This window comes from Budorcas taxicolor, chromosome 15 (genome assembly GCF_023091745.1).
Source record: "Budorcas taxicolor isolate Tak-1 chromosome 15, Takin1.1, whole genome shotgun sequence".
NCBI lineage: Eukaryota > Metazoa > Chordata > Mammalia > Artiodactyla > Bovidae > Budorcas > Budorcas taxicolor.
The window spans coordinates 52,028,320-52,100,408 of record NC_068924.1 but is presented as its reverse complement, the minus strand read 5'-3'; the positions used below and the strand labels follow the sequence as shown (position 1 = coordinate 52,100,408).

Here is a 72,089-nt window from a genome sequence, read left to right as displayed (position 1 = left end):
GGCTTGTCAATTTTTGCACATACACACAAAAGTAATCTTTTGCTAAAAGATTTTGATAGAGACGGCACTGAATCTGCAGATCAATGTAGACAGCATTCCCATCTTAACAATATTAAATTTTTTGATTTATGAGAGAGGGGTACCTTTCCACTTACTTGGGTCTTCTTTAATTTCTGTTGACAGTGTGGTGTGGTTTTCAGAATACAAATGTTATATTTCTTTGTTAAATGTATTTCTGTTCTTTTTGATACTGTTCTAAATGGAACTGTTCTCTAAATCAATTTTTAGATTGTTCATCTCTAGTTTGTAGAAATACAAGAATTGACTTTTGTGTATTGATTTTGTATTCTGAAATCTTGCTGAACTAGTTTATTAGGTTTAGTTTTTTAGTGGATTCCTTAGGATTTTCTACTAGAAGTTTATGTCTTCCGAACATAGAGATAGTTTTACTTCTTTCTTTCCAAAATGGGTCCTTTTTATTGCTTTTTCTTGCTTAATTGCTCTGGCTAGAACTTCCAGTACAATATTAAATAGAAGTGGTAAGAGATATCCTTGTCTTGTTCTTGATCATACGGGGAAAGCTTTCAGATTTTCACCATTAAATATGATGTTAGCCATGGGTTTCCATCAGTGCCTTTTATCAGGTTGAGGACGTTCTCTTCTCTTCTTTTTTTTTTTTTTTTAGTGTTTTTTATTTTTAAATCATGAAACCATGTTAGATTTTGTCAAATACTTTATCAGACTATTGAGATAATCATGTCGTTTTTAACCTTTATCCTATTGATAAGATGTTATAGTAACTGATTTTCAGATGTTTAATCAATCTTACATTCCTAGGATAAATATCACTTGGTCAGGGTGTGTAATTTTTTTTATATGTTGCTGATTCGGTTTGGTAGTATTTTGTTGAGGGTTTTTGCATCTTTACTCATAAGAAGTACTAGTCTGCAGTTTGCTTGTGATGTCTTTGGTTTCTGGTAGTAGGGTAACAGTGATCTCATAGAATGAATTGAGAAGGGTCTTCTCTTTGAATTTTTGGAAGAGTTTGGCAAAACTGGTGTGAAGTCTTCTTTAAATGTTTGGTAGAGTTCATTCCTTTCTATTGCTGAGTTGCATTCTGTTATATGAATATAGCATAATTTGTTTATGCATTCACCTGTTGATAGATATTTGGGTTGTTTCCAGTTTTGGAATAAAGCTGCTATGAGCATTAGTGTAAAAATCTTTATATGGACATATATTTTCATTTTCTTGGGTAAATACTTACAAGTGGAATTGCTGAGTCATTTGGTAGGTACATGTTAGCTTTATGAGAAAGTTCCAGACTAATTTTCAAAGTGATTGCATCACTACACTTTACACTCCCACCAGCAATGTATTTTGCTTACTCCACATCCTCACCACATTAGGTATTGCCAGCCTTTTAAATTTTAGACATTCTAGTGGGCATGTTGTGATATCTCAATGATGTTTTCATTTGTTTCATTCATAAATAATGATATTAAGCACTTGTTCATGTGTTTATCAGCCATTTGTTTATCTCCCTTTGTTTAGAGTGTGTTTTTCTTTTGCCCACTTTTTAAAAACTGGATTTTAACTTGGTGTTCTTAATGTTGAGTTGTAGGAGTTGTTTATATATTCTGAAGAAAATTCCTTTGTCAATATAGATATGGCTATAGATAAATGTATCATGACTATTTACTCTGTCTATTGCTTTCCTAATCATTTTCTTAATGGTGTCTTTTGATAAGTAGAAGCTTTAAATTAAACCTTTTAATTTTGATGAATACCATTTTATTGACTTCTCTTTTATGGCTATTTCTTTCTGGGACCTGTCTAGGAAATCTGTGCCTAGCCAAAGATAATTGAAATAATCTATGTTTTCTTCTAGAAAACATTTTCATTGCCAGTTGTTTCAGCACTGTTTGTTGAACAGACTTTTCTTTCCACATTGAATTGCTTTTGCTCTTTGGATGAAAATCAGTTGTGCGTGCTACATCTCTCCAGTCATGTCTGACTCTTTGTGATCCTACGGATTGTAGCCTGCCAGGGTCCTCTGTCCATGGGATTCTCCAGGCAAGAATACAAGAGCGGGCTGCCATGCCCTTCTCCAGGGGTCTTACCCACACAGGGATTGAATCTGCATATCCTGCATTGCAGGCAGATCCTTTCCTGCTGAGCCACTGGGGAGGCCTGAAAATCAATTAACTACTCATTATTTCTGGACTAAGTATTCTGCCCCATTGATCTATTTTTTTCATCTTTATACCAGTACCATGCTGTCTTGATTACTGTGGCATTACTGTAAGAGTAGAGATCAGGTAATGTAAATTCTTCAACTATGTCCTATTTCAAGATTGCCATTTGTGACAACATGGATGGACCACAGATTATTCTAGATCTTTTATATTTCCATATAAAAATTTTTCCCAATTTTATTGAGAAATAATTGGCATATATCACTGTATAAATTTAAAATATATAGCATGACAATTTGATTTACATATATTATAAAATGATTTTTGGAGAAGGAAATGGCAACCCACTCCAGTATTCTTGCCTGGAGAGTCCTGTGGACAGAGGAGCCTGGTGGGCTGCTGTCCATGGGGTCACATGGAGTCGGACACGACTGAAGCAACTTAGCATGCATGCATGCATTGGAGAAGGAAATGACAACCCACTCCGGTACTCATGCCTGGAGAATCCCAGAGATGGAGGGGCCTGGTAGACTGCCATCTATGGGGTCACACAGAGTCGGACACGACTGAAGCGACTTAGCAGCAGCAGCAGCAGCAGCAAAATGATTATACCACATTTCATTAACATCTATCATCTCATATATGTATAGCAAAAAGAAAAGAAAAAAGTAATTTTTTAATTTATAAATGTTATAAGAGATAAAGATAACTCCACCTCTTCTTCCTCATCCTCTTCTCCAAATTTTATCATAATTTTAATTATATTGATAATTAGCTTTTGCATCATTATAACAATGAAAATATTATTTGGGCTTCCCTTGTGGCTCAGCTGGTAAAGAATCTGCCTGCAATGCGGGAGACCTGGGTTCAATCCCTGGGTTGGGAAGATCCCCTGGAGAAGGGGAAGGCTACCCACTCCAGTATTCTGGCCTGGAGAATTCCATGGACTATACAGTCCATGGGGTTGCAGAACATCTTAAGAAACAGTGGTTACATGTCCTTTTTTGTTGTTGCTAATTGAAGTGTAATTGATCTACAACACTATGTGAATTCCAGGTACACATTATATGATTTGATATTTCTATAATTACAAAATAATCACAGTCTAGTTACCATCTGTCACCATATAAAGTTACTATAATATTATTGACTATATTTCCCATGCTCTACACCTGACTCCTTTATTTTGTGACTGGAAGTTTGTACGTTTTAATTTCTCTTGCTTATTTCATTCATCTCCCATTACCTCCCCTCTGGCAACCATCTTTTTGTTCTCTGTATCTGTGAGTCTGTTTCTATTTTGTTCTATAAAACATTATACATATGCACCACATCTTTATCCATATATCTAATAATGGACGCTTAGATTCTTTCCAAATCTTGGCTTTTATAAACAATGCTGCAATGAACAGTGCTGTGCCTATATCTTTTTGAATTACTGCTTTTATTTTCTTTGGGAAAATATCCAGAAGTGAAATTGCTGGATTGTATTGTAGTTCTATTTTTAATTTTTTGAGAAACTACCATATTGTTTACCATCGTGGCTACACCAATTTGCAATAGCACCAACAGTGCACAAACATTCCTATCTTCCCACATCCTGTTATTTATTATTTGTTGTCTTTTTAAGGATAGCCATTCTGACAGTGTGAGGTGGTATCTCATTGGTGTCTCATTTCCCTAATGACTGGTGATGCTGAGCATCTTTTCTTGTGACTGTTGGCCATCTGTCTGTCTTTGGGAAAATGTTTAGTCAGGTCCTCTGCTCGTTTTTTACATTGGTTGTTTGTTTCTTTGATGCTGAGTTGTATGAGTTATTCATGTATTCTGGATTTGAACCCCTTGTCAGATATATCATTTGCAAATATCTTATTCCATTCAGTAGGCTGCCTTTTCATTTTGTTGGTAGTTTCCTTTGCTGTGCAAAAACTATTTAGTTTGATTATTCTCGTCTGTAATGGTAAATTCTTTACCTCTGTTCTATTTCAGGATGGCTATATTCTAGATCTTCTATATTTCCCTATAAATTTTAGAACCAATTTGTCAATTTCTTAAGAGGATTGCTAGAAATTTGATATTGCTTTGAACCTCTTTATCAATTTGGGGGAACTGACGATTTAATATATTGGGTTCTTCCAATCCATGAACATTATATTTCTCCATTAATTTTGAATTTAATTTCTCTTTTCAGTGTTTATGGTTTTTGTTGTAGAGGTCTTGCACACATTTTGTTATATTTAATCCTAAATATTTTGTTTCAATGCTATTATGGATAGTATTTAAATTTTTAAAAAATTTCAGTTGCTTATTACTAATTTGTTAATACAATTGATTCTTGTATGTTGACTTGGTATCTCATCACTTTACTAAACGCACTTAGCTCCATAGTTTTCTTTTTTTTCTTGTTTGTTTAGATTTTCTTAGGTTTTTCTACGTTCATGATCATGTTCTTTGAGAATAAAGACAATTTTACTTCTTCGTTTGGAAGCCATACTTTCCTTTTTTATGTCTCTTATTTAGTTGTCTTATTCTATTGGCCAGAACCTCCAATGATATAATATTGAATGAATTAATAATGGCCAATATCACTGCCTTGTTCCCAGACTTAATCGGAAAGTGTTCAATATTTCACCATTAAGTATATAATTAGCCACAGGTTTTACATACATTCTGCTTTACAGATTTAGAATGCTTTGTTCTTTTCTAGTTTTTGGAAAATTGCGGGGGGTTTTCCCTTTTTATCAAGAATAGGTATTGAATTTTGTAAAAAGATGCATGGCTTATTTTCCATGCACTGTTGAAAAGAACAGATACTCTGCAGTTATTGAGTGCAGTGTTCCGTAAATGTCAATCAGGTAAAATTGGTTGATAAGGTTTTCAAATCTGCGTATTGTTGTATTGACTGCTTTCCCCCCGTGAATATGGATCACACTTTCCCATTTCTTTGCATATCTCATTTCTTGTGTTTGTTAGATAATATATTCTAGCAATTCTGAAATCTGGTCTTTCTTCTTTTAGGGGTTGTGTTGTTTTGGGTGGTTTAGTAGTTTGCCTGGAATAAATCTGTGGAACCTATAGTGTGCAGCCATTGGTATCTATCTTATTTTTGTTTTGTTTCTTGAATTCTTGACTTTATTTTTAAGCCTTGCTTCCTTGGGATTGCCTCTGTGTCAGCATTGCTAAGTAGTCAACCAGTCACTGGTTAGAGGTTGTATTCAAACACTCTAAGCCCATAAGATTTTTGTTTTCTTCACTGGCTCTATGATGAATCTAATGTGTGGGTTAGAAAGTACATTCAAAATCGTAGCAGTTTACAAATCTGCCCCAGCTCTTACTTTCTGTTGAGTGCACTCCTGTCCCCTCTGCCTGTTTATATGGCCTTAAGTTCTACCAGGACTATGTGGACAGCCAGGGCACTCTTTGGTCTCTCCGTGTACCGTGTGCACTTTTGTACACAGATCTCTCCTGTGTACACTCTTTGGTCTCTCCGTGTACAGTGTGCACTTTTGTACACAGATCTCTCCTGTGTACACTCTTTGGTCTTTCATGTGTTTTGGTGGAGCTGTTTGGGAGTTTATCAAGGCCCACTATATTGGCTTATTTGTGGTATATCCCTATTAAATTTCTGGTCCTTTGCTTGCCCCAACCAACACTGCAAACTCAGGCCACCTGAGTTGTTGGCTTTCCCTGTTTGTGTGTGTGTGATCAGCCACTAGTGTGTTTCTTAGTTTTTGTTTTGTTTCTTCCTCTGCATGACCTGACCTTTTAAACCTCTTCAACCTTGAATCTGAGCTTTCTTGACTTTGCTTCACCCATATTCGACTATTTTCTTAATCTATCCAGGCCTTTACACTGCCTTCTTCTCTGTATGAAACTTTTTTTTTAATTTATTAAAACTGACTCAAATTAATTTTTTTAATTTATCAGAACAGACTCAAATGTGTTCCTTCTTATGGCTGAGTAATATTCCATTGCGTATACGTACCACCACTTTTTATCCATTCATCTGTCGATGGGCGTCTAGGTTGCTTCCATGCTCTAGCTATTGTAAATAGTGCTGCAATGAACAATGGGATACATGTGTCTTTTTCAACTTTGGTTTCCTCAGGGTATATGCCTAGGAGTGGGATTGCTGGGTCATATGGTGGTTTGATTCCTAGTTTTTTAAGTAATCTCCATACTATAAAACTCTTAGAGGAAAACATAGGCAGAACACTCGCTGACATAAATCAAAGCAGGATCCTCTATGACTCACCTCCTCGAGTAATGGAAATAAAAACAAAAGTAAACAAATGGGACCTGATTAAACTTAAAAGCTGTTGCACAGCAAAGGAAACTATAAGCAAGGTGAAAAGACAACCCTTGGAATGGGAGAAAATAATAACAAATGAAACAACTGACAAAGGATTTTCAAAATATACAAGCAGCTCATACAACTCAATACCAGAAAAACAAACAACCCAATCAAAAAGTGGGAAAAAGACCCAAACAGATATTTCTCCAAAGACATTCAGATGGCTAAGAAACACATGAAAATATTCTCAACATCACTCATTATTAGAGAAAAGCAAATCAAAATCACAATGAGATATCACCTTATACCGGTCAGAATGGCCATCATCAAAAAGTCTACGAACAATAAATGCTGGAGAGGGTGTGGAGAAAAAGGGACACACTTGCACTGTTGGTGGGAATGTAAATTGATACAGCCACTATGGAACTTTATTCCTCAACTTGGCTTACCGATTTAGAAATCGGCATCACTTTATTCACTCCTCCTTGTGTATTCACTCATCAAGCATTTATGGAGGCCCATCGTGTAGCCCCTCTGGAGGAGGGCATGGCAACTCACTCCAGTATTCTTGCCTGGAGAATCCCATGGACAAGAGGAGCCTGGCAGGCCACAGTCCATAGGGTTGCAAAGAGTCGGACGTGACTGAGCGGCTAAGCCGAGTGCAGCATAATGTAACAGGTGCTATGATCTAGCAGTGAGAAGGGTATACATAGTCCTCGTCCTCATGAAATTTACCCTGCCTCCTTACCGTATCCACCAAGTCTCGACTTGAGGCCCCTTCTAATCGAGAAGTTTCATGGTGTCCTGTACTTCTCTCTCATAGCCCTTCTCTTAAATATTGTAATTATTATACTTCTTACCAACAGTCAACCCTCACTAGATTGTAAACTCTGTGGAGGCATGAACCACGTCATCCTGATCTTTAATATTTCCCCTCCCGAGCACCACATTAAACATTTGTTCAATCAACAGTAAATTGCTGAAAAGTCAGTTTGGCTCTGAAACATACCCAGAGCATAGTCTGTGCGGGGCCCTGTAGGAGACAAAAGCACAGGCCTCTCCCACCAGCCAAGTGCGGGTAGTGAGCACCAAGATCTCTGACTCTTGGGCCCATAACCCCACTAGGGGAGCTAACAAGCCCATGATGATACTCTCTCAAGTCTGCTGGCAGTGGTCACTCATGCTGATCTCCCCACAGACTCAGCTTCTACTAGTTTCCTTCCTTCCCAGTACTTTCTTTACGACTGTGCTGGGTCTTCATTGCTGCCTGTGGGCTTTCTCTAGTGGTGCAAGGTCTTTTCACTGCAGTGACTTCTCTTGTTGCAGAGCATGGGCTGTAGGTGTGGAGGCTTCAGAGTTGGACTATGTGGGCTCAGCAGTTGCAACTTACAGGCTCTAGAATGCGGATTCAGTAGTTATGGAGTACAGGCTTAGTTGCTCCACGGCATATGGGATCTTCCCTGACCAGGGATCAAACTCGTGTGCCCTGCATTGGCAGGAGGATTCTTAACCACAGGACCACCAGGGAAGTCCCTTCTTAGTACTTTTTTTGCCCCCAGTCCACAGGGTTCTATGAGCTTCACAGACCCCCCGCTTATATCTCCAGGAACCACACCGCATTCTAAGACGCAGCAGCCACATACCTGAGTACTCCCTGTCAGTGAATGACCAGACCCTATGTGAGGTACCTTTCAGCTTCCCCCTAGGCCTTGGAGAGTTGCGTGCTTCCTATAGCTGTTCCTGTTTCCTGTCCCTATAGCTATGGAGAGAGGAGTGGACTGAAAGGTCAAAGATGAAGCTCTGCCACTGTCATGCCCAGTGGTCTTGGTAAGTCACCTGGCCTCCCTAGGCCTGGTTCCTTATCTGCAAAATGGGGTACTATCTGCCCACCTATCCTCGGATGTAAGGAAGGGGTACAGATTTCCCTTTTGACTGTACTTGGGATCTCTCTGTAATGGCAGGTCTTGTCTTCCATGGTTTCCCTTTGCCTTTAGAGTGACACAGTCCTTTCCACAGTCACAGGCTTCTCAACAGTCTGGCTCAGCCTACCTCTCTGGCCTCAGCTTGGGTACAATCTTCCTGTCGATCACTGCACCCCAGCCACATTCCCCCACCAGGGCCTTCACGTGTGACTGAAATCTTTTACCCGCTTTGCCTGGCTAACTCTTACTTATCTGTAAAATCTGAGCTTAAATGTCATTCTTGCTGGGATAGCACCCTGGATGATCCCCAACATAGTTAGGCCCGTTATATCTTGTCACAGCGGCTTCTGCAGATCCTTTGCGGGGCTTATCACAGCAGTCCTTAAATACCTGTGCAGGCCATAATTTATTTGGTTGCCTCTCCCTTTCAAAACTCTATGAGGGCAGGTTCTGTTTCTGACTCATTCATGACTGTATATTTTCAGGGACTGGCAGAGTGCCCATCCCAGACACACAAGGTAACTTCAAATATACATATATATTTGGCTGCACCCAGTCTTAGTAGCAGTACATGGGATCTTCTGTCTTCATTGTGGCATGTTTGGGTTCTTTAGTTACAGCATATAGGATCTTTAGTTGCAGCATATGCAAACTCTTAGTTTTGGCATGTGGGATCCAGTTCCCTGACCAGGGATGGAACCCAGGCCCCATGCTTTGGGAGTGTGGAGTCTTAGCAACCGGACCACCAGGGAAGTGCCAAAGTAACTTTTTAAAATGAATGAACTCTTATCTTAGAGCATCAGGGATAGAGATCTAATGGCTTCATTTTACAGCTGACAGAATGAAGGCCCAAGGAAGATAAAATGATTTTTCCCAGATCGCATGGCCAGTGAGCAGAAGAGGTAGTTTTAAATTCATTCATTCAAGAAATCTTCTCTAAGACCCTACTATGTTCCAGGCACTGTCCTAGGTGCTGGAGATGGAACTATGGCCAAAGTAGGCCCTGACCTCCTAGGACTGACTATACTGTGGTGGAGGAGATAAGCAGAAAAACAAATAGCACTTATCATCATTTCAGGTGTTATGTATCTGTGAGGAAAGAGGTGCTCTGAAGACAAAAGCCCATAAGCAGCAAGGACTCAAACCCATGTTTTCTGCTTCCAAGTGCAGGCTCTTTCCACTACACCACGCTGCCTGCTCTAAGTAAACAAACAAAACCATAATTTATGAGGCTCCTTCAGCTGCCTGTGTGTGTGCTTGGTGGGGTGAAACCCTCATGAAGTCCATGAAAAAGGGCCAACATCATCAGAAGCAGCAGCTGACTGGCTTGCCTGCTAAAGCAGGTGTCCCGGCATTAGCCAGCCTGGCCTCTCCTGCCTTGAAACTTCACATCTGGCGCCCAAAGAGAGAGGGAGTGTGTTTAAATAAGACAGTTATTGACCAAGTGGATTGAGGAGGTTGGAGTTGGCTCATCTCTGGTTATGATGCAAACCACAAGGGGACAGTACTCAGGAGGCGGACAGAAAAAACAGATGGGCTCAAACTGCAGGCGTGACTATGAGCACCCCAGCCCCCATCACTGGGGGAGGCAGGAGGAGGCCTCTTTGCTGCCGAAGATCTGTTTACTTTTCACTTATAAAAGAGCCCTCTGATGCCTGTTTTTGGAGAAATAGAATGTGTACTCAGACCCCTGGCTTTCCTCTAAACTGTTTCAAGTAGAAGTGTGGTTGAAACAAGAGTTCAGAACCTATGCAGAAGGACATGTCAGCCCACTGAGAGGGACAGGTGCTGGTGGCTCAAGGATCGGACAGGTGATCAGAATCACAACAAGGCTGACCACTCAAACACTCCCTCCTCACTTCGGCAGAGCATCAGATGTGATAGGCCAATGTGTTGTCTATAACAAAGGTTAGTTGAAAAAGAAACAAATGAAGGATGACCACTCACTTTACTCACACAGGTAAGATTAAAGTCCAAAGCACTGCTTTGAAAATAATGATAATTATTTACTGACCAAACACTATGAACTGGACACTTCCTGGTCTCTCATCCTCATACTAATCTGCTCATAGATACTGATATTATCTTCATCTTACAGATGAGCAAATCAAGGCTCAGGGAAGTTCAGTGACTTCTGAAAATTCACACTGGTAGTGAATGGGCATTCAGCTCCAGTCTGTCTCAACTCTAAAACCCAAGTACTTTCTATTAATACAAAACCAAGAAGTGACATCCACTTGCTTGAAAGCAAAAAGTGACGCTTTCTAGCTGCTCGGCTGCTTCTAATGTGTCATTGGCTAAGAAGTTACACAACTCAAGCTGTGAGTTACACACAATTCTAAGTAAGGGTGGAGGCTTCATGCAAAGGCTTCAGGATAGCTGGTCCCTTATTTTAAGGTAAACCTAGGAGTTTTCAGCCAAAACTCCCCACTGCTAGAGTAGAAGCCTATCACTGTCCAGTCCCAAGCGTAATGGCTGTTCAGGGAGCACCTGATGAGAACCCTCATCACAATATGCAAGATGGCTTACTGTGTTCCACGCCACTGGGAAAGAACTCATGTCAGGAGAGGATGGTGATGGGACCCTCAGTCTGCCCCTCAAGCCCCAGCTCTGCCAAGGCTAGTCAGGTAGCCTCTCTTCATTTCTTAATTCACAAAATTGGGCTGATATCTCCACTTCACAAAATTATGAGTAAATGATAAAGTATATGAAAGCACCTGGTGTGTAATAGGTGTACAATAAATACAACCTTGTCATATTTATTCATTATTCATAGGAGATGAGTTTAGTTGACCAGTCTGGGACTGTGGGTCATTTTGGCCCAGAAAATTCCAGGGAGATACAGTCAGTTCCAGGTCTAAATCAGAGTGTGTGTTCGTGCGTCAGAGAATGGCCTACATGGTTCCTTAGTGGAACCGTGGAACCAATCCCATCTCCATGGTTTAACGAGGACCATGGCTCAGGCAAAAGCCAGAGGATTTCCAAGCATGAGATGACCCAGCAAAAGGCTACCCAGGCCACATTTGAAGTCACCCCAATCCTCTCCTGTCCTGAGTTTCCAAGGGGATCACAGAAATTTGCCTAAAACTGAACTAAATCCAATTTCATATTATGTTCAAGATACAGGTGCAGTTTGGCTTTGATTTGTGACCTATTTCAGATTGGTGATTCTCTTCAGGCTACAAAAGGTGATTTTTTTAAATGTACGAATCTCAGATGTTACAATTTATCAATGGCTTTCTACTGCCTGTAAAGTCTAGACTACTTAGCAAGCCTCTGTGATGTGGCCCCTGCCTACTTGTCTCCAAGCCCCCTATTCCGTCCCTTGCTGAACCACGTATGTGTGTGTTCTCAGCCACATCTGGCCCTTTGCGGCTCCATTAACGCTCTGTGCTCTCTCACGTCTATGCCTGTTATGTAATATGTCCTGTTCCTTTCACCTGCGGTGCCCTTCACTTTCCCAGTTGACAAACTTTTATTCTTAGTTTAAGAACTTCATCCCGTGAACCCTTAATCCCTAAGGCAGTCACAGACAACACTTCTCTGGGCCCACACCGACTGTGGGCACATCCTTCCTTTACGCAGTGGAGGGAGGACATGACACAATGGAAAGAAAATAGGTTTCAAGTCAGAAAGCCTAGAATTTAAACTCCGGCCCTCCTCCTTCCAGCCTAATGTATGGTCCACTCGTGTGGTTCCCCTGACGTAAAGACAGATGCAGGGACTGTAGCCAAAAGATTTAGTGACCTGAACCACCAGTAAGGTCATCTGTATCTGACAATTCGGAAGTTGTAATTCATTTTATTCCTTTTGTTCCAGCCTCCACATTGGCCCACACATCCATCTGACAGGGAGTCAGCTTCCTATACAGGTCTGCTAATTGCAGTCACTCAAGTATTCTAGTTCCTCCAATTTTTCATTGTAAATTTATTATTGAAAACAAATGCATCTCACCTCTGCCACTTACTGGCCAAATCATTTAAACTCTGAGCCTCTGTATTATTTGTTGATGAAAAGTGTGGTGAGGATTAAGGAAAATAGATCTAGCACAAATTCTGGCCCACAGTAAGCACTGCTGCTGCTGCTAAGTTGCTTCAGTCGTGTCCGACTCTGTGCGACCCCATAGATGGCAGCCCACTAGGCTCCCCTGTCCCTGGGATTCTCCAGGCAAGAATACTGGAGTGGGTTGCCATTTCCTTCTCCAATGCATGAAAATGAAAAGTGAAAGTGAAGTCGCCCAGTCGTGTCCGACTCTTAGCGACCCCATGGACTGCAGCCTACCAGGCTCCTTCGTTCATAGGATTTTCCAGGCAAGAGTACTGGAGTGGGGTACCATTGCCATCTCTGTCAGCAAGCACTAGTGTTTTATCATTACAGCACATTTTAACTATTTGTCTATGTCTCTCCCTCCACTAATTCCTCAAGGGCAAGAAATTCATCTTTGTATCCCCAGCATCTAGCACATAGTAAACTTTTGACAGAAGTCTGTGAGATGCACAAAACATACATGTTTGGCCTTTACAATGACTTTCAGTTCCGGGAAGCAGAGAACTTGTCATGTGCTTTTGTGTTTCATAGCAGCCACCGTGACTGCTGGGCAAATCGGTAAGCATTCATTTAAGGCACATTCATGAGAAGACCAACACATTCTTCTTAGCAGTTGCTCTACAGTGGAAAAGTTACATGATGTGAAGTATGAAGACCTTGGTTCTAGCCTTAGTCCACCTCCTTACTGGGAGGGGGTTAAGCATACTTGATAAATGACCTGGGCTTGTTTTCTGCAAAACAGGGGAGAGAAAAATCTTGAGGTTTATCACAAGGGTTGAAATAAGATCAAGTGAAGCAACATGAAAAGGCGGAATATAACTAACAGGGACAAGGGAAACTCTCCTATCAGCTTCATGGTTTCAGGAAAATGGTTCTGCTTCTTGTACCTCCTATACCAGGAGAGGCTAAAAAAAGAAGGAAACAAAACAAAACAAAACAAACCCACAATACCAGATTATGCTGTTTATGTAATCATCACATATCTTTTAGGAAAACCTGGTTTGGGGAAGACTCCCTTGGTCTAATCCAGCGCCATCAGAGGCTAACAAGTGTCCTGAAGCCACTTTACTATCTGTGAACTCAATATGGCTTCAGTAGGGCAAAAAATTGCCAAATTTCTTGATTTTCTTACAGAGGTTAAGTCAAAGGCAAGGCCAAGAATTGGACAATCTTTTCCAAGGAAAAACAGTGTTCTTGATTTAGACTAAAAGCAACTAAATGGATTACTTAGCAAACTATGCTCTATTTAGAAGAATTTCCTGATGATCTAAAAATTAATCATAAAATTTTATCCTAGCTTCTCTTTAAATTCTTCCCAACATTTATTAGTTTACTTATCTAACTATGTAATTTAGTAAGTATGGTATACTGAACATAATTGAATCTTTGTTTATAGATTCAAGACCACTTGGCAGGAATGCTGTAGAGAGGACTCAGGCAGAAGATGGGTGGTTGAGTTGGATAAACAGTAAGATCGCCTTCAAATCTGACAGCCTGGGATCTGAACAACCTAGCTGTATTTTCACTTGTGAAAATGCACATGACTCATAATCAGGCAGTATGGAAGTGTGGGCTAACACAGAGTCAACAGCGGTATAGCATAGGGTTAAGGCTGCAGGCACTGAAGCCAGATTGTCACGACTGATAGCCTGCCTGTCACTTGCTGACTCTGTGATCTCGAACAAGTTATTTCTGTTTCAGTTTCTCATGTGTAAAATGGGAATAAAAGAAAGAAAAAAAAAAGTACTTGTCTCTTAGGGTTGCTGTAAGGATTAAGAATTAATATATCTGGGAGGAAGAGGCAAGTTAGGAATAGGGGATTAAGAGGTACAGACTACTAATATAAAATAAATAAGCCAAAAGGATTTACAACACAGGGAATATAGCAAATATTTTATAATAACTATAATTTTTTTTAAATTGTGAATTACTATATTGTATACTTAATATTATATATCAAGTATACCTCAATTTTTAAAAAAACCTAATACATTCAACATTCTTGGGACAGTACCTGCCACACAGTAGGTGTCCTGTTCTGTGTTAGCTAAAGTGGAAGTGAAAGTTGCTCAGTCATGTCCGACTCTTTGCGACCCCATGGATTATACAGTCCATGGAATTCTCCAGAGTACTGGAGTGGGAGCCATTCCCTTCTCCAGGGGATCTTCCCAACCCAGGGATCAAACCCAGGTTTTCATTGCAGTCAGACTCTTTACCAGCTGAGCCACTAGGGAAGCCCTTGTGTTAGCTAAATATATGTCAAAACGGGGCTTCCCAGGTGGTGCCAGTGGTAAAGAACCTGCCTGCCAATGCAGGAGACATGAGACGCTGGTTTGATTCCTGGGTCAGGAAGGTCCCCTAGAGAAGGAAATGGCAACCCAATCCAGTATTCTTGCCTGGAGAATCCCACGGACAGAGGAGCCTGGCGGGCCACAGTCCATAGCGTTGGAAAGAATCTGACACAACTGAAGCGACTTAGCACAGCAAGCATGTCAAAATACTAGGGACTAACTGCCCATGCATCATTTTATTAGAGCCTGAAAACAACCCTTTAGGGTAGATGGTATAGCTCATTCTAAAGATGAAGAAACAAGTTCTTGGAAGATGAGTACCTCACTTGATGTCAGTGCCTGGCACAGGGTTTGAATCCGAGCCCACTGCCTCCCAACTTATGTTTCTTCCATCACAGCTCTCTGCTTCCCCAGTATGTCAAAACTGTTGTGTGTATGCAAAACTGAGTTGAATTTACACTGATCCAATATATGTAGATCCTGCCTTTTGGAATAACCCTGGGCACATGCTTGCTATCTTGTCAATATTCTCATTTTTAAGGTAGGGCAGGAATAACCCCAGTAAGGATTCACTTTATCATGGTTTACTTACACAGTGATTATGTAAATAGTCATGTTCAAATAGCTAGATAAAAATCCACTAAAATGGTGAACCTCCCTTAGCCTGTTTCTTGTCTTAAATCCTTTGTTATTCTTCACACGGGACTATAAATTTTGCCCATTATGATTATCCCGGTTCTCTTCTGAATTAAGTCCCTCTTGCCCCTCACCTAAGCACCATCTCAGCTGCTATACAATGCTATTTAGTGTGCGTGTGCTCCACTCCAAAATGCTAACCTCTGAGCTCTTGCAATCCCTCAAGTACCTTATCTACGACTAAATATAACTAGTATTCAACAACTCCTTGACCCTTTGGATTTGAATGACCCAAGGTAGATGCTCAACAATGTGATTTTTTCCCATTCTTCAAGAGCAGTTCAGTAGAAGACATAAGAACCTTGAGAAAGCAAGCCTAAAGGACTGAAAAAAAGACTAGCTGTGAAGAACTTTTAGTGTTAAAAAAAAGGCGGGGGGAGCCAAAGTGAAGCCTCAAAAAACAAGAAGTCTGGCAAAAAGCAAATGAGAAAAAAGAAGGGCAGAGGTGGTGGAGGAGCCAGACGATAGTTAGGGGTTGAAATGAAGGGGAATTCTAGAGTTAAGGTGGGTTTGGATCAGAAGCCTTCCCAAGTTTCTCAGGCTCAAGAGCCTGGGTGGCAATCTGTGGGTGGCCCACACTTAAGAACACACGAAAAAAAACTGGACACAGATACAAGTGGTGAGAAGTGTCAAGCAGCAGGGAGTGGCAAGAGTCAATCCTAAATGCAGTCATTTGGGTACAATGTGCCCTTCAGAGAGGGCATGGTGACAACATGGGCTGATTTACAGAGCCGCCAGGGTAATAATTCAGAAAGCAATACTGCCTTTTCCCAACAAAACGAGGCAGCCCCAGAATGTTTCACGGTGGTAAAAAGCTGCATGACAGCATACTGAGGTCCCAGAACCAATGAAAGGAGACAAGTTTACCAAAACGAGTCTTGACACAGAGTACGTTTCTGGCAAATATGTTATTATGCACTCACTCTACTCAGGTCCTGGAGCAACTATTTCATCTCCTTATATGGCCCTTCTCTTCAGCTCTCTCCTGTATCATAACTAATGTCTTCTTAGAGAAACAAAGAAAAGGAATAGAACTGTTCCACTCGTCCTCTGTTTTTTTCAGGGAAATGAGCAGAGGCACATATCACTGAGATGTCAGAGGAGAACTACCAGTTTTTTAAAATCGCTTTTTGAAAACTTGAAATCACTTCTGCTAGAGAAAGCTGTGTTGATGCAGGAAGACAAGGGAAAATACTGCAACTGCCTATCCTGACTGCCAGAATTAAGCAGTCTTACTTTAACCAGGACATTTTTAATTCCATTAGAACTTTAAATACCACTAGAACTAAGATACAATGTGTGAGCATGGGCAGAAACACTCCCTATATGGCACACAAAATCAAAGAAAATGCCAGCTGTCATGCTTAAATAAAAATCAACTTCTAATGTGACTCTTCTTCTTAAAATTCTTCAGGTGGCTCCCACAGTTTTCAAATAAAATCCAAATTCCTTAGCAAGACCCCGACTTCACTTCTCGGTGTATTTTCCTCCCTATCCCAAGTTCTAACAGTTCCTTTCCCCCTAAAAGTCATGTTCCTCTGCCTGGAAAAATCCTTTCATCTTTGCTCGGTAGAATCCTACTCATCCTTCAGAAAAACTGCTTAGTTTTCTCTCTTTTGGGAAGACTTCCCCAACGCCCACCCTCCCATGGGCTCTCAGAAGACCCTGTGCTCATTTACGATTGCACACACCATGTGATGCTACAATTTCATTTTGCTTCCTCGTTTCTTCTACTAGTTCCTAAGGACAACTAGTAGAAGAAACTAGGATTTCTATAGAATTTCTAGGATTCTATATTCTAGTGGTCACGACAGACGCCTGACATGATGCACAATGTTTTCATGAATAGTAAAGGTAGTCATTTGTGAATCTCACTTTCTCTCAGTAGGAAAATACACTCTTCTAAAACCTTGCATAAAACACTATAACAATCTTCCTTCCCTCTTTGACTACATCTACAGCCGGAATGATGATTTTGAAAGAGTGTAACATCTGGGTCATATCCTCGATAACATTTCAGGAAGCTGGTGGCTAATTGCATCATTTATGACATCAGGAAGGAAGCCATCGTTTGCAAAGCACCTACGTGTTCTGAATTTATTCTGTGTATAAATTACTTCACTCTTGACAATCCATGGTAACTTGTCTGAGCTCTAGTTTGATAAAGAACCTGAGGTTTAGAAATCTGCCCATGGTCATACAGCCAGCAAGTGGTGAAGCCAGACTACAATGTGCAGGATCAGGACAAGATTTCCTTCTGAAGGAACTAAAAAATGAAGTTGGCTGAAACTAAGATTTCCCACAGGGCTGAAAAGTGATGAAGACAGCAAATAACTTGTCCATCTCAGACTATGGGTATGCTATTTTAACAATATAAACTGAAAACCAGCCTTCTTCCTGTTCAGAGTTTGAATAATTGCATACACTCTTGCTGTCCTGTCAAATAACAGACTCATCAGACATTCAGTTTGAAGCACTGTTTTAAAACAACTTCTCAAATTTATTTAACTCATGTGAATAACATGGTAGGTTTTTTTTTTTTTTTTTTTACAAAAAGAAAAAAACAGCCAGTACTTACTACTTACCAAGCCTTACAGACGGCTCAGAGTGTAGGCAGCATACTGGGCACAGTGATCACAGGATTTGCATTATCCTTGCAAAGACAGAACTCCACCAGCACCAGAGTTTTCCAATTCGAAATATGATTTTATTAGAGATCCCAATGTAATTTTTTAAAAAATGATTAGATTATTGCTTTTTTAATTTTCCATTTCTAGTTAGAAAAATGACTAGAGGCAATGACAAAAATAACCATTTAAAAGGGATTTCTCTCCAGATATTTTTTTGTAAAGGTTTAAGTTCAGCCTTTCCAGCCTTCTCTCTGTCCTTTTACGTTTTAAAAAGAAAGGGGTTTGGAATACATCAACCTTTACTCAGCTTGCTCACAAAGCCTCTGTCTTCTCAAGTTGTAGACATCGCCAGGACTCATCTCCCAAACCTCTGGTTTTAATCAAGTCCATGGGGTGCCTGGCTGGAGGGGCCTGGGTGACAGTTGCTTAAAGAAGCTCCTATTAATTCAAGGTCAGTCACAAACCTAACCTTAAACGGTAGATGGCTGACTGCATCACTTACGACATACACCAGGCGAAGGTGGATGGAGCAAGAGGCAAGTCAGACATCCCTCCTCTGTTAGTCATGAGTCAGGCCAGCAGCTGAGCCTGTGTTCCTTTCCTCTCCTCGGAGCTCACTGTGCAAGGTCAACCACACCACCTCCATCCCGCAAGCTCACTGTCCAGCCATACAGGAAGTTGCTTCCAAGTTTTCACTAGAATAAATTATTTTCCACCAATAAAAAATGAAAATGTTTAGAGGTACCAATGACTTGGCTCTCTCCAGCTCTCCTTGGGGAAGCTCTACTTTTAAGCACGTGGGGAGTTAACATCACAGAGGAGCGACACTGACAGCCTAGGTGCTTTGCTTCTTCCTCATTGCCTTTCTGGAAAGCTGCTGTTTCTAACATTCAGGTTGCTTGAAAAGGAGAAATTTTACTTACTGTTGTACACTGTGTGTAAGAAGGGACTTCTCTTTTTAGCCTTCATTTCACTGTGTGGGCTTCCCTCTCTAGGTCTTGAGAGTGGGAAAGGGAGAGTGGAGAGGAGACAGAAATCACAAAGAGCAATATACAGCACACCCTAAGTCAGCAACACGACAAGTCCTCTAATATCATCAGTGCTGACTCTAAGTAATTCCTGGTGGGGTTGAATACATCATTACTTTCCATTTGTGCTCTGCCTCAGGCTTTTCCCTAACCACTAATTGCGAGTAAAGGTCTAGAGAGTAAGAGCTTTTGTGAAAGGGCTAGAACACAAGTAACATGCAGGTCTGTGGCCAGGTGTGTCAGTGTACTTTATAATGGAGGAAAAGAGGAGTACAGGCAGATTTTTGTTTCAGCCTTAGTCTAAGATTTAAAAGACTTACAGAAAATACTTCACACAGAAGGGTGGTAGTGGGGAAGGGAGGGTGGGGGAATGACAGACACACCCAGTACAATTCAGGGATAAAAGAATACCCGAGCAAGTCCGCGGAATACAAAAGAACAAGGAGGATCACTCCCTGAGCCATACGTGGATGGGTAAGGGCGAAGGATGGGTAGGCCACAGTGGATTAGCCACTAGTGGCTTCAGTGATAATTCAGAAACCTGTTCCAATATATTTCTGGAGTGAAATCTTCTCCTGGACAGGTCAAAATTGTGCTTAAAAAAATGTCATTAGAAGGTAACAGCTTTTCAAATATTCTTTTGCCTCTTGCGTCCAGGGGATTTCTTTTTTGTTGAAAACCAGAAGCCATATAAACCTTACAGGGTGGAAGAAGTCTTTTGACACAGACGAGGCGAGGCGCTGTATGAACTTACACAGTAAGTGAGAGTCTGTGCGTCCTGGGCTTGTCCCTTGACCACACCACATCTCTGACCTAACAGAGATGGCAGTTCACTTTCTCTGGAAGAAGCCAGTAATGGCTGCTTGTCTGTTGGCTTTGCCCATAGCAGCAGTTCCCTTCTTTGGGCCCTTTCGGTCCTCTCTCGGTTCCTTTTTCACAGCCATGGCAGGAGGCCTATGGACAGAGGAAGTCTTCATCTTAAGCTCTTCTTCACTATCTGTGCAGGATTCACTCTCGTAGACTTTCTCAGTCACTGGTAGAACGAGGGGAAAAACAGGATATGCGTAGGTTAGGTCATTTAGAACACTGCTCTTGCAAGAGACTAAGCTGTCTGGTTCACCCCGATCCCCTCAGCCCCACTGACCGAGGGAGGTGTGCTCACCGATCACCGCAGCTTAATACTGCTGGGAGATCAGATCCCACCTCAGGTAGGAGGCAGTATCTTGAGCTCACAGCCTCGAGCTGTGGCTCAAAATCAACATTACCCCTATTCTGTCACTGCTGTGTCCCATGACTTTGAGTGGGCCCATATCATTTGACTGCCCAAATCCTGCATTTGGGCCTTGGTCTGTGCCAGCTAACTGGCTGAACTCTGCATCAGAACCATCTGCTTCCGGTCTCAAACACTTGCTTCCACCTCCACGCTCTCACTGACTTCTTAGTCTCACCTCCTGACCCACAGTGCTGCCATCGCCACCTCTGGTTTTCCTGCTCTTAATCTCGTTCCACCCGCTAGCCCCCGTCCTGCCTAGCTAGGCTCACTGCCATGGTACCTCCTGGCTAGCCCTGCCCTGGTGTCACCGAGGGTCCGCAGGTCCTAAGTACAGAGAACTGAAGATTAGTTAGTCCCTCCCTTGTTCAGTTCTTGGTTCTCAGTGACCCAAGAGTTAGCAGTGGCCTGCATCGTGAAGATACTATCTCAGGCAAACTCAGTCAGATGGCAAACCTGATAGTTTTAAGGAAAGACGATGATAAAATGAGAAAGTTAACAGTGCTTTTACTCCTCATCGGCCAAGGGCATATTTTGCCTTTTTTCCTACCAAAATAGTCACTGAATTCTTCCCACAGGAAACTTGAAAAAAATTTACATGAGTGAGGCGTCACTATAAGCAAGCCCCACAGGGCACAGGCACAGACAATGGCTTCCAACAATGATGTTCTGGAACCGACGAGGTTCTTCAGTGCTACTGCAGTGTACACAGCTACCACGAGGAACAGCACAATGCCACCCTCCTGTGACTTCAGAGAGATCAGCAGCTCCACAACCAACATCATCTAAGCCCTTTCTCAGCAAATGATGAGAAACGGAGAACACCTTTTCTTAGCGGAAGAGAGTAACCTAATATGCATAATAAATATTCAAATGAGCAAACTGAAAGGTATTTTTTTCCCATTAAGGAACAGTGATAGTTTCAAGCTCTCAATTATTGATCATTTCTTTCAAATAAAATATGTCAAACTGTTCTAGAGGGATAGGCTTTGGAATCAAATACACCTGTGTTCTAATACCTAGTCTGTCACTTACCTAACCTCAAATTTTAATGTGTATCAGAATTACTTGAAGTTTTGTTTAAGCATGGATGGCTGGGCTTTATTTCCAGAGTTTTTAGATTCAGTAGGTCTGGGGCAGACCTGAGAATTTACTTGCTAACATGTTCCCAGGTGATGCTGATATGCCGCTGGTCTGGGGACCACACCTTGAGAATCACTGTTCATTGCTTCCCTGTAAAAGGTCATTTGCTGCCTCAGAGAAAGTACAAATACATCCAGTAATCTCTGGCAAGCTCTCTTTAATGCTATATTTTCCCCTCACAATTGGCCATGCTGGAGATCAACTGGCTCAAGGTTGGAGTATTCCTTCACCTTATCCATCTATTCTTATTAAGGCTGCATAATTAATGGTCATCCTCCCACCCCTACCCCGCAAGAGTTCCTAGGATTTATCATTACTTTCAAGAGCCTAGAATTCACTTTGGCTGACTCCTGCCAACTTGGAGGCTAAATAAACACTAAAAAGTTTAAAATATATACTGAGCATTCTTGGAGGCCTTAAGGCTTCCCAGACCAGAGGCATTAGCATCTCCCATGAGCTTATCAGAAATACAGAATCTCAAGTCCTACCCCCAGGGCCTACTGAATCAGAATTTGAAATGTGGCAAGATCTTCAAGTAATGTATATACTCAGCAAAATATAAGAAATGTTGCTATCAGATTATTTAGAAAACGTCCATGGTAGACCTATAGTGCAACAATTATGACTGCAGAACATCATCCCCATTCTGATGCCAAAGTACTACATAACTGGATTTTGGAACAAAATTATGAGCTGTTATTTACTCAATATCTCAAATCAGGCAAGTCTGAAGAGCCATACAGAAAAGAAAAGACTTACTACAAAACTTGTTCCTTCATAAGCTATATTCTGTATTAAACTGGTGGCATGTCTATAATATTAAACTTCAGCATCAATTAGCTCATGATTTCATGACTAACCACTGGCTGTCTCATTGCCAATTCTGTGCAATCCATTGCTTAAAGGAGTTAAAAATCAGTCAGGGCAGCATCAACAGAATTTCTTAAGCAGAAAACTTGGTATAGCCCTTAAGAGCTAAAAGGAGCATTTCTATATTCAAAGCTGTAGCTACTTCAAACTACAGAACAAAGGAGATTTCAACTTAAAAATACAGGACCTTTATTTTAGCTGAACAACATGCCACTTTTCTGGGCTGCCATAAAAAAAAAAAAAAAAAAAAAAGGCCCAGTTTGTGGGGGTAACAGAATTCTTTTCCACTCAACTGTTTTGCTCTTATAAATCTACCCTGTCCAGAAGTCTACCCCACACATATCTCAGGGGCCCAACTCCCCAGTCCCTGCAGTGAACTTACAGAAAGGGAAAGATCAGCTTTTTAAATCTACAGAATAACTGCTATCCAGCACAGGACAGGACAAGCCCCCTGAGTTGGTACGTTTGGAACAGTCTGAGCACAGAGAGGAAAGCAGAACTCTTTTGTTGGTTACAGGAGCCAAGATTCATTAAGCTGAGCTTGGAATAAAAACTTTTCAAAAAAAATGTGCTATGTGAGCACAGTTTTCATTGTTGCATCCAAGGCTCTTAATAGTCCTGTCTGGAGACAGGAGTACAAAAAAGCTCACATCCCATACCTGGCCAAAACTTGAGAACTGGGTTTTGAACAAAGCAATATGTATTTAGCCACAAATTCCCAATGAACTCTCATAAAGGTATTTTTGATGCTTTTCTTTTGGGGTAGCAGGAGGAGAAAACTAGCACTGATGCTTCTGTCCTCAAATTTAAAATGAAAATGAATTTAAAAATTCAATAGTAAATACATAAATTACCACTAACAGTCAAACCAAGAGACCTGAAACTCACAACTAGAAGACTGAAAGCAAAAACAAACAAAACAAGACTGAAGTCCAGAATTCACAGGCTCACGAGAAAGTTGGCACTGCAAAGACAAAAATCTCCTGTGTAAGGAATTTTACTCCCCAAGCATATGCACAGTGAAAATGGCAGAGGCCTTTTCAGATGAGTGAGGTAGGGAACCGGAGAGGCTCAAGATCGATGAGATGTCTTCACTAGTTTTAACAACCACACTGTTTGGAAAAGTTGATTCTTCATAGTCAATTAAACCTTTTTAAGACAAAAATGTGAACCAGAAAAGGAAAATCAAGAAACGGAAAAAATACTTCTCTACAAGAGCTGAGGTGTGGCAGGTGCCACAGGAAAAAAGAAATGACACTTAAGGGCCATCTCACTAACAGGTTGAAGAGCCTAAACCCACAACTGTTCACAAACACAAAAGGTAGTACCAGGATTTGAACATTTCATCGGGACTCAAGTGATGACTCAAAGCCCGAATACTACTTTCCCTCTAGATCTCTGTAAAAGGTACCTGCTTTTATCTAACATGACTTACAAAACAGGAAACACACAGGAAGTGATATGGAAGTCATACCCCTCTAAAGAACAAATGGAACAAAATACGAAGAGGACTCCTGACACTCTCTTCAGGGTGTCATCTGCAGGAGCCTCTTTTCCACAGTTCAAATGTATAAAATAAACGTTCAAAACAACCCCACCTGTTTCTCAGTGTCTTTGATAATACTTTTATCCGAGATCTCGAGTGTACCAACCAAACAGGAAGCAGGTACTCTGTAGTTGCAGCGTTCCCCGTACTCAGCCACTCAGTGTGGGCCACAGCCAAGCAGCCAGCATCACATGGGCATGAGGCGCCCTGCTCTGTGAGGGATTAAGGTGCTCTCTACGGTCATAACTCTATCCCTGGAGCCAAACTTTTTTCTTACCCATGCAGCCCTCCTCATCTGTAAAGGTTTTAGATTTCAGCACACGTTTTCGTTTTCTTTTGTTTTCTCCATTGGAGCCCTAAAACGTCACAGGAAGATCAGAGGATACAACGTTAAACTAACCAATCAAGCTGTAGAGAAGAATAACAAAAACTTTTTTATCTTTTAACAATCACCCTCCAATATTTTATGAGGATAAAAAGTTACACAAGGCATCTACAAATTTCCCTTTAGGGGACCAGCCCAACCACAGACAAGTTATGCTTATTGATACCTCATTGTGAGAAGAGAAGCAGCATGTTGAGCAAAGAATTGTGTTCATTCAGTCAACAAACTTTTGTTGGAGAGAGTAGGCACCATGGTTAAAAAGACCAATAGGACAATGGCCTTAGTTGGAGGAGACAGACAAGGAAAACAGACCACTGTGATAAGGGCTTTAATGGAAGGCCACAGCAGATACTAGAAGCACCCAGAGAAGCCCCCTAGACTGCAGGTCTCCAAGGCATCCACCCTTGCTGTGGATACCTGCTAGCTCAGCCTTGACACTGCAGCATTACAACTGTCTAACTTAGTATCAAAAAGGTTTTACTTATACCAACTTCTTTTTCTCTCCACTGGTGTTTCACTCCATTTTCTTTTAAGCTAATGAGGAATTTAGTGCAAAATTTAAATGACAGTCAATGAATTAAGGAAAACTAATAACCACCCTTATGGCAGAAAGTGAAGAGGAACTCAAAAGCCTCTTGATGAAAGTGAAAGAGGAGAGTGAAAAAGATGGCCTAAAGCTCAACATTCAGAAAACTAAGATCATGGCATCCGGTCCCATCACTTCATGGGAAATAGATAGGGAAACAGTGGAAACAGTGTCAGACTTTATTTTTTTGGGTTCCAAAATCACTGCAGATGGTGACTGCAGCCATGAAATTAAAAGACGCTTACTGCTTGGAAGGAAGGTTATGACCAACCTAGATAGCATATTAAAAAGCCAGAGACATTACTTTGCTGACAAAGGTCCATCTAGTCAAGACTATGGTTTTTCCAATAGTCATGTATGGATGTGAGAGTTGGACTGTGAAGAAAGCTGAGCGCAGAAGAATTGATGCTTTTGAACTGTGGTGTTGAAGAAGACTCTTGAGAGTCCCATGGACTGCAAGGAGATCCAACCAGTCCATTCTATAGGAGATCAGTCCTGGGTGTTCTTTGGAAGGAATGATGCTAAAGCTGAAACTCCAGTAGTTCGGCCACATCATGCGAAGAGCTGACTCATTGGAAAAGACTCTGATGCTGGGAGGGATTGGGGGCAGGAGGAGAAGGGGATAACAGAGGATGAGATGGCTGGATGGCATCACCCACTCGATGGATGTGAGTTTGAGTGAACTCCGGGAGTTGGTGATGGACAGGGAGGCCTGGCATGCTGCAATTCATGGGGTCGCAATGAGTCGGACATGACTGAGCGACTGAACTGAACTGAATAATCATGAACATTATTTACACTCAAAGATGCAGACAAGACCCAGCTGAAGATTACTGAAAACTGCATTCCCCCATTTGCAGCCCTTTTCTAGAAGAGCAACAAACACGCATAAGTTGTTTATTCTACTCTTTCACAAACTCTGCTACACTTAACTGTGCACAACACCAACAGAAATTGGACAGCACAGCTGCTCTGAAACTGGAAGTCATGAAACACTAAAGAGCCCCCAGGATTGACCTCGGCTACATTCCTGAGATGATGCCCTATGGCTAAACTTGCCCTACCTGTGAGAAGAGAGGGAACGCCCATTCTGTACCACCTACAGGAGAGCAGGATGAGACAGGAGCCAGCTACTGCCACACGTGAAGCGCAGAGGAGAGAACTAATGCAGCAGAGTGGCTTCATCTTTGGGCGATAAAGGACACATCCCAGCAAAGTTTTACCTTGACAGGAGGAGGCTCCGGCTCAGTCTTCAGCACTGGTTCAGGAGCAGGAGAAGGAGGAGGTGGGGATGGTGACTCAGCTTCATAAGCTCCAGGAGAGTCTGGCATGACTGAAATAAGGGAACAAGCTTAGATAAGAGAACTACGGCAGCGTCTGGTACAATGCCCTCTCCACTGGCTCTCTACACTTCCATGTCCAGCAAAGGGTATTTTGCAAGCAGTAATTCATGACAATGAAGGATTCTACAGTTATATATCTATTTATTAACATATAGATAACTAGACAGGTATCTTTAAAATACACATTTTATCAATTTTCATACAAAGAGAATCAAAGAATCAAAAATTTTTAGAGCTGACATTGTAAAGCAATTATAATCCAATTAAAAAAATTATTAGAGCTGGAATGTACCTTAGAGATCATCTTAGCTAGCTTCTAATTTTATAGATAAGTCAGGGTATGCAGTTGTTTTAAAAATATCCACTGGTTATCTACCATGTGTCATCTATTTCACTGACATTACTTCACTTTCTCCTCACAACAAAACTAAGAGACAAATACTATCATTCATACGTTAGAGTTGGGTAAACAGAGGTTGTGAGAGGTTGATTAGCTTGCCAGGAGCACAGAGCTTGCAACTGAGGCAGGAGGTTTTAAACCCCCCAGTCAGTCTGATTCCACAGCCTGACTATTTCAACTATCCCATGCTGCCTACCACTCAGGGACAGACATTTTCTTAAGATGAAGTGGAGAGAGTCCTCAGATTATACCAAGTGTGAGCACCTTTCAACTGAAGAGCTACAACTCCATTACAGCTACATTTGAAACACACCAAAGCATTCATCATTCCTTACGCTTATGTCACTAAAAGCATACTGAAGGAGAACACTTGGGTTAATAATAAAGATTAAGGCAGACCAATATGGATCCTAGCATATGAATGTGGGGAAGTTTTTTTAAAAATCTCTTTGAATTCCTGTTGTATGCAATAAATAATAGTAACAATGATTTTGTGACTGTGATTTAAGGATTATTTGCAATCACCTGAAATGTCTGTTAGACTTAAAATTTTCCAGCTGACATTGAACAGCATAAACCATGGGGTTGTGGAATTATCTTCGAAACAATGATCACAATTATAGCTCTAACAATGAAGACTTACTCATTAATGTGATCAGCAGGAAAAGAATATTTTAAGGAGTGAAATATCACTATGGAAGTGGTACCACCTGAAAGAGAGCACCACCAGAGGGATCCCATCAGTTTTGAACAGTTCCGGAAACTGTAGTCTTAGTTTAAGGCCCATGAGAAGGGAAGTGAAAATCCTCAGCTGACCCATTGCTTAATCACCACAAAGAAACTGCTGGTCAAGGGACTGGGGAGCTGCTTAGCCTCACCTGCTCCCTGAATCTCCTGGCTGTATTCAAATTCTTAGCACAAGTCTTGGATCTGAAATTCTCCCAACTCATTAGGTCAGTGTTAAAAATTATGACAGTGGAGAGTTCAAGGCCAAATGACCTAAAGAGGTGAAGCAGAACAACAGCCAGAAAGAAACAATAAATTACACACTTCAAGTATGAAATGGGCCCCCAAACTTTATAAACTCTAGGAAACAGAAACATAAAAGCAAAGTGGTCCAGCTACTAACCAGCACTGGGAGGCTAGAACATGACAGGAGCTTGAGAAAGAAAAAGTCCAGTCAAACCACCAGAACCAAGCACCCATCTTCCTGAAGGTATAGCTATTAAGAAAGCTGTGAAGCAATGAGTTACAGTGGTAGGAGAGAAGTTTACGCAGTGAGGACGCCAAAGAAAAGGAATTTTGAGTACTCAGTCATAAATTTATGAGTTCTTATTCTGTTTCCAGTTCTGCAACCACTTGACTTAACCAAGGAAAACACATAATCCCAGTGGCACCCTCTAAGACCCCTCTCACTGCACGTATGGAGCTGTTTAGAGTCCCCCTTCAGACTCTAGGCTCCATACAGGCAGAGGCACCACCATTTCCCTAGCGCTGAATATACAGTAACATTTTTAATAAAAGAATCATTTTCTGAACTATAATTGGGATGAGGAGCTTCTAAGTCAAGAAAGATTCAGCATATGCTTCCCTCTCCCTTCCACACAACCTCATTGAGAAACCTAACAATAATAAAGGGAAGAAATGTAACCCCCTCATAATAGGGAAGAGAACATCACAGGAGCCAAGAACTCTTAAGGAATAAGAAATTTCAACAAACCCTTGGAAGATGGAAGGCGGATAGGAAAAAGTTGACAAGAGAAGCATCAGTCAATTAGGTGAGTCTGATAGGAGAGGTTATTAATATATAACACTTGTACTTTATCTGATTTTCGAAATTGTATATATGTATTACTTAGTTTAAATTTTTTAAAAAATTATAATATTTTAAGAAAGGATAGGGAAAACAACTAGAATTTTCTGGGCTTACAAATATTAATCATTCATTTTTATAATAACCCCACAAAAATCATTATTACTATCTGTTTTATACAACCAAGGTTCAAAGAGGTTAAAAAAAAAAAACTTGCCCACTTTCATATGTTAGAATCCATGTCTGTCTGCCTTAGTCTTTATTACCAAGATGACCATACTCCTTCAACATATTTTTAGTGACATAAGCTATGGAATGATGGATGCATTGGTGTGTTTTAAATATATTTGTAACTGATTTTGCAGCTCTTCAGATGAAAGGTACTCAAGTAGTGAAATATCACTTATCCCAGGAAAGCACCCTTCACTGGGGCAGAATAAGAACTGTGGTAAAGATAATTGCAGGGATCTAGCAATGTAACCACTGTTTACCAGTTTTCTGGAAGAGATGGGTAATTAGAATTCCTGGAAACCATTCATAGCTTCCTAGGAAATTTTTTAAACTACTTATCTTAACCTTCAAAAAAGGGCTGGGGGTGGGTCATTTGCTTACCATTCTCTATAAACAATTTGCAAGGACTGAAAACGGTAGCAAAGACTGAAACATACCAGTTAAAACGACTTTTTCCTAGCAATACAGATATTACTCTTCATGTTATTTCTTTCTGGGTCTGGCCTTTCTTTACTTTAGAGAGTATACAGAACTGCTAATGGTGCTTATGATTCTGCCAGGGAGAAAGAAAAAGAATACTTTCTTGGGTATATAGTTAAGAATATGAAGTTGAAGGGAGTTTTCTGAGACAAGGTACTTTCAAGTATATTATTACCATTAAATGCTTACTGAATTTCAACAGGAAAAGTGGAGTGAATATTAAGAAAACTGATTATATGTTAAGCATTGCCCTGGCACTTTTGAAACAGCATTTTGTTTGATGTTCATAAAAGGCCTATCTTATGTGATAACATCCTATCTTAGAGAAGAGAAAACAAGGAACTGAAGAAGTAACCTGCCTAAAGTCAGTCACTAGTGGAGGTAAGATTTTAAACCCAGGTCTGTCTGACGCCAAAGTCTCTGCCATTTGCTCCACTTCTGTCGCTAACTTCTAGCTGAAGATAGCCTACTGAACTGACAGCACATATTCAGCATAGCAGGAATAAAGCAATAGTAGGTTAGAGACTGTATGAAGGTTTAAAGTAAAATCCCATTGGCTCGGAGACAAAGAAGAAATTTAGGAATAAAATGGCAATAGTTTATAAATTTAGTCAGATGCCAAAAATTATCTTTCCCAGATAAAAAAATCTGAGAGCCTCTGCTCTATATCATGTTATTATAGGCTGTCCACCTCTTTCACATTTCTTCTCCCTTCCAGACTAAATAACCCTACTCTTATTTCTAGTCACTTAAGAGTATCATTTTTGTGAGCTAAGGATCAGAACTACAGAGAGTATTTCAGAAATAGGTAAAGAGTGTTCAATCAATCACAGTATTACAGCTGACTTCTTCACTAATACTAGTTTATTTTTAAACTAGTATTAGTATTTATTTTTAAACTAGTATTAGTTTTAAATAAACTAGTATCTAGTTTATTTTTTAATGTATATTAAGGCTAATGATTTCAAAGACTTATCCAGAATCTTCCTCAAGTTCTTTTCCTGGTTGGAATTAGGGATGACTGTTCCAGTTAGCACACCTTCCTAAGTTACCTCCTAAGTTATTTTCCTGTGTGTCTGCAGAGTTGCCTCTATTTCTTCAACTCAACCAATCCAAATGTTCCTTGATGGCTGTTTCATCTACACACTTCTAATTCTTGGTTAAAGCATTTTGATAAATGGCATGGAATGAGGACTCAGCATCCCACTGGGATGCTTACAATACCATATTCCTATCTGTTTCACAGTCAACGAAAACCCTGAGTCCAGGGAGGAGTCAAAGGTGCAGCTCTGCCATAGACACAGTCAACCTGCTTGTACAGTTTCTTAGGTCTGTTCATTTCCTTTGTGTGACTGTCATCTATAATTTGTTTTTCAACTCACTCGAGTTAATACCCCCCCAGTTTGGGTTGCCTCTGTTACCACTTTTAGTGCTTCTTACAGTAGTTTCTGGTGAGACTGGAGTTTAACAAGTTTAGCTTTGCCCTTCAACAGCATAGCAGGTTTCTTTTTTTGCATTCATTTCTCTTTAATCTCTTAAAGAATCTCTCAGTTTGTTTGCTTTCGTCTACCTTTGTATGATGCTGAATCCCTTTGGATGAGAGCTCTGGCCATTTCCTAAAATGCTTTATATGCCATGAATTCATGGAGAATCAATCACAGCAGCTCAAGCTTTTCACCACCAGTTCTCAGAGCAGGCTTTTCAGAGTTGAAGTCATATGGCATATCAGTCCAACCCAGGAATCTTTCTCTTTGGGCTTTTTAAAAAAAAAATTGACTTGGCTGTTCTGGGTCTTAGTTGCGGCACGAAGGGATCTTCATTGCCACGTGCATGAAGAATCTTAGTTGCATGTAGGATCTAGTTCCCTGACCAGGGATTGAACCTGGGCCCCATGCACTGGGAATGCAGTCTTAACCACTGGACCATCAGATAAGTCCCTCCTTTTTCTATGTATTTTCATTTACACAATTTGGGATGAATACTTGAATTGGCTCTTAGACTACTTGATATTCTCTTAAAAGGCACAGTAATTTTCCAGGCGAGATTCTTGCCCTTACTCTATTCACTTATTTTACAACAGTGTCTACAACTTAAAACCAGGAGGGTCCACAGGGTCATTCCCTTTCAACAACAACAATGCAGATTCATCTTGGTGTGGTTTTACTTACGTGGTACAAAACAGTACCATTACCCCTGATGCCTACAATCTCACTTTTTATAAGACACACATGAAGGTACCCAAAGGAAGAGCTCCATTTTATTTTTTTAAAAAGAAAATATCCTTGATAATAAATATAATAATAATCCTTATTCTCCTCCTCTTTGTGTTTGCTACTTTCACAAATTACCAGAAGATTATGGTTCTTGTTAAAAGGTTAAAAGTTGGTTTTGAACAGAAATAGGTACACTGTGTCTCTCAGTGCTAGGATTACTATTGTCACTGCAACCCATAATAAGCAACTTTTTAGCTTCTTGAACTAAAGTCATCACAAGAACAACTGACCCTTCTGTGGACCGAATATTTGTGTTCCCTCAAAATTTATATGTTGAAGCCCAAATCCTCAATAGTAGCAGGAAGGGGACCTTTGGGAGATAAAACGAGGACAGGATCATAATGAATGAGATTAGAGACACAAAGAAGATGATTTCTTGCTCTACTATGAAGAACACAGCAAGGAGGTACTCTCCTACAAATGAGGAAGAGAGCCTCTCCCAGGAACTGAATCAGCTTGTACCTTGATTTTGAACTTCTCAGCCTTCAGAACTGTAAGGAATAAAGTCCTGTGGTTTACGCCTCCCAGTCTATGGTATTCTTATAATAGCAGCCCAATTTGACTGAGACAATCCCACTAGCCAAAAATTAAATTTTTAAATTAAAATTTAAAATAAAAAAATTAGCAACGCTCACCTTCATCTTCACTGCTATCAGACTCAGGAAGTTTGATTCTCCTCCTCTTTTTCTTCACGTTTTCAGGTTCTTTCGTCTCATCATCAGATAACTCCGCTTGCTTCCTCCTGTGGCCATTCGGGAATAATTTAAGCATGTTACACAAAATAAAAATATAAGTATTCATATGCTACTCATGGCCTTGCTTCATAATTCATGAACTTAATTCCAGAGGGTAGAAAATAAAAGTCATAAAAGACCCAAAGGATACTCCGCTCACTGACCACATACAACTAAGTCACTTCAGAATAAAAACTTCTAGCTCTCTAAAGACCACTGTAAGCTACTTACCAGATTATTGAAAATTTCTCTAAATTCCTTACTTCCCCTACTTTTGACTCAGTTATTCAACAAGCATTATGAATGCAACAGCTGAATGACTATTGATTCAGTCATTCAACAAGCATTAAATAAGCAGCTACTACTTACATAAAGACTTTTTGTTAAACACCAGATGCAAAGATCAAAAAAGTACCATTGCTCTCAAGAAGCTCTGGCAGGAAAAACAGATACAAATACCACTGACTATAAAATACAGTATGATAAATTTTTCTGAACAAATAAATGTTAAGTGACATAAGTCTTATTTTAAAACTTCAAAATCTAAACAGTTTATCAGATAGAAAACGGAGACATAATTTCAAAAAGAAAGAACAATATGAACAAAGGCACAGGTAGAAAACACTAAGGTGATTCGAACTCTAAAATCACTGTGGATAGTGACTACAGCCATGAAATTAAAAGACGCTTGCTCCTTGGAAGAAAAGCTATGACAAACCTACACAGCGTATTAAAAAGCAGAGACATCACTTTGCTGATAAAGGTCCATATAAAAAGCTATGGTTTTTTTCCAGAAGTCACATACGGATGTGAGAGTTGGACCATAAAGAAGGCTGAGTGCCAAAGAATTGATGCTTTTGAACTGTGGTGCTGAATGACTCTCTTGGACTGCAAAGAGATCCAACCAGTCCATCCTAAAGGAAATCAACCCTGAATATTCATTGGAAGGACTGATGCTGAAGCTGAAGCTCCAATACATTGGCCACCTGATGCAAAGAGCCAACTCACTGGAAAAGACTGATACTGGGAAAGACTGAGGGCAGGAGGAGAAGGGGACGACAGAGAACAAGATGGTTGGATGGCATCACCGACTCAATGGACATGAGTCTGAGCAAACTCCAGGGGACAGTGAAGGACAGGGAAGCCTGGTGTGCTGCAGTCCATGAGGTTGCAGAGTCAGACACCACTTAGCAACTGAACAGCAACAATGACCTAATAAAAAAACCTAAATCCAACTTGACATTATTTAGCTCTTCTATCTGGATACTCCACCACACTATTCATTCAATCAACAATAATTTATCAAGGGCCTACTGTGTGTTACAGATACAAATAAGAATAAGACATAGTTTTTACCTTCAATCATATTTCTTATATAACAAATATCAATACATTTTTTTTTACCTTAAGCTAGAAAAAGAATAAACACAAAGTAGAAGGAAATAATAAAGAGCAGAAATCAATGAAACAGAAAATTTTAAACGGTAAAAGTTATTTTTCAAGAAAACTTATAAAATCAGTAAGACTTTTATCAGATTGATAAAAAGTATATATTACCAGTACTAGGAATGAAAGAAATCTGTAGCAATACCTACAGATTCTATAGATATTCAAAGAATAAGGTTATATATATTAAGAACAATTTTAACTTAGATGAAATAAATTCTTTTAAAAACACATTCAAAACTGACCACAAAAGAATAAAGATATACTTGAATAGTTCTATTTAAAGAAATCAAATTCATAATAAAAATTTTCCCACAAAGAAAGCTCCAAGCCTAGATCCACTGGTGAATTTTATCAAATTTTTAAGAAATAAACAATACATATCTTACATAAACTCTTTTGGAAAACAGAGGAAGAAGAAACTCCTCTTAACTAATCACATGAAATGAGCGTAACTGTGATACTGAAATCTGATAAAGACATTACCAGCAAAGATAATATAACTGATTATACCCCCATAAATGTAGATGCAAAAAAAAAAAATTCTTAACATTAACAAATCAAATCTAGCAATATATAAAAAGGATAACACATCATGACCAAGTGAGGTTTATCTCAAGAATGCAAGGTTGGTTTAAAATTCGAGAACCAAAAAAAATAAAATAAAATTCGAGAACCAGTCGGTGTAATTCACCACATTAACAGAAACACCATACATTACCTCAATAAATGTAGGAAAAGTATCTGTCAAAATTCAACACTCATTTTATAAAACATCAAACTAGGAACAGAAAAGAGCTTTCTGAATCTGGTGAAGTTCATGTATTAAAATGCCAACTCTGTGACCCCATGGATTGTATAGTCCATGAAATTCTCCAGGCCAGAATACTGGAGTGGGTAGCCTTTCCCTCCTCCAAGGGATCTTCCCAACCCAGGGATCGAACCCAGGTCTCCCGCAGATTCAATTGCCAGGCGGATTCTTTACCAGCTGAACCACAAGGGAAGACCATGTGTTAAAAACATACAGTTAACATCCCACTTGGTGGTGAAATACTGAATGTGATCCTGGCAATAACCATCAGTGAGTGTTGTACTCATGGTAGGAGACATTTTAATCCATCCATATCACACGTTCTGAGGAGGTGAGGCCCACTGGACAGAGCTCTGACCCTCTGCAACTTCAGCATTTTGTTTATGTTTTCTAATAAAGTGGCTGCAACCTTGCCACAAAAGTTAAGTATTTCCGGGCCTATCAGTGCTGACAGTGTCCTTTAGAATTTCTTTCAACACACCAGTTCCTACCAACTATGAGGTAGTGTCTCAAATTCCTGGATTCATTTTTAACAGCTTGTGTGCTTTTTATTTTCTTTTCTAATTACATTTTACCACTTGAAAAATAAACTCATTGATACAAAAAGAAAACAAAGAACTTTTTCTCTTAAATTTCACTTAAACCCTCATCTGGCAATCTAAGGTGAAAAGCAGACACAGAGACATATGCTCAGGCACACTTAGGCCATGTCCACAAATATAAACTGAAGTAAAGGAGAGAGGACCATCAATTTAGATCAATGGGGCCCAAAAACACTGGCTTTGGGCTCTACGTTATCCGAACTGGTTGATTCAAGTTCTGCTTCACTAGATAAGCTACGGAGCGTCTCTCTTTATTTTGGTTATACAGCTGTATCCCTAAGGCATTAAGTAGGATTTAGTACTCAACTGAACACTGCCTGCCTGTCAATAAGCCCAAACAGACCTTTTCACCCCCAGCAGAGACACTCTTCCCTCACAAGCAACAAAATTTTCCTACCTTTTTTTTTCTTTCTGTTGCATCTTAACAGGCTCTGCTTTTTTGCTAGATTTCTTCAGGCCCACAGGGGCTGCCAGCTTTGGTTCAGTGACAGACAGTGGAGGTTGCTCCACTTTTTTTTCTTCTTTCACTTCTTGTTCTGAATCCAAATTGACTTTAAGTTTATCTATAAATAAAGTATAGCAGATGATATATAACCCCATCGTGTAATATTAATTTATCATTCCTTTGACAGTTTACTAAGTGCCAGGTAATATACTAGGAACATGGGCTAAAGGGATGAAAAACAGTCCCCGTCCTAACAGCTCATGGTCTAGTCAAGAGAACATTTCTCCTTTCCAACTACCACTCTAGTTGAAACTGTTTTCATTTCTGCCTCCTGCTAATCCCTCATTATATCATAGCCCCCAGGCCAAATGATAGTAAAAGTAGGACTTAGAAAAAAATGAATACAAATTTATGAAGTACCAACATTCTCATTTGTTAGACGAGGAAATTAAGAGTCAGAGGGATTAAAGATGTTTCCCAAGAGTATGCAGCTTATGAATTATGACAGCAGAAAAGCATCTCCTTTTTATACTCAAAAAAATATGAAACACCTTTTTAAGCAAAGAAAGATAACAGATGACGACTTTCTAATTTGTCACCAATGCTGCAATTTTTAAAAATATATAAAACATTAAGGTGTTTGTTACTAAGACAGAATTCATATATCATAAAATTTACCCTCATAAACTGTACAATTCAGTGCTTCTTAATTCCAACACCACTATCCAATTTTAGAACATTTCATCACCTCTAAAAGAAATCCTGTACTCCACACACCATCCCTTAACAACCACTAATAGACTTTCTATCTCTATAGGTTTGCCTATTCTGAACCTTTTGTATAAACGGAATCATGTAACATGTGGCCTTTTGTGTTCAGCTTCTATTTTGCCATTTTCAAGGTTCATCTATTTTGTAGCATGTATCAATACTTCATTGCTTTTTATAGCTGAAAAAATTCCATCTGTCACATACTGTTATCCATTCATAAGATGACAGACCTTAGCATGATGTTTTCATAGAAGGAGGAAGCCCTCCTTATGCACTGTGTGTGTACATGTGCTCGGTCATGTCCAACTCTGTGCAACCCCATGGACTGTAGCCCACCATGCTCCTCTGTCCATGGGATTTTCCAGGCAAGAATAATGGAATGGGTTTCCATTTCCTCCTCAAAGGGATCAAACCCGCATCTCTTGTATCTCCTGCACTGGCCTTATGCATTGGGCCTGAAATAATACAATCATGCTTTTCCAGTAACCTGAAAGTAGCAAATTTTCATTATTTTTTTTTAGAATATAAAAATGTTTTCTGATAGCTTTTATGGAAAATAAAAAAACTATCACCCCAATCTATCCCCTAACTGCCACTTTGACCATCAGAGAAAAGCAGATTTCTGACTAATTTTGCTTGCATAGGCATGTAACAAAAATGCTTCCCACAGAATCTTTGTAAAGCATTATGCTCCAAGAAGTGTGCCATAATTACCCTTCAACTCCTGCATTCTTCCTGGTATTCTGGCCACATACCCTCAGGGGATGTGTATTTGATATGAGAAGTACGGAAATATGTGATTATTGGTTCTTTTTATTTGAAAGAATTCTCACCCAAATATATATTTTTAAATAAAGGAGATCTGCTTTCTCAAAATGTAAATATTTATAAATGGCTGTTACTACCTGGGCCCTCCTAATTCAAACTGAAGTCTAGTTCATTACTGTAAGTAATCTGCAAAAATAAGAAAGGCAAAAAATTTGTTTTTGTAGCCCCTTAGGAAACAGAATGGTCATACCAGGCAAACTGACAAAGCATCCAAGATATTAACACTACACTGTTTAACCAAGCAACTTCCCTTTTACTTTAATCACTCATTTTCAAGAACCCTATGAAACAAATATTTAACTCTCTTTCCAAGGCAGGAAGTAAAATCAGAAATAAGTAAACTATCCTTCAGGAGATCTGAACCAAACCCAGCTCACCCATAAAATCCACTGTTTCAGTTGGTTATGTTCATCAATACACAGGTTTGTAGACTGCAAATTTATGTCAGGATGTAGGAAAACCACATAGTAGTGTGTTAGGTGGGTAAAAACTGTACAAGGTGGCCTTCACCTCAGATAAAAGGTTATTATATTAACATTCACATATTAGTCAAAGGAACCTAAGAACATGCTTACTCATAGCAGCTTTTCCAAAAAAATTGCTTATGACATTCCCCTTCCCTGGTGCCTTGGGGCCTACCGAAGATGCCTGAAAGCAAATCAAAAGAAAACACACATGATTTTTTTTCTGTGTTTAGGCTGCTCCTCAAGAAACAGTCAAAAATGTCAATAATGGAAGACACTGTCATGATCATAGAGCCTCTATATTATCATGCCAAAATGAGTACAGATACTAGGTATAAGAACAAAGCCAGACCACACAGTGTTTGGTATTCATTTCCAAAGCTTAGTTTCTCATAGTTTTTATAAAATTATTATCCATGAATGTGCCTAAACATTTTTTTATTGTATTTAAAAAAACTACTTACTTTAACAGAATTAAAACAGATCAGAGGCAGTATGGTACAAAACGGGGAAAAACCTCCAGAACACTACATTTGTAATCATCATAAATGGATCTGAATTCTGATTCTACCACTTAACAGCAATATGACATCCAAATTACTTAACAAGATGATCTCTCCCTCACAGAACGGAAAATGAGGATTTAAACAAAGATCAAACTATCGGCCCAAGAATTAAACAATTTACACCAAAGTAGAAAAAACTAGAACTAAATATCAGAACCTTATATAATTAAACTACAACCACTGGAATTATTAAACGCTTCTCTAGTTACCCATTCTGAGCTGTAAAAGCATTTTTATAGAAGGCTTACATTCGTTACTTCTTTAGCCTCTGTTTTGGCTTCCTTACTGGCATCTTGGGCTTTAGAAGCAGCTTTAGAAGCAAACATGCCCATGATCCCTCTGGGCTGCTGGGGACTCTGTCTGGGGACAGGTGGGCCATGACCATTGGTGGTCAACTCGTTCCCGGCTTGCGTCTCAGGTGACACCGGAGGATCTGACTGCTCAAACTTTTCAGAAGATGAGAGTTCAGCAGGAGCTCTAGGGACCGCAGCTGCACACTGGATGGCACTAAACCTGAGGACAGAAATGTTACATTAAATTAACTGTCAATATCAAACCTTATTTTCAAACTCTTGCCTCTTCTACACAATACTTTCTAACCCTAATACTATAAAATTAGGAAATTGTAAAACTAAAATGGATTTTAGAAATAAGTTAGTGCAACAAGTATTTGCACACTTGAGAAAGGTGAGTGAAGTCCTAGATTATACATCTTGTTGGTAATAAAACTAAGACTGAAAACAGGTGTCTTCTACCAAATTGTACAGGTATTTTTGCTTTTATGAAAAAGCATCCTAATTCAAAATAGTGAGAATATACCAAACAATAAGAAAATATTAGTAATTTCACCAACTTTGGTAAACCAAATGGTTTATTTTTAAAGACCCTCCACCTTATAGGGCTAGATATACCATGAATATTGACTGACTCAAAATTAAAGCTTTAAGTATTAACAAATTTCCTGGCAACTCTCCTGACCAGAATAGATCATGGTTTAGAACACGGAATAAGCTGGGAACAGAGCCACTAGCTCCTGTAACCTGTGGTCCTTTATAGTCATTTGTTAATAATTTATAATAATCTCAACTAATAGCACCAGAGAAGTATGCCCATAGCCAAGTGAAAACTTTGGCACAATTTGCATGCCATATTAAAGGGAACATTCATCTCCTCCTCTGTCATCATTGTAGATGTGCCTGTTTCACGAAAGTCCATAATATAGTGTTCTATGTTGTGAATGGGTAACTGATCCATCCTTCTCAAATGGTTGTACTTAAAGCAAAGTTTTCCAACATTTCCTGACAAAGAACAACATTTTATTTCCCTCAGTCTTTTGCTTACTGAGGATAGGTGAGAGCTCCTTGAGGATGAGTGTATTATTCATCGTTTGTATTTCAGGTACCTAGTACAAGACCTGGCACATACAAACACAGATTCAAAGACAGATTATTTAAGACAGTGAAAGTGAGTCTTCTGGCTTCTCTCCCTTCTTTAGTGTATCATCTCAACTCGGGATGGGAGAAGATGCAGGTTGAGAAACTACGTGATGATAGCAATTACCTTAGAGATCAACCAGGCACAACTTTGAGATTAACTGGCCCAAGGGGAAACCTGGATAAAATCATTTAATTTTTGAAGTAACTTTAAGGCTCAACAGCCCCCAAGCTAGAGTTCACAGCTCCAGAACCCTTCCACTGATTTATTACAGTCTACACAGGAAAACCTCGCATTAACACAAATACTTAGTGCATCAGAGTTAAGAACAGACGGAAGTCATTTCCTTTCAACCACCATTCTTCCTCTCTGGGCCTGCAACGCTGCCATGCACAGGAAAGAACAATGTTTTAGTTCACTGTCAGCATCTAAAGTTGGCCCCAAGACAACTCTTTCTCCATTTGGTCTACATTTCCACACCTTAGGGTCAGGACCAGAAACTGGCCATGAGGAAGAGACCAAGCTAGACTGGGACCACGTCTGAAGAGAGAAGAACCTGGTCAATCTAAAATTTCAGCTTTCTTCCTGTCATAGCACTTCTTAAAACACATGAAACAATGAGTCAGATCTCAGTTGACCCATAATTCTCAGGACCAAACACAAACTTCTTTATTGGAAATAAGTTCTTCACATTTCTTTTCTATTTTTTCTCCACATTTCTGCTGAGGACACTTTAAGTATTGAAGTAAAGTTTCATTCAAGTGCCTCCTACTATCACATTTCTACTTGCCATGTTTATTTTAGTGGTCTCTATGCAGATTTAATTTTGGACTTTTGTGTCACTTTTATTCTAGTTTCCTTACTTGCTAGATACAATAGAATTGATTTTTAGAGCTTGACATGCCAAAACTAGATTTGAATACAGATTATTTTTGAAATCTAATAAATTACATAAACATATCAGGGTGTTTATGTTTTCTTATAATCCTTCTCTGAAAGACACCAGACATAAATTACTCTTTAGCAGTATAATTATATTTATCTAACAAATATTTGTATGCCCATTACAGTCAAGGTTTTAAACAGAAGAAAAAAAGAGTCAATGTCTACCATTAATTCACTCAACAATTATTTATTTAATAGTCACCAGGCACTGTTTTAGGGATACAGTGGTTAACTAAATAAACAATCCCTATTCTCATGGAACTTACAGAAATTATTTTTGGCAATTCTATATCCACCTGGATATGGACCCAACTGTATCAGTTAATCCACCTCTTCCAGCATCGTCAACCATTTCTTCTTTTTATGGCTCTTTACTAATAATACAAGTTCAAGGCATTCTCAACTTTAAAAATGGATACATTTCCCCCACCCTCAAGTCTCAATTCCTCTGTAGCAGGTTATCTCTCTTTTTCCTTTGTTTTACCATCAAATTTCCTAGAAAGTTGTCCCTATTTGCTATCTCACTTCCCTGTATCCCCATCTACCCAGGTGACCAGAATCTGGCTGCTCCACTGAAACTGCTCTTACTAAGGCCATCACTTTTCAGTTCCTATTACATTCCACTTCTCAACAAGGTTTGATACTGTCAACTAGTCCCTCCTCCTTGAAATTCTCTTCTTAAGTTTTTAGAACTCCATACACTCCTGATTTTCCTCTTATCTCTGGCTGCTTCCGCTTAGGTCCCTCTTTTTCTGCCCACCCCTTAAAAAATAGCTGTTACTTAAATAGTGCTTACTGTGTGCTAAGCACTGTTCTAAGTGCTTTACAAGTATGTATTCACTTAATCCTCTACAACCCTGTTAGTCATTCAGTCGTGTCCAACTCTTTGTGACCCCAGGACTGTAGCCCACCAAGCTCCTCTGTCCATGAATTTCCCAGGCAAAAATACTGAAGAGGACTGCTATTTCTTTCTCCAGGGGATGTTCCCAACCCAGGGATCAAACCCAGGTCTCCTGCATTGCAGGTAGATTATTTCCTGTCTGAGCCACCAGGAAAGCCCCTACAACCTTGAGGATGATACTATTATTAGTTTCATTTCAGGAAAATGAAGTAGAAAGGTTAAATAATTTGCCCAAGGTTACACAGATAGTAACTGTGGCTAGAGTTTAAATTTCTGCTCTTCTTTCATCCTATATATTCTCTCTGCATGACTGTATCTACTGCTGTAGCCCAACTAATTACCTATTTTCTCGGATTCCAAAATGTCTATCTTTACCTCCTATTTCTCTGCTTAGCTCTAGACCCCCGTATCTATTGCACTGGGCATCTCTACTTGGACTCCCCATCCGGTACTCAAACTTAACATATCCAAACCCAATTCATCATTTTTCCCTTCTCCCAAAGCTTGCTCCTCCTCATATATTCCCATTCTTAGTGACAGTATCATCACCCATCCAGCAATTCAAACCAGAAACATGGCCATCATCCTTGATGTCATGAAGCAACCCCCATCTCCACCATAACACACTCTCTTGGTCCCTTAACACTACCAAACCATCCAGGTTTTGATGGTATGATTCTTTAACCTAGGTACCTCTCCACTCCCAATACCAACTCGATACTTCAGAGACTATCATCTCTACCCTGAATCACTGCAACATTTCTCCTTCATACTGGCCTGTGTGCAGATTATTTCCTTCAGATCCACTTTCACCATCACAGCCAGAGTGATCCTTCTGTAATACAGTTCTGATCACTTCAATCCTTTGCTTCAAAATCTTCAGTGGCTCCCCTGTGCAATAAAGCCTAAACTTATCCTAGTAGTCAAAGCATAGTGTCTGACTCCTTGCATCATTATTTCCTGCCCCTCACTCTAGTTTTCAGGTATAGAAAACTACTGGGGCTCTGCATAAGCATCGTGTTTCCTCTCAGCCCTGTCCTTCCTCTCCCACTTCCCTCTGATTGGCTACTTCTACTAGGCCTTTAAGCCTCAACTTAGATGCATGCTCTTCTACAAGCCATCTCTGTCTTCAGTCTTCACTCCACCCCAACAAAAAAGGCGGGGATGAGTGGCCCCTCAACATCCTCCTACACACTTATCCCTATTGTAGCACTGTCACACTATCCTGTAACTGCCTCCCATAAGACCATCAGTTCCACAAGCAGGCATCAGGCTACAGTCACCCTACAGTATGTGGCATGTCACACGTACTCTCAGATCTTTGATGAATTAATTCAAATTATCTTGCTTAGTGCATGTCAAAGTAGTAGGTGTTCAATATATGTCTGAGAATCTGCTCTGAACCCTCCATACCACCTCACAAAGTAGGCATTATTATATCCAACTTAAAAATGATGAAACGAAAGCCCAAACGAGTTTAAGTAACTTGTCCAAAGCCACTGGGCCATTAGCAATGAAGTAAAAACTCCAGCCCACGACCATTAGTTTCCAAAACCACGTACATTATAGTCCACCTCCTCCCCATGCTGTGAAGGATACAAAAGATGAATAAGATCTGATACTAACTGTGGAAGATCAACTGATTTTGGATGGGAGGTAGAGGGATGTCAAATTAGGAATAGTTTTTTGAAGGACAACATGTCAACTGGTTCTTGAAGGGCGGACAGGAATTAGACAAGCAGAGACTGGGGTAAAGGAGTAATGAGGGGGCACAACAAACAACATTTCTGGTGGCAGTGACAGGATAAATACATGAGAAGTAGATTTATGGGGAGTCTACTGGGGTTTGCAATATGGGTTGTGGCTATTTTTCACCTTATGATGTACTAATAAAACCAGGCATGTGTCTTACTGCAAGATAAATGAGGTTTTACTAGACTTGGCGCTCACTCTTAAGAGGCAGCCACTGTGTAAACATCTTACAAAATCAATTCGTAAAGAAGCCCACAAGGAACATTAAGGAGCTCACTTGCTGCAGTTCTGCAAGTTGCTTTTAAGGATGTCATAGTCGGTATTGAACAGAGGCCCACTGTCCTTCAGCATGGCTTTCTGGATGCTGTACACATGTACGCTGGCAGTCACTGCTAGCTTGGACTTCACTGCTACAAGTCAACAGGAAAAGCAGTCTGTTAATACACAAACTTCATAGCATGTGGGGACTTTAACAAGAAACCCTTCTGCATTAACACCATTTGTAATCGGTGGTGGTCCAAAAAAGCTCTAAAAGGCCAAAGAGTCATATATACAGTATAGTATCAACTCCTCTGTCTGTGACAAGGACATGATGATAGGTAGGTGATGATGAGTCAGTTCTAAGTACAGTACTGTGAGGGTATCACTCATCCAGTGGATACTCAGTAAATATTAATGGATAACTGATGACACTATGATGTTGTTTTTTAATCCAGTCAGGGTAGAATCTTATACTCTAGCATATATACACAGCAACTGAGGAATAAGTAATTTCTACCTGAGAAGTCTTCGATTTTAGTTTATAAAAAGAAACTAAAACAATACTACTACTAATCAGATAAGTCTTCAGAGGAAAATCACAAGAAGAAATTTTAGGCTCCATGATGGAAGGGACCATGCCTCACTTGTTCCAAGTCCCTAGTGCCTAGCATAGAGCTTGACATAGAGTAGATACTTACTATGTATCTATTGAATGAATAAATCTACCACTGTGGGAATTCAGAAAGAAAATATTGGACATTTTCACTATATTGAATAGTTCAGTTAATTTATAAGAAAACACTCCAGTGGTAAGCATCTTTATATACAAAGTATGACACTGGGTTTTGTCTTGAGACATCCAAGATCACATGGCTGTTACAAAATTCCTTTGACTTGGGTATTCAAAAAATAGAACAGTAGCATTAACAGTCTTGAAGTGGGTAGACAAATTTAACTTAGAAGTTATACTATGCCTTTCTGACTTTATAAAATCATTCTTTAATTTTCTTCCTAAAAAATTGCTATGGAATACAACACAATATTTAGAGATCATTGTCTTTTTATAGTTAATGAGGTGTTCCATATGGTATTCATAAGTGTTTTACATGTCTATCATGAGTTTTGAAATTCTGTGATAAAAGTGCTTTATAAATGTTAGCAGCTACTGGCCTTAAAAATGGTAAGTTAGTGGAGTATCATATTTTAACATGTTTCAGAAACTACTAATAAAAGAATATATGGCTCTCCAGTAAAACAGCTAAATATATATGCAATGTTAATGACACTGATGCCCTAAGAGGAAAAACTTGCTAAATCGCTAAAATACTTACCTTCCAATTTATCTTCTCTCACTACTGCAACCTTGTGGCACTGTAAGGAAATAACACTTCATTAGTATTTAAAGTATTAATTGTGCAACTTGCAGTTTTAAAGTTTCCTTACCAATAATTCAATTGCATTGGGATGTAAAATTAGAAACATTAGGTTCTTCTGAAAACGTATGTTCCAGACTCATTTTTAACTTGCTTTCTTTAAAACTTCTCAATCAGGTTAAGGAAAGTGAGAGAGTTTATGTAAATCAATAACAAAAACAAAAAAACCCAAATTAAAAAAAAACAGCGTCTCTAACTTGCACTTTGCCTACTGCAAGGAAAAGAGGAATTTTCAGTAAGTAACATAACGAGAATTACTGTATAATCATATGGAACCAGTTAAAAATTGGATCTGTCTCATACCATACAAAAAAAAAAAATTCTAAATGGATCAGAGATCTAAAAGTAAAGAATTAAACCATATATGCACAAGAAGAAACTATGGGTGAAGTCTTCTACAAACTAATATAACCTGAGAATAAAGAAAAGTTTCTTGACTGCAATTCAAAACCCAGAAGTAACTGAAATTATCCATAAAAACTAACAAATCATTTTTGGATAACAAAAAAAACAATTTTAAGTAAAAAGACAAATGGTCAAGTGGGAAAAATATCTACAACTTACATCACAAAGGGCTAACATATAGCTTCTAAAACAGAGAAAATAATCAGATTGTAAATAACTCAAATAACTATCAATAAGGGACTGCTGAATAAACTAAGGTATATCCATCAACGTAGGATCATGTGGCTATAACGAAGAATGAGAAATATTTCTGGGGTCGGCCCATTATAAAAAAAAAGGAATATTTCTATAACTGCCAGAGTAATGCTCGGGATCACTTACAAACCTTAAACTGCCTTTAGTCATCATATTGTCAGTAAAATTATTGGTTTTGCTTTTCTAAATCTCATGTATCTAGCTAAAGCAAATACATGTTCATTTTAATGTTAGGACAACCAAAGTTTACAACATAAGGAAAAAAAGAGTAATATAAAATTAAGTTTTTAAAAAATGTAACTGTAAATTTGAACTGAGAATATTGGTATGTCTTCATAATGCATTTTCTTCTAAAAAAAAAATTCTTAAAAATGTCATGTTCTGCAAAATTGTACAATAAAAATTACAGAGCTTATAAGAAAAAGAGCATCAGGAGCTAATCACTTAAACTCAAAAGGAGCCCTAAAAACAATAATTGGTACCCTCAGGAGAAAACATGGCAGCTGAGACAGTTTAGTATCTCTAAACGCTGCCTTAGGGGATATTCAGTTCAGTTCAGTTCAGTCACTCAGTCATGTTCAACTCTTTGCGACCCCATGAATTGCAGCACGCCAGGCCTCCCTGTCCATCACCAACTCCCGGAGCCTACTCAAACTCTTGTCCACTGAGTCGGTGATGCCATCTAACCATCTCATCCTCCGTCGTTCCCTTTTCCTCCTGCCTTCAATTTTTCCCAACATCAGGGTCTTTTCAAATGAGTCAGCTCTTTGTATCAGGTGGCCAAAGTATTAGAGTTTCAGCTTCAACATCATTCCTTCCAAAGAACACCTAGGACTGATCTCCTTTAGAATGGACTGCTTGGATCTCCTTGCAGTCCATGGAACTCTCAAGAGTCTTCTCCAACACCATAGTTCAAAAGCATCAATCTTTGGCACTCAGCCTTCTTTATAGTCCAACTCTCACATCCATACATGACTACTGGAAAGACCATAGCCTTGACTAGATGGACCTTTGTTGGCAAAGTAATGTCTCTGCTTTTTAATATACTGTCTAGGTTGGTCATAACTTTCCTTCCAAGGAGTAAGCATCTAATTTCATGGCTGCAATCACCATCTGCAGTGATTGTGGAGCCCTCCAAAATAAAGTCTCTCACTGTTTCCACTATTTCCCCATCTATTTGCCATGAAGTGATGGGACCAGATGCCATGATCTTAGTTTTCTGAATGTTGAGCTTTAAGCCAACTTTTTCACTCTCCTCAGTAAAGCATCTGCCTGCAGTGCAGGAGACCTGGGTTCGATCCCTGGGTTGGGAAGATCCCCTGGAGAAGGAAATGGCAACCCACTCCAGTACTCTTGCCTGGAAAATTCCATGGACTGAGGAGCCTGGTAGGGGTCCATGGGTCGCAAAGAGTCGGACACGACTGAGCGACTTCACATTCTTTCTTTCGCTTGCATCAAGAGGCTCTTTAGTTCTTCTTCACTTTCTGCCATAAGGGTGGTATCATCTGCATATCTGAGGTTATGGATATTTCTCCCGGCAATCTTGATTCCAGCTTGTGCTTCATTCACCCCAGCGTTTCTCATGATGTACTCTGCATATAAGTTAAATAAGCAGGGTGACAATATACAGCCTTGATGCACTCCTTTTCCTATTTGGAACCAGTCTGTTGTTCCATGCCCAGTTCTAAATGTTGCTTCCTGACCTGCATACAGGTTTCTCAAGAGGCAGGTCAGGTGGTCTGGTACTCCTATCTCTTTCAGAATTTTCCAGTTTACTGTGATCCACATAGTCATAGGCTTTGGCATAGTCAATAAAGCAGAAATAGATGTTTTCCTGGAACTCTCTTGCTTTTTTGATGATCCAGCGGATGTTGGCAATTTGATCTCTGGTTCCTCTGCCTTTTCTAAAACAAGCTTGAACATATGGAAGTTCATGGTTCATTCAAGTATTGCTGAAGCCTGGCTTGGAGAATTTTGAGCATTACTTTACTAGCATGTGAGTTGAGTACAATTGTGCGGTAGTTTGAGCATTCTTCAGCATTGCCTTTCTTTGGGATTGGAATGAAAACTGACCTTTTCCAGTCCTGTGGCCACTGCTGAGTTTTCCAAATTTGCTGACATATTGAGTGCAGCACTTTCACAGCAACATCTTTTAGGATTTGAAATAGCTCAACTGGGATTCCATCACCTCTACTTGCTTTGTTTGTAGTGATGCTTCCTAAGGCCCACTTGACTTCACATTCCAGGATGTCTGGCTCTAGGTGAGTGATCACACCATCATGATTAACTCGGGCGTGAAGATCTTTTTTGTACAGTTCTTCTGTGTATTCTTGCCACCTCTTCTTAATATCTTCTGCTTCTGTCAGGTCCGTAACATTTCTGTCCGTTACTGAGCCCAACTTTGCATGAGATTTCCCTTGGTATCTCTAATTATCTTGAAGAGATCTCTAGTCTTTCCCATTCTGTTGTTTTCCTCTATTTCTTTGCATTGATCATAGTTCTGTTTCTCCTTGTAAATCACTAAATTGCCATTCCAGTCTGGAATCTCACATTCTTAAGACTCTATTGATACAAGACAAATCCAGTAAGTATTTTGATAAATATGGCTTCTGAACTTACGAGTCACAGGGAAAGTCAAAAGAGAAGAGGAAAACATGCATCCGTGATTCTCTGAGGATCTTGATCCTTGGGCTAAATTCTCTAGGGCTAGTGGTATGGGAGCAAAAGAACCTTCAGGTGAGGTTTAGGAAGTGAGAACTGAAGAGGTGTTCCTCAGTTTGGGGAGGAAGCAAGAAAGAAGGAATTAAGTTCCCAAGAATCAGTCCGGTACAGGAGAAGGAATGGAGTTATTTCAGCAGAGCTTCTGGGGTGAAAGCTCAAATTAAAATCAAGTTCATTTAAAAAATAATTATACTTGCTGAACACCTGTGTGGCTTGACATCTGAACAGGCTGGAAATTAACCACCACTGTCCCCAGTATAGCTTCAAAAGGAAGAAAGAGGAACAGAAACAGTCTGGAATGTCTTGTTGCCTAAGGAAATTGTACAATGATGATAATAGTCTCTGTTTTGATATTACCCAAACTTCTTGAGAGTTTTAGGTTTAGTCTAAAAATTCAAAATAACCACTGTCTTCAAGTAGCTTTTTAAAATTTCCATAATACTGGATCTTGTTGTTTTTGCCCTGTGTTATGTTACATAACACTATTAATAGCTCAAACACATTTAAACTCACTATAAGATTCTGAGAACTTACAGAATGTCCATTCTGAATGAGACTGCCAGACACTAAATAGGTGACATGCAGCTGGGCTCCTGAATTTTCCTTTCGCTTCCTTTCAACGTAATCATAGAGCATCCTGTTACAAACAAAATGCACAAGTAAATCATTAGTAAAAGTTTATCTCACCCACTCTTAATTCATGACTTAAAAGTCAGGTACAGTAAATCTGACAGTCCATCAAACATTATACAGAATATTTTTGCTCTGTTCATGGACAAAGAATTAAAAAAAGATGAATGGAACATAGAGGGTGGGGTCAACTTGTATACAGCCAGCACAGTGACCAAACAACTGAAATAAAAGAAATCTAATAATCGGTCAAGTGAGACTGAGCCTGCATTAAAAGAAGTAAAGCCATAAAACGGCTAGAATAATCAATCAAGAATAAGTTCAGTCACTATCTAGCCATGTGACCCTAGACAAAATAGTTTTTCTAGGCCTGTTTTTATCTTGAGGTATAATTACAGAGGGCTGTATGAGATTGGCAATTCTTTTACCGTGGGATCCATAATCCTTCACCCCTCAGTATTGTAAGCAAAATGTGTGTTTTGCAAGGGGAAGGAGGCGGGGAGAGGGTGGAGATAGTTCAAGGTTTTCAACAGATTTGCAGAAGGATTATGCCAAAACATTAAGAACCATCTTGTAGATGATCACAAGGGTCCTGCTCTGAAATTCCAATTTTAGGATCATTCAGAATCAATGTTTCAAAACCACAAAGTAACAGTTTACTCACACTGCCCAGTAATCATTAACCTAAGACTGCCAAACATTCACTATAGAAATAATGTTGCTTTCAGTAACATTCCCTAAATTTGTTTTGATCCTTGCGATCTGATTAACATCAGAAGTTGACTCCCCTCAATAACTTACAGTTTAACATCAAGGAAAGAGACATCATTTGTGTTGTTTATTTCAAGAAACATTTACCAAACCTCTATAATATGTCATACTTCTGCCAAGGATGGCGAGAAACGAAAGTTCCAAGAGAAACTCAACCTACACTGTGGACTACTCTCTTAGCTTCCTTGATCCAATGCCTCACTCACCTCCTGCCACTCTTGAATTGGCTCTGCTCTACTTCCTGCACAGACTTGACCTCCTCCTCCTCTGTACTGCTGGGGTTGTCTTCAGCTACCTTTTCACTCTCTATTAGAGTGGCCAATCATCTTGGTTTGCCTGGATCTGAGGTCTTTCCTAACATGGACTTTTAGTGCTAAAACCAACAGGGCACACCAAGGATGACTGGTCACCTTACGACATACTCTCCTTGACCCCTTTCATTCATCCCCCTGGCTTCATTTATTCCCAACAACAACATCATCTGCTCAAACCATCCAAGCCAGAAATCTGGGAGTCATTATCCCTCACTTCTCCCAGTATGGTGAGGTGCCAAATCTTGTCAGCTTTACCTCCCAAGTAATCCTTGACTCCCTGCCCTCCAAATCTCTTGACTGGACTATTTCAATTCCAAGTGTCAATGCCTTCCTCACACCCCCTTCCCCTTCACTATCCACAAAGCGGCCAAGGTGAAGTTTCAGAAATGCAAATCAAGTCACCTGTCAACAAAACTTAACTGGGTGACTACTTCATGCTCTATGCCTTGGGGACAGAATAGTGAACAAAGCAGTCAAAGTTCTTACCCATTTAGAGTTTGTACTGCAGAAAAGAGAGACAAATAATAAGCAAACAAGAAGTTAGATGGTAGTAAATCTACAGGGAGAAAAAAAGACTAGAAGAATAGTGTCTAAGAAGTTTTGCTATTTATATAAGATTAGGGAAGGCCTCATGAACAGAGCCCTGTGGGAAGTTACAGAGTCACCAATGTGGATATCTCAGCGAAGAATGTTCTAGGCAGAAAAAGCAACAAATTCAAAGGTTCTGAGGCAAGAATGTAAGCAAGGTGCAAGGAATAGAAAAGGTGAGTGTGCTGAATAAGGAAGAAGGAAAGAAGAGAGCCAAGTGCGAGACATGTAGGGCTTTGTGGCCCATTAGGAAGGAAGTCATTACAAGGTTTAGAGCACAAATAACATGATCTCACTTTTTAGGATTTCTGACTGCTGTGTGGAGAATATACTATTTAGGAGCAAGGAAGGGAAGCAGGAAGACCAGTTACAAAGCTACTGCAGTAATTCAGGCTAGAGATGACAGTGGCTCAGACTAGGGTGGTAGTAATTAGTGGATGAATTCTGGGTACATCTTAAAGGAAGAAACAACAGGATTTGCTGATGGACTGATTGTGAGGTACGAGAGAAACAGAAATCAAGGATGACTGGACTAAGCAACTCAAAGAATGAAGTTGTCATTCACTGAGATGGAGAAAAGCAGAAGGAGGTGATAGTGGGGGTGGGTGGAAAATAATTAGAAACTAAGTTTTCAGTCCAGTTCAGTTCAGTTCAGTCGCTCAGTCGTGTTCGACTCTTTGTGACTTCATGAATTGCAGCACGTCAGGCCTCCCTGTCCATCACCAACTCCCAGAATCCACCCAAACCCATGTCCATCGAGTTGGTGATGCCATACAACCATCTCATCCTCTGTCATCCCCTTCTCCCCCTGCCCTCAATCTTTCCCAGCATCAGGGTCTTTTCAAATGAGTCAGCTCTTCGCATCAGGTGGCCATAGTATTGGAGTTTCAGCTTCAACATCAGTCCTTCCAATGTTTTGGGGCATGTTAAATCTGAGATGCCCATTAGCCATTAAGTGCTGTTGAAAAGGTAGCTGGTTATTCTTATCTGAAGTATTACTCTTTGTTCAAAAGTTTTCAAAAGCGCCCTATCCCCTAAGGAGCCACAGGTCCATCAGTGACGTGTACGACTTTTCTTCTTCTGGCCCCTGTATTTCTCACCATTCTCCCATACTCACACTATTTTCAGCCTTATGAAACATTCTGAAGTTCTCCTAGCTCTTCTGTATGCCCTGCGTTCTGCCTTCTGCTCAGACCTCATCTACCTAATTCTTCATCAAGACAGCAGCTCAGGTATTATCTCCTATGTGAAGCCTTCCCTAACACTGCTAAGCGAGCAGGGCAGCCTTGCCTTCTAGGTTCTAACAGGAACTGTCCCACAGCTGTTATTATAGCACTTACCACACTGTATTCTAATTGTTTATACATCTGCCATCCCCATTAGACTATAAACACCCTGAGGGGGGAAAAAAAAATCAGCATTTTTGTTGATTTCTTTCTCCTGTTCTCTTTAGTATTTCCTTCCATGCAGCAATTATGTTAGAAAAGATGAGGAACACAGAGTCATGAACATTTTGGTTTATTTATGCTAATTAGGACCATACTAGCAGAAGAAACGGTAGGCAGGGACTATACCAAGATACTCTCAGCTTGCTGGCGAAATGCATTGTCTTTTATCAACAACTCATAGTCTTGCTTGCATCAATACAGTCATTGTCCTCTGTGCACCCGGCTCACCAGATCAACCAGTTCTGTTTTACATTAACAAGATGGTCAACACTGCACAAACTCTTTAAAATTTTCTGCATGTCTTTTGAATCTTTAAAACATGTTCATCTAATTTGATTATGTCAAACATCTCAGCAACAAAACATGCAAAATATTCTTAAATATGAATGACAAATATGACTTTCTACAAGATACACTTCCTACCCACATGATTAACTATACACCTTCTCACCTCTTCTGATCAGTTCCACACATAATTTTCCCTAAGATATATAAGGAGTACAGTCTATATTATCTTCCCTAATCTAATTCCTTCACAGCATTTTTAGAGCCTGAAATTATCTTAAATCAATGATAGGAAAGACCTTGTCTGTTAAGTTTGCTGTTTTATAACAGAGCCTAGAATAATGCTACAAATACAGTAAAACCTGAAAAAATATTTCTTTATTGAATCCAGGAAAACAGTAACAACCATGCCCAGTCACTGCCCTCAGTGCCAACAGTGATAATTTAAATGCTCTCACTATAGATAAGAGAGAAAAGGATGCCAGGACATGCTAAGTCTCTGTTTTCTCACGTGTTAAACGAGATTGATAACACCCATTATATTGGATTGTTATAAAGATTACATGAAATAAACATTTGTGAAAATATCTACCATAGTGCCCAGAACTCACTCAACAAATATTCACTGGCACCTATTATGAGCTGGGAAAGATGGAAGGCAAAAGGAAAAGGGTGTGGCAGATGATGAGATGGTTAGATAGCATCACTGACCCAATGGACCTGACCTGAGCAAATTCCAGGAGATGGTAGAGGACAGAGGAGCCTGGTGTGCTGCAGTCCATGGTGATGCAAAGAGTTGGACATGACTTAGTGATTGAACAACAATATTATGAGCCAGGTGTGAAGATATAATGATTGTGGCAGATGTATTTTCCAAAGACGGCTGCCACAACATCTCCCATTCTGCATGCTCTTCTTCATCCTCCCGAAGACAGGTGGAGTCATCCTCTCCCCTTGAATCTGGGAAGGCTAGAGATTCATTGTAACCAAAAGAATGAAGCAGACACAACACTGCTTGACTTCTGAGGCCAGTAAGAAAAGGCAATCAGCTTCTGCCTTGCACTGGAACGTGGGTTTTCACAGCCATGAATTGCTGGGTAAGAAGCCTCACTACCTGAAAATATGCTCTTAAGAAGCCCAGGCCATATAAACAGGTCATACACAATGACTGGTCAATAGCTCCTGCTGAAGTCCCAGCTGACAGCCAGCAACAACTGCCAGACATGAGAATAAAGATGCCTACACATGATCAGGCTTCAGTCACTGACACATCTCAGCTGAGGCACCAGACACTATGGAACAGAGACAACCATTCTCATTGCACCTTGCCCAAGTTCCAAATCAGAAGAATCTATGAACATAATAAAACGGTTGTTTCAAGTTGCTAAATCTGGGGGCAATTTGTTAGAAAGCAACAGTAACTGGAACAGTGATGACCCTGATAAACATGTTCCCTGCCTTCATGGAGTCTATATTCTAGTGGGAGGAGGGCATACAATAAGTAAGAAAATGTCAGCTGGAAATAAGAATTATGAAATGCTGGAATACTATATATCCACATGCAAAAGAATGAAGTTGGGCCCTTTTCTTATACCATATGCAAAATGATGCCTGAAAAAATAGTTATAATTTATAGGCATACCCCAGAGATATTGTAGGTTCACTTCCAGACCACTGCAATAAACTGAATATCAAAATAAAGCAAAGCAAATAAATTTTTGGTTTCCCAGTGAATATAATAGCTATGTTTACATTATACTGTAGTCTATTAAGGGTGTAACACCATTATGTCTACAAAACAATGTATACACCTTAATTAAAAAATAATTTATTGTGGACTTCCCTGGTGGTCCAGTGGTTAAGAATCTGCCTTGCAGTGCAACAGACACATGCTCGATCCCTTGTAAGGTAAGTAAGATTCCACATGCTGCAGGGTAACTAAGCCTGCGCATCACAACTGGAGAGTCCAAGCGCCACAATGAAAGAGCCCATATGCCACAGGTTAAGACCCAATGAGGCCAAGTAACTAGTTTTCTTTTTAATTTGTTGCTAAAAATGCTAGCCACCCTCTGAGCCTTTAGCAAGTCATAATCTTCTCACTGATGGAGGGTTTGAAACATGATGAGAATTACCAAAATGTGACACAGAGACAAGAAATAGGCGAATGCTACTGGAAAAATGGCACTCATAGACTTGCTCAACTCAGGGTTACCACAAACCTTCAATGTGTAAAAAAAAGAAAAAGAAAAAAATGTAGTATCTGCAAAATGCAATAAAGAGGAGTACAATAATATAAGGTATTCATTTATAAGTTACCTTGACCCAACATCTAATTTGAAAACTACAGTGTACTCTTACTGTGAGGAAGTATAATAAGAACAAAATAAGTACAAATGTTAAAGTGATAATTACTGATTTAAGAGCTAAGACTACAGAACTCTCACAAGAAAACACAAAATTAAATCTTCATGATTACTTGGGTTAGACTATGCCTTAGATACAATATAAAAAGCACAAGCAAGAGAAGAAAAAAAATTAGACACTATCAATAATAAGAACTTCTGCGCTTCACAGGACACCATCAACAAAGTGCAAAGACAACCCACAGAATGGGTGAAATCATTATCTGATCAGGACAGTGTTTCTAGAATATGTAGAGGGACATCCCTGGTAGTCCAGTGCCTAAGACTCAGCACTCCCAATGCAGGAGGCCACAGTTCAATCTCATACGCAGCAACTAAGAGTTTACATACCACAACTAGGAGATCGCATGCTGCAACTAAAAACATTCCACGTGACACAACCAAAAAGGATCCCTCACGCTACAACTAAGACTCAGCACAGTCAAATAAATAAACAAATCCAGACTTGACTACATAAAGAACTCTCACAATTCCATAATAGTAAAGACAAAAGAAAAACCCATGGAAAAAAATGGGCAAAGGATCTGAACATGTATTTCTCCAAAGACACGTATGGTCAATGAGCACAGGAAAACATGTGCCATTAGCTAAAACATTAGCCATAACAGAAATGCAAATCAAAAACATAATGATAAAACTTCATACTCACTAGGATGGCTAAAATTAAAAGACAGATGGTAGAAAGAGTTGATAAGAATGTTGAGAAAGTAGAACCTCATACCTTGTTGGTGGGACTGTAAAACAGTGTAGTCACACTGAAAAACAGTTAATCACCTTACCTCCTCAAAATGTTACATATGACCCAGAAATTCCAATCTTAGCTGTATACTAAGAGAACTGAAAACATATGTCTACACAAAAACTTGTACACAAATGTTCACAGTAGCATTATTCATTAAAGCCCCAAATGTGGAAACAACCCAAATGTCCATCTGTTGATTAATGGACAAATAAAGTGTTGTATATCCATATGTTATGGGTTGATTTGTGTCTCCCAAAAGAGATATGTTGACGTCCTAACCACCAGTACCTCAGCATATGACCCGATTTGGAAACAGGGCCTTTGCAGATGTAATTAGTTAAGACAGATCATACTGGAGTAGGGTGGGCTCCTCATCTACAACTGTATCCTTATAAGATGGCTATGTGAAGAGACAGACACACAGGAAGAATGCCAAGTGACTATGAAGGCAGACAGTGGGGTTACACAGCTACAAACCAAGGAATGCAAACCACCAGAAGCTAGGAAGAAGCAAGGAAGGATTTTTCCGTACAAGTTTCAGAAGGAGCATGGCCTGGCCAACATCTTAATTTTGGACTTTAAGCCTCCAGAACTGAGACAATAAATTTCTGTAGTTTCAAGCCGTCCATTTGTAGTAGTCTGTTATGGCAGCCCTAGAGAACTTACACCATATAGTGGGATATTATTCAACCACAAAAAAGGAATGAAGTACTGACACATGCTTTAACATAGACAAACCTTGGAGATATGCTAAGTGGAGGGAATCAGACCCACAAGATTGCTTATTATATGATCCCATTTATATGAAATGTCCAGGATAGGCAAATCTATAGAGAGAAAGTGTGTTAGTGGTTGCCTGATGCTGGGGGGTTGGGGGGCAGGAATGATGAAGGACTGCTAATGGATACAGCATTTCTTTTCTGGGGTGATGAAAACCTTCTCAAATTAACTATAGTGCTGACTGCACAACTCTGTAAATACATTAAAAACCAGTGAGCTGTACAGTCTAAATAGGTGAACCATCCGATATATGAAATATATCTAAAGAAAGCTTTTCAAAAATAATTATGAAAAAAAAAATTAACAGAGAGAGAGAGGAATAGAGGATTAGGAAAGAGCTCTTACATGAAGTAATGTGTGAAATTTGAGCTGAACTGTGTACCGTGAGGACAGCTGTGAGAAGAACATTCCAGGCACAGAGAATGGCACAAATTTCCTTGGGTGAGAACAGGCTTGGCATATCTAAGGAACAGAAAGGTAAATATGGCTAGAATATAAGTGAGGCAGAAAGTGTTATGGGATAAAGTTGGTAGACAGGCAAGGGCTAGAACGTGCATATTAATTCCATAAAAATTATAGGAAATAAGGGTAGCTACAGTAAAATTCCATCTCCTGAGAAGAGTTGACTCATTGGAAAAGACCCTGATGCTGGGAGGGAGTGGGGGCAGGAGGAGAAGGGGATGACAGAGGATGAGATGGCTGGATGGCATCACTGACTCAATGCACATCAGTTTGGGTGAACTCCAAGAGTTGGTGATGGACAGGGAGGCCTGGCGTGCTGCGATTGATGGGGTCGCAAAGAGCTGGACACGACTGAGCAACTGAACTGAACTGACAGTAAAATTCCAGGCAACTTTATTTCATCTCCAGTCCTCAATATGCACCTTTAATCTCAATAGGCTTATATATTAGTAGTAATAGTTACCTCATTTCATATTTAAACATTCATAACTGTAACAATTACTCTTATGGGTATCCAGTCCTAAAGTTACCTGAACCTGCTAGGTTTGGGCCTGGACTAGTCTTAGCAAGAGCAATCTCAAATAGTCAAAATCAGTATAAACCTAGCCCTGAGCCAAGAGTTTTAAGTCTTGAAGGCATAAACATCTCAGTCAAAACTAGGGGACTTCCTTGGTGGTCTAGTGATTAAGAATCCATCTGCCAATGCAGGGGGCACAGGTTTGATCTCTGGTTTGGGAAGACCCCACATGCTATGGAGCAATTTAGCCTGTATGTCACAGCTACTGAAGCCCTCATGCTCTAGAGCCCTGGCTCCACAACAAGAGAAGCCACAGCAGTGAGAAGCCTGTGCACTGCAACCAGAGAGTAGCTCCCACCTGAGAAAGCCCACGCGCCAGCAATGAGGACCCAACGCAGCCAAAAATAAATAAAACTCCTAGCAGCTCTGTAAACACTTAACTGTTGTGCTGAGGAGCTGAGGAGGGATGTGGACCTCAAATACCTGCTGGGACTGGAGTGGGGGAATGGGGCACGGGTCTAGAAATCAAGCTTCTACCTATACCTTATGTAAGGTAGACCCTCCTCTCAGCTTCAAACTCTCAGCTAGTTTACCTCAGTTTCCTGGGCAGGAGAGCTGGCCCAGGAGCCCCCTGAAGCGGGTGTTCCAGTGTGGCCTAAGTGCAAGCACCTGAGAGCGGGTGGACACGTGTATGTACACCAGACAGGGACACGAGGCTGGGGCTTTCCATTACAAATAAAGACTGAATTCCTAGTTGTAAATTTTACTATGAATGTGCGATTTTTCTCCTTACTTCTATCATTAAGAATAAAAAAAACCTGTGATCTATCATGAACTCCTAAATCTGTCAAACAGCAAGCCAAATCAACCCATTGTAGAGATCAAGGATTTTTCTAAGACTCACAGAATGTTCCTATGATTCAAGGAACAGGGAAAAATAAGACCACCATTGGGAATAAAGCAAATGAAATAAGTATTTAACTCAGTATATGTGCTCTCAGTCTATTCACCAATTCCTACCCACTGGACATTTGCAGGTGAAGAAATTTTGAAGTGAATCCAAAAGCCTGCCTTTTCCATTTTGGTTCCAAGCTGGACTACAAGTTTCAGCAAGGAAGGTGATAGGGCAAAATTCAAGAAGGGTGATACTCTGTGTCATCCTAAACTCTCCCTTTTTAGTTTCTCTTAAGTGTTCTCCCCTGTCTTATACTATTATATAGCCTGCGTCAAACACCTGTTGACCTCATTATGGAAGTAGTTCAATAACACCCAGAGACAGGCCTAAGAAGCACATGTGAAAGTGCAAAGAAGATGTCTGAGATAACAGACATAGAAATATGAGATGTAAACAGAACTGGCTAGCCCATTTAATAAGTTTTTTGAAATAACAAAGTGATTAACCAGAAGGCAAGACTACAAATAAATCCAATAAACATATCACCACACATTTGTATACAAGTCCACCCATCTCTTAACTAACAGACAAAAGCAGTAAAAGGCAATAGAAACACTATGCGTTCCCATTTCCCTGGGTGGGGGAAAAGGGGGTGGGGAGCGGAGTTCTAATCAAGAGACTCTCTGTAAAGCTAACAACAAAGTAAAAGAAAACAAACAAACAAAACAAAAAGTTCCAATCTGATTAAAGTTAGTGAAAAATTGTACTTACTGTTTGGCCTGATTAACATGAACCCCTAGTGTATAGCTCAGCCATTTGTATGTCACCTGCAAGAAGGAGTTTAAAAAAAAATTTTATTAGATGACTGCAGAGTGTAGGTCAGCCCAAAGGGCTCCTAAAGATTCCGAGGAGATTACACCTTATAAATTACATTAAATGCCACCCGAGTTTTGCCAAGAACCATCCATCTAGGCAGGTAGGACTCAGACATTTATTTTACAAAGAAGTCTGCATCACAGATTAATGCAAGAATCTAAAAAGGTTGAATATACAAAGAAAAAGCTCTCAATTTCCTTACACTCCCTGTTTCACCCTGGTCCTTCTTTTCACATTTCTGTCCTTTTATGGGGCCACCACCAAACACTATTCTCAAACTCACTCAGAAACTTAAGTTACTTTGGAGTGTACAACTCAGAAACTTCTGAAGAAAGTTGCAGCCACATAAATATTAAAGGGCACAGGTGGTGCAGGGGTCAGGGAATGAGTGAAGTGGATGAATACTCTATCAGAGGTTAGAGTGGGAATTACTGGCCTCAAGCTTTGCTCTTCCTTCCATTCTTCTTGAACTGTCATTTGCCACTTCCTTGTAACCTGTCACCCTCCCCTCAAAGCCTTCCGATTCGAAACGCTGAGTTTCCAGTAATTAGAAGACTTAGCACAGGTTGGGCAAAGACAGTGTGATGTAGAGGAAAGCAACAGCAGAACAGACATAGACTGGAAAATTGATTATCCCGTGTGTGTGTGTGCCTGTGCGTGCGTGCGTGTGTGTGTGTGTGTGTAAAATTGATTATCCCGTGTGTGTGTGTAAAATTGATTATCCCGTGTGTGTGTGTGTGCGTGTGTGTTAGTCTCCCAGTTGTGCCCTACTCTTTGTGACCCCATGGACTACAGCCCAGTAGGATCCTCTGTCCATGCAATTCTCCAGGAAAAATACTGGAGTGGTTGCCATTCCCTTCTCCCAGGAGATCTTCCCAACCCAAGGATCAAACCTACATCTCCTGCAGGTGGATTATCCCTTACTAACCACAAGTTAATCTTGCCTGGTGGCTCAGAGGTTAAAGCCTCTGCCTCCAGTGCGGGAGACCCAGGTTCGATCCCTGGTTCCGAAGGATCCCCTGGAGAAGGAAATGGTAACCCAATCCAGTATTCTTGCCTGGAGAATCCCATGGACGGAGAAGCCTGGTAGGCTACAGTCCGCGGAGTCGCAGAGTCGGACACGACTGAGCGACTTCACCTTCCTTCAATCACAAGTTATTTGGCCCCTCTGCTTCAACTACCTTTTCTAAGGCTACTCCCACCGACCTCTATGTGCTCAGTCACTTCAGTCGTGTCCGACTCTCTGTGACCCCACGGACCATGGCCCGCCAGGCTCCTCTGTCCATGGGATTCTCCAGGCAAGAACACTGGAGTGGGTTGCCATTTCCTTCTCCAGCGCTAAAGTATAAAGAGAATCACTGTAAAAAAGTAAACGCAATAATGTATATCCAAAGCTCACATCCATCGTCTCACTTGATCTTTACATCAACCCTGTAAGGCAGGTCAAGCCTGAATCAATAACAAACTTCGACGAAAACGAAAACAACTGACGGTCAGATTAAACAACCTGTTACTTAACCCGGTCAAAACACAATTTCCTCAACTGTAAACTTGAGACTTCAAACGCCAACCACCTTGCCAGAAACGTGTAAAGACTCCTTAGAAACAACATCAACTTAAGGCTCCTCCCTCCCCGCCCGACCTCCGTGGCCCTCGGTCTGCGCAGAGCCCAGCACGCCCACCCGAGGAACCTGGATCTGCCGGCGGGGCAGAAGTCCTCCCCGGCGAGTCCCCGCCCTGCCTGGGGCACCAGGAGTGGGGACCGTCTCCCCTGGACCAGCCCCATGCGGGAACACGTAGAGGGATCAAGGCCCCTGCCGCCCTCGCTGGGCCCAAACCCCCAGTCGCACGCCCGCATTCCCCAGTCCTAGCTCCTCACGATCTTGTTCTGGTCCGTAACGAACTCGTCTATATTTTCCAGATAAAACTGGTCCGCCATGGTGCCGCGCCGTTCTGCTCCGCCGCAGCTGAGCTCCCCTAGCCGCCACAACCGCAGCTCCCGCCGGCGGGAAACGTCTTTTCTCCCTCCCAGGTCCCGGGTCGTTTCCCACGGCAACGAAGGCGACGCGCTACGGCGGCCGCTCGAGGGTCAAACTAGTCTCGGAGGCGGCGCAGGCTGAAGTAGGTGGAGCTAACAGGAGCTGACGGAAGTGAGGAACGAGGGGCGCAGGCGTGGTCTGGAACGGCTGACTGTAGAACCTTAGTGTCAATCCAGGCTCTGCCAGTTCGTGGCTGACACACTGCAAGACACCTCACCACTCTAGGAGTCGCGGTCTTTCCACCCGTAAACTGATAAAATAATCTTGCCCTGTCACACATTTAGTCAATGAATATTAATTAGGTACCTAGCCTGTTTCCAGCCACTTCCTAGGCACTAGGACACAGCAGTGAACAATAAAGACAGAAATAAATATTAAAAGTCCTGCCAGCTGGGATAAAGTACTGCCTGTTACAATCTCTCAGAATTGAGAAATTAGGGAAAGTTTTCCAGAATGAATGAGAGAGGGGGTGTTTGCTGGGAAGAGAATAGTTTTCATTATAGTTGAAATGTTGGGAGAAAAGGACACGAGGAGAGATGAGACGAAGGAAGAAGCCAAACTATGCTGTGCCTACAAGGTTTGCGTTAAAGGGCACGTGAACTCTATTCTCAAGAATTGGGGGATTTCAAATAAAATTTCTCCTAACATCAGCTTAAAAAAAAATCCTTCCGTATAAGCTGTGTATTTCAGAACGGCAGCACAGTGAATAATGGAGCTGGCACTAGAGTCAGACCCTGGATTTGAATCCTGGTTTTGATATTCGTTGTGTGAACTTAGGTAAATTGCTTACCCACTGCAAGCTTGTTTCTCCATCTGTAAGATGGATATAGTAAAAGCACCCACTTCAAATGTTGGTTGCAACATGCATTCATTCAGGATATAGTTAGCAAAAGCCTAGTAGGGGCCTGGCATTGTTCTACAGCTGTGATCAATAACACAGGGAGCCTGTCCAAATGTAGCTTACATTTTCTTGGAGATTTTTGAGTGAGGGATCATAGCAGCTTAAAAATTAATTTCTAGTGTACTAGAAATTGAGAACCCAGTAAACTTGGTTTCCTTTTGAGTCAGGAAAACCCACTAATGAATTAGATGAGTGGAGAATGAGAAAGATGGCAATAAAAATTGCCTAGACTTGGAACCTAAATCTATATGTTAATAGTGATATCTTTGACTGTGAGATATGAAGACTGAGAGAAAGTACAGATGAGAAAATTAAAGAATTTTATTTGGCCAGAGTTATAAACCAGATAACCCTTGTGCCATGCCTGCACACAATGAAATCAACAGTTAGTATCTGTACTTGGGATTGGTGGGCTTCCCCAGTGGCTCAGATGGTAAAGAATCCACCTTCAATGTGGGAGACCTGGGTTCGATCCCTGAGTCAGGAAGATCCCCTGGAGAATGGGATGGCTAACCCACTCTAGTATTCTTGCCAGGAGAATTCCGTGGACAGAGGAGCCTGCTGGGCAGTCCATGGGGTCACAAAGAGTCAGACACAACTGAGCAACTAATACACACACTTAGACTGGTGACACTGGCTTTGCTGGTGGCTCAGATGGTAAAGAATCTGGCTGCAGTGAGAGAGACCCAGGTTCAATCCCTGCGTCAGGAAGATCCCCTGGAGAAGGAAATGGCAACCCACTCCAGTATTCTTATCTAGGAAATCCCACAGACAGAGGAGCCTGGAGGGCTACAGTCATGGGGTTGCAAAGAATTGGACACAACTAAGTGACTAACACACTCTCTGGTGACACTGAGCAGAGGAGTGAAAGAGGCACAAAAGACAGATTTCAGTGATTCAAGAAGTGAGGAAGAATGAGAAAAGGAACTGAAGATAGAGCGTAGAGACAACTCTGGCTAATTAACTCCGTGAAACAGAGAGGAGAGTGGGGTGAGGATCATGACTTTCACAACAAGTCTGCCTAAGCAACAGGGGTGGGAAGTGGTGGTGGGTGTTTGTCTGGGAAGGAAGTATGATAGGCCTTCTGGAGTCTTTTCTATGTAGAAGATCCTCATGCAGGCTTGCCTCAGAAACTGCAGGCCTGAATCTGCAGGAGAGCATGTGACACACCCTCAATTCCCATTGAATGGAAATTTTTCCAAAGGCCTTTTTCCCCCTGGATTCCCAGAAGCCAGCATGGACATTGCTGGCAGAGCGTAGGCCCTTAACAAATATTTGTTGACTGATAACTAAATGGCAGAATGAGTAGATGGATGGATGAATGGAATTGAATTAAACATTGTTCTGCTCTATAATCCCTTTTGTTGATTTTCAGAACATTGTTTGTGGAAGGTTTTGTCTTTCCTTTCCATCCACCTCTGCAATGGTTACATAGTCTGTTATAAGGGGGAGCATAATCGATAAGTTAACTGGGGAGATTCAGCTGCCTTCAAAGTCCTAGTGATCAGAAAGAGGGGACAAGGGGTGACCTTTTATGGAAAAAAGTCAGGACCAGGCCCAGATCCTAAACAGGCTTGAGACTTGCAAAGAACACTGCTGCTGGAGACCCCAAAGGGAGGCGCCATGCATTCTTACATGTACAATCTTTATAGACAGGACTTTATCTAGTAAACACTCCATATACTTTGAGTTGACTAATTTGAAGCGTCTTCAGTTCAGTTCAGTTCAGTTCAGTTGCTCAGTCGTGTCCGACTCTGCAACCCCATGAATCGCAGCACGCCAGGCCTCCCTGTCCATCACCATCTCCCAGAGTTCACTCAAACTTACATCCATCGAGTCGGTGATGCCATCCAGCCATCTCATCCTCTGTCATCCCCTTCTCCTCCTGCCCCCAATCCCTTCCAGAATCAGTCTTTTCCAATGAGTCAACTCTTTGCATGAGGTGGCCAAAGTATTGGAGTTTCAGCTTTAGCATCATTCCTTCCAAAGAAATCCCAGGGCTGATCTCCTTCAGAATGGACTGGTTGGATCTCCTTGCAGTCCAAGAGACACTCAAGAGTCTTCTCCAACACCACAGTTTAAAAGCATCAATTCTTCGGCGTTCAGCTTTCTTCACAGTCCAACTCTCACATCCATACATCAGTTCAGTTCAGTTCAGTTCAGTCACTCAGTCGTGTCCGACTCTTTGCGACCCCATGAATCGCAGCACGCCAGGCCTCCCTGTCCATCACCATCTCCCGAAGTTCACTCAGACTCACGTCCATCGAGTCCGTGATGCCATCCAGCCATCTCATCCTCGGTTGTCCCCTTCTTCTCCTGCCCCCATCCCCCCCAGCATCAGAGTCTTTTCCAATGAGTCAACTCTTTGCATGAGGTGGCCAAAGTACTGGAGTTTCAGCTTTAGCATCATTCCTTCCAAAGAAATCCCAGGGTTGATCTCCTTCAGAATGGACTGGTTGGATCTCCTTGCAGTCCAAGAGACTCTCAAGAGTCTCCTCCAAGACCGCAGTTCAAAAGCATCAATTCTTCGGTGCTCACCCTTCTTCACAGTCCAACTCTCACATCCATACATGACCACAGGAAAAACCATAGCCTTGACTAGATGAACTTTAGTTGGCAAAGTAATGTCTCTGCTTTTGAATATGCTATCTAGGTTGGTCATAACTTTTCTTTCAAGGAGTAAGCGTCTTTTAATTTCATGGCTGCAGTCACCATCTGCAGTGATTTTGGAGCCCAAAAAAATAAAGTCTGACACTGTTTCTACTGTTTCCCCATCTATTTGCCATGAAGTGATGGGACCAGATGCCATGATCTTCATCTTCTGAATGTTGAGCTTTAAGCCAACTTTTTCACTCTCCTCTTTTACTTTCTTCAAGAGGCCTTTTAGTTCCTCTTCACTTTCTGCCATAAGGGTGGTGTCATCTGCATATCTGAGGTTATTGATATTTCTCCCAGCAATCTTGATTCCAGCTTGTGCTTCTTCCAGTCCAGCGTTTCTCATGATGTACTCTGCATATAAGTTAAATAAGCAGGGTGACAATATACAGCCTTGACGTACTCCTTTTCCTATTTGGAACCAGTCTGTTGGTCCATGTCCAGTTCTAACTGTTGCTTCCTGACCTGCATACAGATTTCTCAAGAGGCAGGTTAGGTGGTCTGGTATTCCCATCTCTTTCAGAATTTTCCACAGTTTATTGTGATCCACACAGTCAAAGGCTTTGGCATAGTCAATAAAGCAGAAATAGATGTTTTTCTGGAACTCTCTTGCTTTTTCTGCTTTTGAATATACTATCTAGGTTGGTCATAACTTTTCTTCCAAGGAGTAAGTGTCTTTTAATTTCATGGCTGCAATCACCATCTGCAGTGATTTTGGAGCCCCCCAAAATAAAGTCTGACACTGTTTCCACTGTTTCCCCATCTATTTCCCATGTAGTGATGGGACCAGATGCCATGATCTTCGTTTTCTGAATGTTGAGCTTTAAGCCAACTTTTTCGCTCTCCGCTTTCACTTTCTTCAAGAGCCTTTTTAGTTCCTCTTCACTTTCTGCCATAAGGATGGTGTCATCTGCATATCTGAGGTTATTGATATTTCTCCCAGCAATCTTGATTCCAGCTTGTGCCTCTTCCAGCCCAGCGTTTCTCATGATGTACTCTACCTTTCAGTATTTCTTCCAAGACTCCATAGAGTAAGAGACAAAATCAGATGGTAGACTCTCCCCAAACTGACTCTCCTCATCTCCCTGTTCCCTATCCCATGAGGAAATGCCTCCATCATCCTTCTGATCTCCCTGGACATGCTCTATTTCAGACCTTCCTTATCATCAGTCTTCCGTTTTTATGTTGTTTTTCATCGTATAAAGGAAATCCATGCCCATCCACATCTTCTCTAGCCTGATCCCTGTTTCAATCTTCCCCCAACCCCAATCTGGGTCCCTCTTTAGTTTCAGGATGACACTTCTAAAACACAAAACTGATGATGTTGTTCCCGGCTTAAAAAACCACAATCCAATTTTAGAACACTTCCATTGCCCCCCAGAAGTGCTCTTGTGCCCTCATTCCCTACTTACACAAACAGTCCCTATTCTCACCCCCAATATCAGGCAACAAAGGGTGTGCTTTCTATCTCTATAATTTTTTCTCTTCTAGAAATTTCATATAAATGGAACCATAAATATGTAGTTTTCTGGGTAGGGTTTCTATTATGGACTGAGGTGTGTCCCCCCCATAAATTCATATGTTAAAGTCCTAGCCTTCAAAAGCTCACATTATAACTGGCAACAGGGTCTTTAAAGAGATAATTAAGTTAAAATGAGGTCATTTGGGTGGGTCCTAATCCCTGGTGTCCATATTAGAAGAGGAACCTAAGACAGGCAATCCACTGCACACAGAAGACCATGTGAAGACCCAAGAAGAAGATGACCATCTATAAGCCAAGAAGAGAGCCCTCAGAGGTCAACCCGGATGACATCACGATCTTGGACTTCTAGCCTCCAGAACTGTGAACAAATAAATTTCTATTTTTTAACCCTCCCAGCCTGGTACTTTTTTATGGCAGCCCTAGCAAACTAATATCGCTTCTTTCATGTAGCACAATGTGTTTGAGCTTCTTTTAAAATAGTGTAAATATTAGTAGTTCTTTACTTTTTGTGCTCGGTAGTATCCAGTGGATGTACCATATTTTGTTTATGTATTCAACAGTTGATGGACATTTGAATTACTTCCAGTTGTGGTGCTAAAACTCCTGCTAAAAAATTTGCATACAGGTCTTCACAGGAACATATATTTTCATTTCTCTTGGGTAGATCCAAGAGCTTTCAAGATCAAGTTTAAGTTTATTACTTCTTCAACCTCACCTCTCATCCTTCATTGCTTCTTACCTTTACTTCAGCACCATAGATTACTCATAACTCCTTGCATATACTATTCTATTTCTCACCTGTAAGTCTTTACATCCATGATACCCTCTCTGGGCTTTTGTTTCCTCATGGTAAAATGGAGATAATAATCAGACATATTGAGTTTGAGATACTAGTGGAATAAAATCTAATTAACAGTACCTCTCTTGCCTGGAAACTCCCATGGACGGAGGAGCCTGGTAGCCTACAGTCCATGGGGTCTCTAAGAGTCGGACACGGCTGAGCGACTTCACTTTCACTTTTCACTTTCATGCATTGGAGAAGGAAATGGCAACCCACTCCAGCGTTCTTGCCTGGAGAATCCCAGGAATGAGGGAGCCTGGTGGGCTGCCGTCTGTGGGGTCGCACAGAGTCGGACACGACTGAAGTGACTTAGCAGCTCATCTAGACAGTGCTTTACACAAGTTTTCAAAGCCTATTTACATCCTTTATCTCCTTTGATCAACTTTCTCCAATAGTCACAGATTATAGGTTAGCAGCTATGACTGTGAAAGTAGCTCAACTGTGTCCAACTCTGTGAGCCCATGGACTATACAGTCCATGGAATTCTCCAGGCCAGAATACTGGAATGGGTAGCCTTTCCCTTCTCCAGGAGATCTTCCCAACCCAGGGATCAAACCCAGGTCTCCCTCATTGCAGGCAGATTCTTTACCAGCTGAGCCACAAGGGAAGCCCAAGAATACTGGAATGGGTAGCCTATCCCTTCTCCAGCGGATCTTCCGACCCAGGAATCGAACTGGGGTCTCCTGCATTGCAGGCGGATTCTTTACCAACTAAGCTGTCAGCAGACTGTAAAAAGGGCCAGAAATTACTCCCTTCCCTCTACCTATACCTTTCGAAAGCATCCTCCCACCCTGACTCTGGTTTGCTTTTGTGATTCACTTTGACTAGAAACACGCTTGAGTATAGGGGTTTCCCTTCTCTTATTTCATGAGGAGTCCAGAGATCACCATGTGGATGAGCCTAGGTTAGGCTGCTAGAGGACAAGAGGCCACGCTGGAGGAGAATGAAGGTACCCCATATATGTGAGTGAGGTGACTACCCAATTTGCCAGTGGACTATAGATCCAAGGAGGAGCCTAGCATAGATCCGTTGAGCTAACCAACACCAGGTGACCTATAGCATCTGAGCTAAATAAAGTAATCATAGATTTAAGGCACGATGTTTCAGGTTGAGTCATTTTACATCAATGCTAACTGATACAGATATTCAGTACAATAAAGCTTTGAAGCTAAGCAGTCTGGGTTTGAATTCTAGCTCTGCCATCTACTAGCAGCGTGGCCATGGGCAAGCTACTCCATCTTTCCAAGCTTCAGTGTCCTCATCTGAATAAAGAGGGTAATGGTAGTGCCCATCCCCTGCGGTTGCAAAGATTCAATAAGATGATAGATGTCAGGCATTCCCTCATGTGCTACTGGGCTCAGCATAACTCCCTAAGAGGGACCTATTGTTCAGATGAGTAACTAAAGATTAGAAAACTAAACTCCCAGATGTTTAGTGACTTTCTCCAAGATCACACAGCCAGAAAATGACTGAACCTGGGGCTGACATTAGGACTTCGTGACCTCCCCCAAATCTAGGATTCATGACAGATAGTGGAGGAGATTGACTGGTGGTTGGGAGGATCATTCATTGTTCCCCTGATGACAGATTTCATACTGGTCTCAGTGTGAAAGCCAAAATAGACCAAGGTTAATGAATGACCAAACTGAAGTTTTATGAAGATTAGCTTGGTAACAAAGTACAAATCACTGGCAGGCATTGATGGTCCCATATCTTCATTCTCTGAACTCCATGTCTATCCAGGTCTGTTTTTTGTTTGCACTGTTTCTCAAATCCACTCTTTTCTTTCCATTTTCTTACCTTAACCTGTGCCCCTTTCTGAAGCTTAACTTCCTATGGTGTGGCCTGTTCCAATCCTTTCTCTTCTGCCTGAAACTTCTACACTTTGGACTCTGTGCTAGTACGTCACTGATGCTCACCACAGGACAGATTCTGCATGTGGGTTTTACCCAGAAGCTGGCTAGATGTCTTCCAGATAAGAAATGAAAGACCTCAAGACATCTTATTCAGAAAACCAAGGGCCTACAGGGATCTGACCAGTTCTGCAGGCAGTATCCAAAGCCTGACAAAGACTGGCAGGTACGTACCATCACTGAGCAGCAGATGGCAGTGTCAGCACTTCCTTTGTCATCTCCCAGCAGGAGCCGCTGGTGCTCCTTTTCACAGGAAAAATAAGAAGGAAGATAGGACCTTAACAATCACTCTGTGGTTAAGAAAACACTCTGTGGTCAAACTTTAACTGATTTAGTTGCCTGAATTGAAAGAAAAAGGGATTTCATACAAAAATAGGGTTTCAGGCTTTATTTATTAACTCAAACATCCAGCTGCCATCTTTTGCCCAGCCTGTGCTCTCCTGTTCAGTTCAGTCTAGTCGCTCAGTCTTGTCCGACTCTTTGTGACTCCATGGACTGCAGCATGCCAGGCTTCCCTGTGCATCATCAACTCCTGGAGCCTGCTCAAACTCATGTCCATCGAGTTGGTGATACCATCCAACCATCTCATCCTCTGTCGTCCCCTTCCCTCCTGCCTTTTAGCTTTCCTAGCATCGGTCTTTTCCAGTGAGTCAGTTCTTCACATCAGGTGGTCAAAGTATTGGAGCTTCAGTCTTTCCAATGAATATTCAGGACTCATTTCCTTTAAGAGTGACTGGTTTGATCTTCTTGCAGTCCAAGGGACTCTCGAGTCTTCTCCAACACCACAGTTGAAAAGCATCAATTCTTTGGTTCTCAGCTTTCTTTATGGTTCAACTCTCACATCCATACATGACTACTGGAAAAACCATAGCTTTGACTAGATGGACCTTTGTTGGCAAAGTAATGTCTCTGCTTTTTAATATGCTACCTAGGTTGGTCAGAGCTTTTCTTCCAAGGAGCAAAGTGGCTTTTAATTTCATGGCTGCAATCACCATCTGCAGTGATTTTGGAGCCCCAAAAAATAAAGCCTGTCACTGTTTCCATTGTTTCCCCATCTATTTTCCATGAAGTGATGGGACTGGATGCCATGATCTTCGTTTTTTGAATGTTGAGTTTTAAGCCAGCTTTTGCTCTCTCCTCTTTCACTTTCATCAAGAGGTTTTTAAGTTCCTCTTCTCTTTCTGCCATAAGGGTGGTGTCACCTGCATATCTGAGGTCATTGATATTTCTTGTAACATTGTATAGGAGGCAGTGATCAAGACCATCCCTAAGAAAAAGAAACACAAAAAGGCAAAATGGTTGTCTGAGGAGGCCTTACAAATAGCTGAGAAAACAAGAGAAGTGAAAGACAAAGGAGAAAAAGAAAGATATACCCATCTGAATGCAGAGTTCCAAAGAATAGCAAGGAGAGATACGAAAGCCTTCCTCAGTGATGAGTGCAAAGAAATAGAGGAAAACAATAGAATGGGAAAGACTAAAGTTTTCTTCAAGAAAATCAGAGATACCAAGGGGATATTTCATGCAAGTTCAGTTCAGTCGCTCAGTCCTATCCAACTATTTGCGACCCCATGAACAACAGCACACCAGGCCTACCTGTCCATCACCAACTCCCAGAGTCCACCCAAATCCATGTCCATTGAGTTGGTGATGCTATCCAACCATCTCATCCCCTGCCGTCCCCTTCTCCTCCTACCCTCAATCTTTCCCAGCATCAGGGTCTTTTCAAATAAGTCAGCTCTTCACATCAGGGGGCCAAAGTACTGGAGTTTCAGCTTCAACATCAGTCCTTTCAATGAATATTCAAGACTGATTTCCTTTAGGATGGACTGGTTGGATCTCCTTGCAGGCCAAGGGACTCTCAAGAGTCTTCTTCAACACCACACTTCAAAAGCATCAATTCTTCGCCTTCTTTACAGTCCAACTCTCACATCCATACATGACTACTAGAAAAACCATAGCAAAGACGGGCACAATAAAGAACAGAAACAGTATGGACCTAACAGAAGCAGAAGGTATTAAGAAGAGGTGGCAAGAATACACAGAAGAACTATACAAAAAAGATCTTCATGACCCAGATAATCATGATGGTGTGATCTCTCACCTAGAGCAAGACATCCTGCAATGTGAAGTCAAGTGGGCCTTAGGAAGCATCACTATGAACAAAGCTGGTGGAGGCGATGGAATTCCAGTTGAGCTATTTTAAATCCTAAAAGATGATGTTGTGAAAGTGCTGCACTCAATATGCCAGCAAATTTGGAAAACTCAGCAGTGGCCACAGGACTGGAAAAGGTCAGTTTTCATTCCAATCCCAAAGAAAGGCAATGCCAAAGAATGTTCAAACTACCGCACAATTGCACTCATTTCATATGCTAGCAAAGTAATGCTCAAAGTTCTCCAAGGGAGGCTTCAATAGTACGTGAACCAGGAATTTCCGGATGTTCAAGCTGGTTTTAGAAAAGGCAGAGGAAACAGAGATCAAATTGCCAACATCTGTTGGATCATAGAAAAAGCAAATGTCTATAGCAGCATTATTCATAATGGCAAAAATATGGAAAAGACCTTTAAAAAAACAAAAATCAACAGAGTAAACTTGAAGATCTAACTGGCTTTATTCGATTGTTCTGCCAATGCAGGAGACATAAGAGAGAGGGGTTAGATACCTCAATTGAGAAGATCCCCTGGAGGAGGGCATGGCAACCCACTTCAATATTCTTGCCTGGAGAATCCCATGGACAGAGAACCCTGGTGAGCCACAATTCATGGGGTCAGCGTCAGACACAACTGAGCGATTGAGCATCCATGCAGTGATTCATGAATCCAGCAGCGAATAGCATATTTACTAGATAGGATGTACTCAAAGGAGTTGTACAAACCGGAACGTCTTTTTAGGTAGAAAAATAACAAAAAAAAAAAAAAAAAGAGACAGGACAAGGAAGTTATTTGCAAAAGAAAAGAAAGAATTGTTTCAGGCTAGGTCACCTTCCCTAGGTGAGCAGCACAGGGGGAGTCTTATCACACTTATTACCTCACTAGTGCTGACGGGAAATTCCAGACTGACAGGTTTACAGTTCCACTCCTGGGAGTGGCTGAAACTGCATTCAGGTTAGGTATTAACACTTGGTGAGATTTAGCAGAAGTGACTCCATTTTGGGCTTATTTATTTTTAACAGACCCAAACGTCCATTAACAAATAAATGGATAACAAAAGCGGGTATGCAATGGAATCATATTCAGCTGTAAAACGGAATGAAGTACTGATACATGCTGCAGCACAGATGAACCTTGAAAACATTGTGCTAAATGAAA

The 72,089-nt window shown here is 40.7% G+C and overlaps 1 protein-coding gene across 1 annotated transcript; it reads right to left on the bottom strand.

Annotated features, from left to right (window-relative positions):
• Positions 1–18,054: 18,054 nt before the first annotated feature.
• Positions 18,055–60,945, bottom strand: POLD3 (DNA polymerase delta 3, accessory subunit). Its single transcript, XM_052652489.1, has 12 exons — positions 60,831–60,945; positions 58,847–58,902; positions 48,755–48,857; positions 44,738–44,777; positions 43,423–43,555; positions 38,362–38,626; positions 37,659–37,731; positions 35,437–35,602; positions 32,082–32,188; positions 26,130–26,239; positions 24,213–24,291; positions 18,055–20,139 (listed from the first exon to the last, which is right to left on the bottom strand). The coding sequence occupies exons 1-12, from the start codon at positions 60,888–60,890 to the stop codon at positions 19,937–19,939; spliced, it is 1,395 nt and encodes a 464-aa protein (XP_052508449.1). The 5' UTR covers positions 60,891–60,945; the 3' UTR covers positions 18,055–19,936.
• Positions 60,946–72,089: the final 11,144 nt, after the last annotated feature.

Bases quoted from the DNA above. Each gene is read 5' to 3' on its own strand.
- POLD3 (XM_052652489.1), bottom strand. From the start codon at position 60,890: ATGGCGGACCAGTTTTATCTGGAAAATATAGACGAGTTCGTTACGGAC. The intron at 38,627-43,422 runs GTGAGCTCCTTA...TTCTGTCCTCAG, and splicing joins AACTTGCAGAACTGCAGCAA to GTTTAGTGCCATCCAGTGTG. The intron at 32,189-35,436 runs GTAGGAAAATTT...GAATGGCCACAG, and splicing joins CAACAGAAAGAAAAAAAAAG to GAGGAAGCAAGCGGAGTTAT.